The following is a 70668-nucleotide window of genomic DNA, read 5'->3' as shown; positions in this document are numbered from 1 at the left end:
GAGCAAATCGTACCACTTACACCGAGTCCAGCTTAAAAAAGAAACTTAAGAAGGTTTTGAATTTGTTCCTGTTATTGATTGTTCTGCAGATGCTCGGCATCTTTCTCACATACGACTGTTGTTTGAGGCTGTTTGCACTGTTCTTTTTTAAATGTGATCTCTTCATTTAGTTGAAGTGCTATACTTGCTGTCAGGTTTTTTTTGGGGGGGAGTATTTGGTGGTGTTTGCTTCTTGCCCAGCCTGTCTCACTCCGCAGAGTATATTTCACCTCCAGGATAGGATGTTGACCGGATAAAAAAATCAGGTTTTAGACTACTATTTTGCTAGCTGTTTGCTAGCCGAATATCAAGCTTGCGTTTCTGGTTAGTGCAAAGGCAGACATTTCCTTTCCTAATTATTTACACAGAAGCTGAAATTTCTATTTATGTTAATCTTAAACTTCGCCAGCGGAGAACAGAACATGGCGAGCACGCTGGATTTAGTGCTGCTATACCACTTTGTTTAGATCAAAAGGGAAACAGATAAGCAGCTTTTAATAATGATTGTGTTCCATGCATCCCTCTCTTTTTTATTTTACTGTTTACTTATTAACAAATGTCTTTTTTTGGCAAGACCACATAAAATAAGATTTTTTTTTTGTTAAAAGCAACATTCTGTAGAGTTTTCTTTTGTATTTGTTTTGTAAGACAAGCATATAGTCTGGATATTTTAACGGCTTTTTGATGAGCTTTGCATGGAGATGATTAAATTGGAGGATTTTGCTGAGTTTTGGTAACTCCTTGGTATAAGTCTATAAAAATCAATCGAGCTGGGGCTGAATTGAGCCCTTTGGCTGAATTACCATGCTTTTATTGCTTTCCTACCTTATAACAAAAAATGTACTTCACAGTCCTTTTTCAGGAAATACAGAAAGGCTATCCAGCATCCGTCTGGTGAGATTCAGCTAGATCTGACAGTGTCCGTTTGCAGATGCCTAGGGAAGGGTTTAGGAGCAGGACGTGGTATTCCTCAGGTAGACTTCTAACCTCCACTGATGTTGTAACTCTCGACTTCTTGACGTGTGGTGGTATCTTTTCATTTAAACTGAAGTGTGCAGTGTTGCTTGGGGAATGAAAATTACCAATTCTACACTGTGAAAGAAGTAGTTTATTTTTAAAGTGTGACAAATTGCAAAAAAAGGGGCATTTAAAAAAAATCCAGGATGTAGTTAAAGAGATTTGCAATGGTCATTTGACTTCAAAAGTATTTTGTGTGCGAAAATCATGAACACATCACCATTGGGAAAACAGCCTCACAGTATTTTGTTCATTGCTTTTATGCCAGTTGTATATAGCAAATGTTAGCTGTCAATATTAATTTTATTCCTTTATTTTTAGAGCTTATATAATACTGCTGCTCTTTTGTCACCTAAAGAAAGAACTAATTTTGGCATTACTCTGCGTGCAAAAGTCTCACTGCAGTCTTTGTGTATACATGTTGTAATGGTCAGTTTGTAATATCAGAATTGAAAATGTTTGAAGACCTGGAATTCCCATAAAGAATGATACAATACCAAATGATCTCTGAAAAGCAAAGGTTGCATCTATTTTCATTAAAAAGCAGAGGGAGAGGAATCAAAACACGAGCAACAGAAGTGCACCATAGGTCATTGCAGCTCACAGAGATGCCTTGCTGTGTGCGTCACCCATCGTAGCTGTTTGGAACTACTGGCAATAAGGTGATAATTGGTAGAAGATGATCAATACCATTTTGATAAATTTAAAAGATCTACAGGAGTTTTCCTATAAGCTTATAAATCCTTAAAGGGTGGGTGTCAGGAGGATGGGGCCAGGCTCTTTTCAGTGGTGCCCAGCGACAGGACAAGAGGTAACGGGCACAAACTTGAACATAGGAAGTTCCACCTAAACATGAGAAGGAGCTTCTTTACTTTGAGGGTGGCAGAGCCCTGGCACAGGCCCTGGTGGAGTCTCCCAACTCTGGAGACATTCCAAACCCGCCTGGACGCGTTCCTGTGCCACCTACTCTGGGTGACCCTGCTCTGGCAAGGGGTTGGACTAGATGATCTCCAGAGGGCGCTTCCAACCCCTACCATTCTGTGATCATTTATTTTCCAGATTCAGTCAGTTTAAGATCGTTTAAATCTGCCCTACAACTAAGCAAGGTGTTTTTTCCTTCCCCTATGCCATGCACTGGCACGTTTCTCCCGTGCTACATCCAAAGCTGTGCATTCTTACTCTTCCCTTGAAGCTAGCACTAGCAGTAATCTTTTTTTGTTGTTTTTTCTTTTCTTTTTTTTTTTTCCTTAGGGCTAGTATTTAACAGAGAGCGGTCCCTGATCTGGCTGGCTGCAAGGCTTAGCATCAGGGAAGCAGCAGGAACATGTGGCAGGGTCAGGTCCACACAAGGCAGGCAAGAGCTGCCCTTTTTGGTAGCAGGTAAATTTAGGATGACTTTAAACCGACTATGAAACTCTGTCATTAGTACCTTTGTTTCTAGTCCTTATTTAACAAACCCATTCCGTCCTCTAAATTCCGCTGTAAACATCTCCATAGCAAGTGGCGATGTCATTTTCCCAAGAAGCAGGGATACAGGTGAAGGATACATAACCAGGGACCGCGTGGCTATTTGAAAACAAAACCTCTTCACAGGAACATGTTATTTGGAGATCAAAAATTATTAAGAGTGAAAAGAGAACAAAAGGAGTAGTAGTGGCAAAACGAGCCCTACCGTATCTTGGCTGAGTTTTTTAAAAGCTGTAGGCTAAAATACAGGTTTCTCTGTGTTCGTTATTAGATGTATCGTTGGAAGGCTTAGTCTTTAAAGGTGCCAAGTGTCCTGTCACTCCCATGGATAAAGAGTATGTTAGAACTAAAGGAATGTTGTCCATTTTCGGAATGAAGTAGCAGCACTAGTAGTTGTTTAGGGCATGATCACAGACCAGACAGTTAAGATTTCTCGGCATCTTGTAAGTTACACTTGTCTCAGCTGCAAAGCAAAATTGAAGTGTTTTGTTTAGAAATGTGTGGGTTTAATGTAAAGTAGCACTTCTAGTTAATATTTTGTGTACAAAGACATAGGTAGAAGAGGATACAACAGAGGCAGCACATGATGACTCTCCTCGCTCTGCCTTGTCACAGGGCTGAGTGGATGAAGTTACTTTGTGCAAAAACGCACCAGTCAGGAAAGAAAATTAATATGTTCCACATGCAAGGTGGAAGCTATTTCCTTGGGTGAAAAATCCAGATCCTTGATACTGGTTCAGCTTACCGTTTGTGTGACAGCTTCAGCTCTGCTTAGTGCTGTACCTGTGCTACAGTACGATGACTGCTGAGTACCTCTGGAGCCCGTTTTGGAGGAACGCGTGTGTACCGTCAAAATGAGGTGGTTCATTGGTGTGACGTTACCTACAAACACAGGAAGCCTATTATAAAACACTCTAGTCTCCTTTCCTGTCTGGTTGATAGATATATAGGCATGTCATATGTGAGTGTGTATATATATTTCTTTTCCATTCTAGTACTCGTGAGAGCCTGGCATCCAACACTTCAAGTATTGTTGAAAGCAACAGACGTCAGAACCCGGCTCTGAGCCCTGCGCATGGTGGCGCAGGCCCAACCTTCAACTTCCGAGCCACCGCAGACCCGCCGACAAGTGAAGCTGAGAAACTGCAGAAACCTGCTAACTGCCTGCAAGCTTCTGTCACTAGTGTCTGATCGTCATCCCTCCTCAGATCTTCTGTCTCATCCTATACAGCAAAGTTTACGACACTGGGACTGATGTTTACATCTTTGGGGAAAAATGAAAAAAAAAAAAAGAAGCATCTCAACCACAGTTTTAGTGTTTACTTAAACTGTGCTGCTATGTAGACTAGGGGCAACAAAGAAATCTTTATTTCAAGGTATTGCTTTTCACATTTGCAGCTCTGTAGCAACAGAATAGCAGTAGGGATAATATGTACACTTTTTGCTTCACTTAATTGTAACTGAGCACATATATGAAAGTCTAGACACTGTAAGTGTAATCTGCATTTTCAATGTCCATGCAGTTGCCAACTTCATTTTAAAAAATGCCACAGATGTGTGATGCCCCCGGTCAGAGGCTACACTCTGCTGCAGAGTTGATCGTTTTTTACTTCAAAAACTGAGCCACTGCTGAAAGTAACCAGCCAGGATCACCATGAGGAAAAACAATGCCAAACATGACAAGTGATGACCTCAGCTCTATCTGTGAATTATTGATACTAATCAGTCATTTTCACTGTGCGTTTTTGTGACACAATTTTGCAAATACCCGTTTAAGCGAGTAAAAAGAGGTTTGGGTTTTGTTTCGGTTTGGTTTGTTTTTTAAGAGGAGGGTGGGAAGGGAGACGGCTTCTCCTTTTGTGTTTCAAAAGGATGAGAGATGTTTACGTACTGCGACTTGCTACTTGACCTTCCGTAGCCACAAATGAGGAGGTGGGCCTTTGCGTCGAGGGGGGGGAGTGGGGAGGGAAGGGAAAGTTATAACTGTCGTGGAGCCACAATGTGGAGTGACACAAAATATATCAAATGTCTTCAGTATAAATCAAGTATTTAAAAAAAGATAATCTAATTCTTGTGTCGCTCCTGGTATTGCAACTTGCCATTAATATAGGAATCAGGATAACTAATTTCTTGGCACAAAAATATTCTTTATGATATAAATGATAAGTATGGCCTGAAGAATTGATTTCTTTCTAGTGGAAGGACATAAATCTATTTTATGTAGCTTATTAAATAGAGTGCCTAAATTAGGCTATTAAAAATAGCATACATTGTAGTGATTATCAGAGAACAAAATTTAGAGAATTATAAACTTCTGGCCTTTTTATTCAGTGGATGTTATTTGCAATCTAGCATTTTATGGACACGTCTAGTTTCTAGAAATTAAATGTGTCCACAGGGTTGGCAGTAGAAATCTGAATTCTGTAGGTATGGTACATCCTAATTGCTCTCCCCTAAACTGTTACTCCAAAGTAATTGGTGCCGTGCTAATTACTGCAGAGTATCTTCTAAGGATAGTTAAACTCCAAGAGTAATTTTTAGGTATAGGGTCACATTCTGCTCTGTTACTCATGCAACCTGGTAGCGCAACAAACTGACTTGAAATTTAACTCTATTTTTATCAGAACAGACGAATTGGTGGAAGAATAGCAGAGATACGAAGATGTTCAACAGCCCAAACTGTTGCATAGAAAAGGGACGTTTACGTTGTCTAGCTCTTGTAGTACACAGGTAGGAAAACCAACTGTACATAGTAAAAACCAGTGTTTTCATCAGGTTCTGGTGACGTATTACTCTGTACGCAAAGTCATTTGAGCTTCACTCCTGTTCTCCGTTGTCATCAGAAGTCTTTACTGAAGATTCAGCCTTATGTTACACAGTTGGGTATAGTCCATTTACTTACAAAACGGCTTTCTAGCTCTGGATGCAATCAGTTTCCAGTTCTGTCAAGAGCACCCAGTCAATGCACGGGTCTGTTTTCCTTGGTTTCGGTGTATAATTTCCATTTCATAGGAGCAATAAGACCTTTCAGTGCACATAAAGGAAATCATTGTGCTTTTGGTTGGTTATCAAAGTCACTTGGCCTTTAGCCTTCTGCCTTATCATACCTTCCAAGATGTGCTCTAATTACCATATAATGCTTTGCATGACGCATCTTATTATTCAGTATGTAACTCCAGCCGTACTTATTCCACGCGAACTGTAGAGTCAGAGTTTTTGTGGGGAATTGTCATATACTATGCAGTGGCTGACTGTGATTTTGGTTTTGAGATGAGCTCTGACATCAGTAGTATGTATCAATTCAGTAAATAAAAATGTCGAAACGATAAAACAATTTACAGTGATGATCTGAAGTACTAGCGGCAGTTATTAAAATGTGAACAGCAAAAACAAATTTCACCTTTGGGGGAAATATTTGTTGGTCATAAACTAATCAGAATTTATGCAGGCAGCTGGTTGTACAGAAGACGTAGTTCCAACAAAATACGATCGTGTGTACCTATAAACTGTATAGTATGTTATTTCCTAAAGTTCCCAGAGACCAGCAGACAACAAAAATGTCATATTAATGTTGACATGGCACTGTACCAATATTAATGTGACTCTTGGAATATGGAATGTAAACAGAAGTTTCAAATAGAAACGTTCTAATCTTGAATTTTATTTTATTTTATTTTTCCTTTTAAAATCAACAATGGAATATAAGGAAATTCCATCTTGAGGTTCTGGTAACAAAACCACGAGAGTGGAGCTTGAGTGCTTTATGTCACCCTAATCCTTTGATGAAATCATAGCCTTGTATTACATGGTTGCTTATCTATCATTCTTCTAATGTATCAATTTAAAGGTTTACAGAGTTAGATTAGGTTGAATCTGTGTTGTGTTCAACTGTAAAGGGTCAACACAAATCTGTCGGCATTTTGCACACTTAATATGTATTATTATAATACAACATGTTACTTTTATGGTAATTTTTTTTACACATATAACTACCTCCATGAATTTGATGAAATGCAGCAACATGAAAAGTGTATTGTACAAAGCAAGGTTAAAAACTTTGAAGCATTAGGTCATGGCGTTCTCTTGTGTGTCAATGCTTGCGTATGAAGTCATCATGTTTCCATTGCCACGATTTCCTTCTACAATATTAAAAATCTGGCTTTCAGATGAGTCACTTAAGACTTTGACAAGGCTGCGTAATTGGGGTGAAAGTGGAACGGAGGTTGAAACCTTCCCTCCTCTCCCCAGTTACTGCTGAAATTTCTGCCTGGTAGAACTTGAAAACGTATTTGTGATTTAGCAAATGAGGAACATCTACAGTCTGTGAAATACGATTGACGGTTTGGGGTTTAAGAGAAGACACTCTGGGTATTTTCTTGGCAGCCTTCAAATACTTTGGGCCCTGTTCTGCCTCCCATCTTTGTCAACATATCGGGCAGTAGTTTCTCTGAACTGGCCAAGGTGTTAGAACAGCTCTTCCTTTAGCGACGCGCACTCTGTTCCATACATTGTGTGCCTCTGAAATGCTTGCTCCTGTGGAAATTACCAACGGCCTTTAATTGACTTTGCTGGGAGCAGGATTAGGGACCCTACTCGAGGTATGTGCCTATTGTTCAAAGAACGTGGGCAAGTTTCCAAGAAAAATGAAGCTGGCTTTTGAAAAGTAGCCAGCTGCAACAAGCCACCTTTCAAGAGGGAAGAAAGAAAAGATTTTTTTTTTCCGAAAACCAAAGGAAGAAAGTGGCAGTTGAACCTAAGCAGATCATGTTTGTATAAAAATCCCGGTTTATGAACACCTCTTTCAGCAAACCTAGTACCATTATCCTGATGCAAATTAATACACAATCATCGGTTGAGCTAATTTTGCCGTTTTAAGTATTTCAGTTAAAAGTTAAAAGAAATCATTAGCCATTTGACTCCTTGCACCGCTGTAAAATGTCCATTATATGCAAAATAATGTTCACTCAACTTTTAAAAGTAAAATGTATTGGAAAACAAATATTTTAATGAAAACCATGGCCTAAGTGCTTGCCGGCGGTAGTCGTTTTTAGAAAAGAGCCCTGTATTTAGAGGCTATCATAAATGCGGTTAATACTTTGCACTTAAATCACGCCTTTTCGCCCCAGGGCCTCGAAGCTCTTGGTACCAGCGAAGCCTGGGGAGCCGGTGGGGCGGGCAGAGCTCACGGACCCTCCTCTATGTCCAGGCACATTGGAAAAAACAAAAGCTAAGAGTCTGCCAACTGATTTATTAACCAGTTGCTTTCTTAAAGTTACCGGAATAAGTTTAATAATTAACCAAAGTGTTTCACGTTCATACTCTGAAGTTATTCTTTTGATGCATTCAGCTTGTTTAAGTAAGAGCGAAACTCCTTTGCGGTCCTGCAGAGACTCTTGGATTCGCAGTGCCAAAACCAATCGGTTTTCGGTCATACAAGTACTGCCGGCGGTGGTTTTTAGGAACAGTTATTTTGATTAAAAATTTGTTTTTCAAATACGTTTCGCAGAGCTTTGCCCAACGCGGTTGTTCAAATTGTTGTGCTGAGAAAGCAAATAGCACTCCTAATCCGGTGTCACACCCACAGTTTACAATTCTCTTTGCTCTTCTGAAGAAAGCTGTACAGTATTAGAGAGAAATGTTCTATTTTTTACGAAATTCTTTAACAAAAAGAAAGAAAAGGTATATATCTAAAATGTTCCTCCCCCCACACCTCCCCAGCATAAGTAAAGTGCATCGTTCCTGCATGAGAAGCATGCAGCGGACCCACCGAAAGCCAAGCTGGTGCTAGTAGATAAACGGGACTATCGGGCTTCTTCCATAGCGGCGCTCCAAACGCTGGGCTCGGTGACACGGGTGCAAATTTGGCGTGACCACCTCCCCCCCGCCCCCTGCCCCCATCCCTGGTCTCCCGCCGCTCCGGCGGAGACGGGACCGGGGTCGTTAACTCCATTGAAGCTCAGTTCCGAGCTGAGGGTTTCCGTGTTCCTCCCCGCCCCAACCCCAGGCACTAGAGAAGGAGCAGAAGGTGGGAGGCACGCAGCCGGGGTTGGACACCCCCGGTGACACCCCCGGCCACCCAGCTGGGTGACAGCTGCGGCCACCCGCCCCTGGGCGATGTGCCCTGCTGCCCTCCTGCCCTATAGCCGTTCGAGCCACCCAAAGGATACCCACCCCGAAGTATGAAAGGGTCCTTGGAGAAATTGGCACAGATGTTACTTTTATACGTGGAGGAGACTTTAAGTTTAAAGGGATCATAATTCTGCAGGTAATTTTCTGTGAGTGACTGAATGTGGCTGTTGCATTAGGTTTAAATGAGTTAATAAATGCAAGTGGGACTTACTGTATGTTAGAAGGGAGTTTTGCAGCCAAGACTGCCTTGTATAAATGTGTTTGCACTGAAAAAAAAAAAAAAAATTAATTAAAAAATTACTTGGTCTCTGGTTGCTGTAAAGGTCATCCAAGATGGATGTTCTGTTTATATTGTATAGTATTTCATATGAAATAATTAAGTTCATGAAATGTCTTCCCTAACGTTACTGATTTATAACAGCACATTTGTAACATGGTTTTTATTGTGTCAGTGTACCATATTGTAAATGATGATTACTTGTCATGCTTAGTATAATAATTTAAAGGAAAAAAAAAAAAAAGGACAGGGATTTTTGTAAGTCTATATTTGAAAGTCCCTCCATATGGTAATATTGTGTTCATGTTGTTTATGTAGTGTTGTGTGAAATATCCATTTTGGATTGTGTTACTTTTTAAGATATTAAATAACATTTGGTTATATGTTTTAAGTGGATTCTTTGCTCCCTTCGGTGGTTTTTAGAGAAAATACTTACATTTCCATTTAACGTGCCGTTTCCCTCCTTTACTTTGGAAGCCTTGCACAAGATCTCAGACAACTGGGGCTCATTACAGCTTCCTGAGCCCGTGTTTGCTTCAGAAAAGCTCGGTGAGCCGTTCTAGTAAGAGCACAAGGGAGAAAATTCACTGATTTTTGACCCATCCCAGTTTGGGTCGAACGTGGAGGCGATGGGTGCAGAGGGAGTGTGATCCCCACCGAACGCCGGAGCGCCCAGCTGAGGTGCCCCGAGCTCCAGGGATTGAGAAGTCCCTTGGGGCATCCTGATGCCAGGAGCTCCAGGTCTCAGGTCCCTCTTTTCCTCTCCATCCTCCTGAGCCATGGGAGAACCTGGGGCAGACACCCAAGAGGAAGGTCTCTAGCAAGGAGGTTTTTTCACTTTCTTCAAAAAATTATTCAGTCTCTTTTTCACACTGTGGTTGGGAAGGCCCAAGTGGACGATGTAACAGGCAGGTGCCATTTTTCTGCCCTCTACCACCACCTGGAAGAAGGTTTTGAGGAGGTTTAGGCTCCAGGAGCTTTGCCGGAGCTTTGCCTTGAGAGCTGTGGTTTGCCGAGGTTGTCCATGAGTATTTACAGGATTTACACGATGGAAAACAAACCAGCATCTATTGGAAGCAGGTGTTAGCACCTTGGCTTGTCACCTGCTAGTGGCCCATACTATTGGTAGTCTTTGCTGGTTCCCCTTCATCCATCTCCTCCCTTTGTAATCCATCTCCTTGAAATTGTGAATTTTGAATTATAGGGGGAAAAAGCACCGAAGTTTGGTTCGGTCTTTACGCTGGCGTGACCCGGTGCCTCACAGAGGCAGAGCCAGTTTTGGGTGGAGGTCAGAATCGGACCTTCAAGGCCTTGTCGTTCTTGCTGGAGAAGTTTGCAACGTAGTTAAAATGTCCAGGGCCACTGCTTGGCTGAAGAACTGTTCTCTTGCTGTTGGATCTTGCCTTTCTGCGTGATCTCTCTGAGTCAAAACAGCAGATTTCCATTTCTCTGTATCTACAGATACCTTACATTTATAAGATTTTTGGAAGGTATCCTTCTCTCCAGACCGTCCCTTTTTCCATCAGCCTCTCAGCTCTTTCTTCTGGGTCTGGTTTTTCCTCCCAACTTCTGTAATGTCCTTTGATTTTATCTTTATTCTCTTGCTCAGAATCCCTTCCTCTTCTGCTCCTTTTTGACATTTATTCTCCTTCAGGTTGGATTTTTTCCATGCATTACTTGATGATGTCCTCTGCCCCTTTGCTCACCCTCCCCTCTCAACACGCCATCCTAAACCTATAGTGTCTTTTCCCCACTTTCCCATTACTTTCCCTTTTTTGTGCTCCCTGCTCATCAGAAAGCTCTCAGAGAAGAAATGGTGATCAGCTACTTCAGGATAGATGTTCTGGCACCACTTCCCTTAATGCCAGGCTGTTGCAGTTTTGTGATTTTAAAAAAGTTTAGGAGTGTAAATAGGCCCCCACATTTTTTCTCTTCTCTTCTCTTCTCTTCTCTTCTCTTCTCTTCTCTTCTCTTCTCTTCTCTTCTCTTCTCTTCTCTTCTCTTCTCTTCTCTTCTCTTCTCTTCTCTTCTCTTCTCTTCTCTTCTCTCCTCTCCTCCTCTCCTCTCCTCTCCTCTCCTCTCCTCTCCTCTCCTCTCCTCTCCTCTCCTCTCCTCTCCTCTCCTCTCCTCTCCTCTCCTCTCCTCTCCTCTCCTCTCCTCTCCTCTCCTCTCCTCTCCTCTCCTCTCCTCTCCTCTCCTCTCCTCTCCTCTCCTCTCCTCTCCTCTCTCTTCTCTCTTCTCTCTTCTCTCTTCTCTTCTCTTCTCTTCTCTTCTCTTCTCTTCTCTTCTCTTCTCTTCTCTTCTCTTCTCTTCTCTTCTCTTCTCTTCTCTCTTCTCTTCTCTTCTCTTCTCTCTTCTCTTCTCTTCTCTCTTCTCTCTTCTCTTCTCTTCTCTTCTCTTCTCTTCTCTTCTCTTCTCTTCTCTTCTCTTCTCTTCTCTTCTCTTTTCTCTTCTCTTCTCTTCTCTTCTCTTCTCTTCTCTTCTCTTCTCTTCTCTTCTCTTCTCTTCTCTTCTCTTCTCTTCTCTTCTTTCTTATTCCTCTTCCTCCTCCTCCTTCTTCTCTTCTCTTCTTTGTTCTTTCTTCTTCTTCCTCTTGCCTCGCCTCCTCTTGACCATGTACTTTTCTGCCAGCATCTTTGTGCTTTGAGGGCTCAAAGAGGAGACCCCAAACCTCAAAGAACGCTACAACGACATGTCACATTTCTCTTCCTCAGGGCACCAAGCAAAGCCCTGGGAAAAGCAGTTATAAAAATATCCAGCTGTGTGCTCAGAACGGCTACAAGGAAAATATCCCCATCGAATTTTGCCTTTCCTAGACAGCATGGAGGGAGCCCGCTGCTCCGGCGCTCCTGTTCACCACGGCTGGTGCGTGACGGGAGAAGGGTCTTGCAGCACAGTCGAAGATGCCCCTCTACTCCATTCTGGTGAGACCCCACCTGGAGTACTGCGTCCAGCTCTGGAGTCCTCAGCACAAGAAGGACATGGACCTGTTGGAGCGGGTCCAGCGGAGGGCCACGAAGATGATCCGAGAGAAGGCTCTGGGGAGACCTTATAGCGGCCTTCCAGTCCCTAAAGGGGACCTACAGGAAGGATGGGAAGGGACTCTTGATCAGGGAAGGGAGTGATAGGATGAGGGGGAAGGGTTTTAAACTGGAAGAGGGGAGATTTAGATTGGATATTAGGAAGAAATGTGGTGAGGTGAGGAAGGTGAGGCCCTGGCCCAGGCTGCCCAGAGAAGCTGTGGCTGCCCCATCCCTGGAGGGGTTCAAGGCCAGGCTGGACGGGGCTTGGAGCAACCTGGTCTGGTGGCAGGTGTCCCTGCCCAGGGCAGGGGGGTGGCACTGGGTGGTCTTTAAGGTCCCTTCCAACCTGAACAATTCTGTGATGCTGTGATTCTGTGATTCTGTGCTGGGACTTCGATGACCACCAGTGGTTTTGTGCTGGGACTGCTGAGCTTACACGTGTAAGCAACTGCCTTCTACACCTTTGCGTCCCCAGGTTGAACAAAGTATTTTTAGGCCAGCTGTCACAGCGGTGGTGAATGGGGACTGGGACTGGAATTTCCGATCCCAAGTACAATTTTTTCCCTCTTTTTTTCTTAACTCTTATCCTAATAAGCACAGAAAACCTAACCCTACGCTGCCAGCTCTTTGAAAGTAAGCAAATAGGTAAGTAAGCAGATCGATAAGTGTCTGTGCGTACACTAGCATAGTCATGTACCCCGTTTCCTTCCTGTCTTTCTTTGGGAAACCTGGAGCCTTTTCTTCTGAGTTCTTCGTGTCTCTCGGCTCTCGTCCCTCTGCTCGTCGCTGGTTAAAATGGGGCTGGTTGTCTGGTCGGCGCCAGGGAGGGTCGGTCTGGCAGGGAGCTGTGGAAGCAGCGCCGGGACCCCTCTTTCGCCGGGTCTGCCCTCCCTGCCCTCCAGTGGGGGGCTTGTGAGCCAGCGCTGGAAGGCGTATAGATAACATCTTTTAAATGAATTACACTTCATTTGTACGCTGCTGCCTATCGGGGGTAGTCACCAAGTCTAATTTCAGTCACCAAGTCTAACTTCAGTCACCAAGTCTAAGTTTAGCCTACGGAGCTCCTTGGGTACGTCTGTGGTTACGAAAGCAAGCAAACCTTCCGGGGGGGACAGTTGAGAGCAGATGGAAGCTGGGGCCATTGGTCTCCCTAGACTAAGCTCGGCTTTGGGGACATCCCCCTCCTGCCTGCCTGCTGTGTCACTGCACCCACCACAAGGTGCACCGGCGGGACCTCCTTCCTGCCAGCCCCAGCTCTGCCCTGTCCTTCCAACATCCTTCTGGGTCCCATCAGCCGGGTTTTGGGGAAATAAGGATCTGGGCAGTTAATTCTGCAGGGCAGGTTGCGCATCGCAGGGATCTGAATGCAAACTGTATCCCACGTACAACCCCCCTCCCCCCTGCCCCGTACCTGGAACCTGCCATCGCTGCGTAGCTGTGGTCTCCACTACATCGCACCACTACACTTCTGCCACCGGGCAGTGACTGCCAGGAGCAGCCATCAAGGTGAGGACTTGGAATCGCCCCGTGCTGCTGCTCGCCCCCGGCACGGGGAGGCCGTGGGGGGAGTTCAGCCCTTGCCTCTGGCTCAGGCCCAACGGGAACTTGCCGAAGAGTCTCACTTAGCCTCCAGCTGCCGCAGCTTAACACGCTTCTGCTGGACACAAGCTGGTGATGGTTTTCAGATGCTTGCGACCGAGCCAGCTGTAACCCTGATCCAAGGCATGGCCCTGGCCGAGCTTCTCACTAAAACAGGAACGGCTTTTTTCCACCCCCCCCCCGGCCTTTTTTTTTTTTCAACCTAGAAAATGCGGTGTATTTTTTTTCTTTACTTCTGAAGGACTGCAGAGACACCTTGCCTGAAACTTCCCAGCAAACTTTGGGTTGAGGCAAGGGTCTCGCCGCCAGCCGAGGTCTGCGGCAGAAGCATTAGTCAAGGGGGGGCACCATGAGGAGGAGCGAGACAGGGGCCACCTGAGCCATCATGGGGCAAGCGCACAAGGCCACCTCAGTGCCCAGCCGAAGAACAGAGGTGCAAAGGCCACAGAGGGACCTTCATCAGAGCCCAGGCCACCTGCCTTGCCCCACGCAGGGAAAAGACATGGCCAACCCACATGGTAGGAGAGGAAACACAAAAAGCTCCTCAGCTCTGTTGTTGCTCTGCCGTCCCTTGGCTCCTGCACCTCCAGGAGCCCTCCCCAGCAGCATGGGCAGTACCAGTGTCCCGTCTTCTCCTCCCCACTTTGCAGAGTCATATCACAGAATGGTTTGGGTTGAAAGGGACCTTAAAGATCACCTAGTTCCACCCCCTGCCCTGGGCAGGGACACCTCCCACCAGACCAGGTTGCTCCAAGCCCCGTCCAGCCTGGCCTTGAACCCCTCCAGGGATGAGGCAGCCACAGCTTCTCTGGGCAACCTGGGCCAGGGGCTCACCACCCTCACAGGAAACAATTTCTTCCTAATATCTCATCTAAATCTCCCCTCTTCCAGTTTAAAACCCTTCCCCCTCATCCCATGGCTCCCCTCCCTGATCCAGAGTCCCTCCCCAGCTTTCCTGGAGCCCCTTTAGGGACTGGAAGGGGCTCTAAGGTCTCCCTGGAGCCTTCCCTTCTCCAGGCTGAACCCCCCCAGCTCTCTCAGCCTGTCCTCACAGCAGAGGGGCTCCAGCCCTCCCAGCATCTCCGGGGCCTCCTCTGGCCCCGCTCCAGCAGCTCCGTGTCCTTCTGCTGTTGGTGCCCCAGAGCTGGAGGCAGCACTGCAGGGGGGTCTCCCCAGAGCGGAGCAGAGGGGCAGAATCCCCCCCTCGCCCTGCTGCCCACGCTGCTGGGGATGCAGCCCAGGCTGCGGGGGGTCTCTGGGCTGTGAGCGCACATTGCCGGCTCACGTCCAGCTTTTCACCCCCCAGCACCCCAAGTCCTTCTCGGCAGGGCTGCTCTCCATCCCTCCATCCCCAGCCTGTGCTGATACTGGGGGTTGTCCTGACCCAGGGGCAGGACCCTGCACTTGGCCTTGTTGAACCTCATGAGGTTCCCATGGTCCCACTTCTCCAGCCTGCCCAGGTCCCTCTGGATGGCATCCCGTCCCTCAGGCGTGTCGGCTGCACCACTCCGCTTTGTCCAAGGAAAGTAATTTTATCTTCCAACTGTAGTGTTTTATTTGTAAGTAGCAGCCAGCGGACCCTGGGGATTTATTATTTATTCATGATGAGGAAACTCAAGAGTCCTCACACCTGAGGCAGCCGATATAGTTATTGTTCCTCCTTAAAGGCAGACCCTTCGCCTGTTACGGTTGGTACGGTGATATACCTATAACCCAGTATGGAGAGACGGTATTTCTCATGCTTCACTGTTAGGCAGCAGATAAGAGTTTCACCAAATCACAGCTTGTACAGAAGAAAACCAAAATGAGAAACCCACTTATTTTTGAAGAAAGAAGTAAAAAAGAAAAAAAAAGAATCCCGGAAAACTAGAGCTTTACAGAATGACAAACAGTTTTGAAAAGCTCTTTCGCTGCGTTTGAAACGCTCGCCTGGAGACAAGTGGACTTTCCATGAACCAGAAACTAATAAAAGACTATTGCCTTTAAATATTTAGACCATTGCAGATCTCAGAACTGTTTGTCTTTCTAAAAATGAGCCGCCTGGGACGCTGCTGGGGAGGAAGCTGCCTTTTTGACACTGGATTAGTATTAGGGCTAAGTAATCATCGGGTCCGGCCAGTTGAGACCACCAGCTTCAGCCTCAAGAGAGAGCAGAGCGACTGAGACCATCCCACGTGTCAGGCTAAAAAGGAAGACTGTCGGCATTTGTTTTTTGGTTAAAAATGGAGAAAATAATCTCTGGACTGTACTGACGGGTATAGTGTGTGAATTCTGCATCTCGTGACTGCTGCCTTGTGCCACGGGTAGTGCAGACAGCGGTACGACCGTGGGTCTCCATGGCCGTGGGTCAGGAGACGACCAGCTTCTGCCCAGATTTCGGCCTCTGCAATTTGAGGGGAAGAGAAGGAGGGTGGAGGCTTTTCCCCTGAAGGAAAACGAGGGAATCGGGACTTAAAACGTTGAGAGATTTCACTAAGAGAAGGAGGAAAAGCCAAAGAGGGCAGAGGAATGGGAGGGTGTACTTCAGTGGCAGGGGAGTCCCTGTTGGGACCGGGAGTTGGAGCAGAAAGATGTCAGCTGAAGACAGCAGAAAAATATCTTCACGTTACATGGAGATGGAAAGATCCTGGGCTCCCAAAAGCCAGCTGAGGCAGGGAACTACATGTGCCTGCCTCCGTGGCTTGTACAGACCTAAAATAAACAGCAGTCCATCCTGGAGTAGTCTGACATGGTGCTGGGCGGTAAGGATGTGGTGTCCCTGGGATGCAACCCAGCCGCTGGCAGCCGGGAGTGGGACCCTGGAAAAAGGATCACAGGCGGAGTTGGATCCTGGAAAAAAACCCTGTGGGAAGGGATGGAGAGGGATCCTCCTCTCTGCTGCCCAGGTGCGATGTCCCTCTGTACTCCTGCTGACCTCCTGGCCTGAAGAACAACTTGCCGTCCTTCCCCCTCCGCTCCGCTCAGGCACCCCCCTAAAACACAAGTCACAATCGCTTGTCTCAACCTGTCATCCTTCGCCCGCCCCCTGTGCAGGGGAGGTTTCTTCTCATGAAGGTTTTCCTCACGCTCAAGGCTCCCACGTTCGTCTTGGAATAAAACCTTCTCCCTTCTTTCCCTCCGTCCCTGTCGTACGTGCAATAACCTGCTGTTTGCTCCCTTGCGAAGGCCGCGGGCGCCTCCGAGTTCCGTTTGCGTCCAAAAAACCGTCTCCTCTCTCCAGCAGGAGAAGGTCCGTGATGATGCATCCCAGATGTCTGCACGTGGCAGCAGCCTCCACACACAACAGACGACGGGCGGGAGATGGAGAAACGACGAGCAATTCCTTCTCCCCGTGTCCCTTCTCGGAGGCAGGGGAGCTTTGGGGCTGGCTCTGTTTACCGCACTGGTAAATGATGAGGGGACTGGAACACCTCTCTTATGAAGAAAGGCTGAGGGATTTGGGTCTTTTCAGTGTGGAAGAAAGACGGCTGAGGGGGGATCTTATCAACGCTTATAAATACTGAAAGGGTGGGTGTCAGGAGGATGGGGCCAGGCTCTTTTCAGTGGTGCCCAGCGACAGTCCAAGAGGTAACGGGCACAAACTTGACCATAGGAAGTTCCACCTCAACATGGGGAGGAACTTCTTTCCTTTGAGGGTGGCAGAGCCCTGGCACAGGCTGCCCGGAGAGGTGGTGGAGTCTCCATCTCTGGAGACATTCCAAACCCGCCTGGACGCGTTCCTGTGCCACCTGCTCTGGGTGACCCTGCTCTGGCAGGGGGTTGGACTAGATGATCTCCAGAGGTCCCTTCCAACCCCCGCCATTCTGCGATTCTGTACATGAAACCTTTTCAACGTCACTTGGAAGCGTCTCTGTTTCTAGCTGTGGTTGTCACGAGGAACTGGGGGGGGGGATGCAGACCTGTTTAAAATCATTGTATGAGAATCATCTGACATCTTCTCTTTGCTTACCTACTGCCAGCTCCAAACCAGCCCGTTCCCGTCCCTTCCAAGAGATGAAAAGCGCTGAGACCGGGATCGTGGCTCTCTCGGGTTGTCTCCTTCTTCCCACCCTCGCAGGGTTTTTGGCCAAATGGGGTCTCTGTGTTTCAAAGCCGCCCACCTGCCTTATTTTTTGGCCCGCTGGCTGGGACGGCACAGCTTGGGCTGCCACTATCCACGCTAGGCAGAAACGTCGGGGACAGTGTCGGGGGTGGACGCAGCAAGAGAACTCCTCTTACATGGAAAAATTCCTGTCCTTCATCAACACCATGCTGGAATTAGGGCCAACAAAAATAAGAATTTTTTTTCAAGAAATAAGCATCTTCCATGTTCAGTTTCACAGAGACAGCAAAGGGGCCGAGAAGCTCCTCGCTGGAGGTTTTTTTTCTTTTTATTTAGAGGTGGAAGCTGGTGTCCTGGTTTGAGGGACACAGGACTAATTTCTCTTCTAGTGCTTGGGAAAACTGCATTTTTAGAAGACTCTGGTGTCTGAATTGGTGAAAATATTTGTTTATAGCCAGCTAGGCTATGTGGGAGTCGAGGTCCCAGTGTGTTCGAGCCTTGCCAGGTGCGGGGATGAAGAGGAGCGAGACCCGGGCACTTGACCCAAGCTGCCAACAGGGTTATTTCATACCATGAACGTCACGTTCAATATAAATCAGAAAGTCTGCTGAGGAATTGTCTCTCTCCCATGATGGCTGCCATCCTGAGAACTCCTCGCCCCGGTGCTGGAGCCCTGAGCCCTTCCCGTCCTCCCGAAGGGGTCATCAGGTGATAGAATAATTGTCTAAATGACAACAAATTGTTGTGGGTTCCTCAAACTGTAACAGCTGGTGAAGAGCTTGTCCCACTCTATCAGCAGCCTCAAACGAAAGACTGTTGGTGCTCAGCTTCCCGGGAGGATTATCGTATCCCAAAGCTTAACGTTAGTGGAAGGAATCCTTTCCTATGGACGAGTGGGGAGCAAAACCAAGCGAGTTGTCCGTAGCGATCTGCGCCCACGGCTTTTTCTGAGAAACAGTCCGTGTAATTCACAGCGGGAAAGAGATTTGTATCAACAAATTACTTGGGAAGAAGAGACTTTGACGGGGCAAACGGGACCAGTCCCCAGCCTGCGCTTTGGTAGAAGGTAACTTCTACAAAATGCTGTCCCGGTGATACCTGGATGTGTGGAGGGAGGCAGGCTAGGAGCAAATGTGGGAGGAACAGGACGGAGAAATTGTGGCATCCTTTTTCAAACGGGATGACGAGCTCCGGCTTATGCTGTTTCATAGTTTGTTTGCGTGGCACCATTTATAAATCTGCTAACACTTCCTTAATGGTAACCCTAATGGCACATTACAAATCCTTCATAATTTGGCTGGTATCTGAATTAATTTATGTGTTTTCAATGGGAAAAAGTACCGTTTTTTCGGCTGATTCAGGACAGTGAACGCTGGAGATGGTGAACTGCTGGGGAAGGATGAAGTATGTGAAACCTGGCTGGATGTTGCCTGTTGGATCAGAGCAGATCTGGCTCTCGTTGGAGCTGATTTGGGAAAATCCGTTGTCGATAGCCCCCTGCTTTTCCCATCACGGGGTTCACAGGCATTTTCAGAGGTGCCCACGCCATCAGCTTCAGACACCCCCGAATACAGCTCACCCCCCGGTGCCGGGGACGCTGTGGGACGTGTAGGGCAGGAGCTGCTGTAGGTCGTGTGGTCTTTTGGTGGGGCTTTATTTGGAGCTGTCGTGCTTTGACCCCAGCCAGCAACTAGGACTTCTCGCTCACCCCCCTTCCTCCCCTCGAAGGGTAGTGAGAAGAGGGAGAAAAGTGGGGGAATGGGGAAAAAAACCCTCATGGGTTGAGATAAAGACAGTTTAAGAGAACAATAATGGAAAAAACCACCACCACCACCACCACCACCACCACCACTACTACTACTACTACTAATAATAATAATAGTAATAATAATGGTAAAAGAGGACACAAGACGCAAGTCACTCTCAGTGCCTGGTGAATTGGTTGCCCAGCCTGACCCGAGCAGAGACTGCGGATCTCCCCGCCCCATCCAACCCCCGTTTCTATGCCGAGTGTGACGTCTGTGATACGGAATATTCCATTGGCCATTCCGTTTTTCTGTCTGTCCATGCTCCCTCTCAGCTTCTATGGGAAGCTGAAAAAAAAAAAATTACTTGATTAGTATAAACATCGCTTAGCAACAACTAAAACAATATGCATTATTGACATTCTTTTCATACCAAATCTGAAAACACAGCAACCGCTAGAAAATAAAACTAACCCTACCCCAGCTGAAGCCAGGAGAGGACCCCGTCGGTGGCAGGCGCCGGGCAGTTCCCCAGGGCAGGGGGGACACGTGGCTGTCACAGCTTTGCCCATCACACACGCCAAGACGCTTCACCTGGCACGGAGCAGCCCCCTTCGGAGAGCAGGTCCTGTTTCATTCGCTTCAGCTCCTTCACCGTCAATTCCTCCGTCCTCCTCCTTTGTCTGCATTCCTTAAGCTGCTCCGGCTGTCACATCTGCACACTTACCAGCTGGTTTCCCATTTTTAATTGCCCTCAGAGGGCTTTGTCGAGAGCCACACCTGCTTTTGTATGGGCCTTCATTTGTCACTGTCCGAACTGGAGCGGCAAGCGTTTAAAATTCAGCCTCTGTGACTCCGTTGTATTTCTTCAAATGCGTGATTAATTGCTGGGCCTTTCCAGGCTGCGTTCAGCTATTTCTGCGTGAAACAGCGTCTGTCTTTCGCTGGGAAGGTCCCCACATCACGGGTATCAAGTGTCTCCTTGTCAGTGGGACTTGGGTTTGTTCACCCCATTTGTTCTTGCGGAGAGAGGCTGTATGAAACGCAAAGAAAGCTCAGGGGTCTCTCAAGTTTATTTGGTTTAAAGGGGGGAAAAAAAGTTATTTTTCTTTGTCAAAACTATTCTTATAAGGAAACATTTGATGTTAGGGCAGGAGGGGGATGCTCCGGGTCATCCCACCCAGCCCCTGCAGCCGTGTAAGCGAGCAGGTTGTATAATCCAGCTCATAAACTGCTTGAACCCCACCTTAAAAAATATTAAGCTTTTTTTTTTTTTTTGCCCTGCTTCGCAGCTGCCATGGAAAGGCTGCTTTAAAACCTTATTTTTAAGCCGAAAGTGATTTCCTTATTAATATCCATGCTTGGAGAAGCCCTCCATGGCTGGGCAAGGGGTGCTTTCCCTCTCTCTTACAGCATCTTCTCAGCCGAGATTTGTGCAAGGTGCGGGACGTGGCCAGCCAGGGTTGTCCCTCTCCCACCCCCGGGATCCTTGGGGACAGTCAGGGAGCTGCAAGATGAAAACCAGGGTGCTACCTACTCTGGCAGACACAGGAACAAAGTCTTGCCCCCAAAAGCCCCACCAGTAGGGGGAAGACATGGAAGGAGTAGCAAGGGAGAGATTTACAGCTAGATCATAGAATCATAGAAGGGTTCGGGTTGGAAGGGATCTTAAAGATCATCTAGTTCCAACTCCCTGCCATGGGCAGGGACACCTCCCACTAGATGGATGGATAGGTGGGTGGAGGGAGGGAGGGATGGATGGATGGATGGATATACAGGCAGGCAAATAAGCACTTAAAAAAAAACAATTCTGAATTTTCCAGGGCCTCCTTCTGCCCGGGGGTCATGTATAAGGTGGGAGGCTCCTCTCAGAAATCAGGAGCAGCCCCCTCCTGAGTACGGCCATGGGCAACGGGGACAAGACTAACCTGAAGAGGGGAGCACAAAGCCATGATTGCTGATGCACTGGATGAGCAGCACATTGGACCACCGGAGAAAGGCTAAAGCTGCCTGTTATGGACACGTGGCCCGGTTATATCCATTTACACAGCTGAAGCCCTTGCACGGAGGCAGCCCGGTGGCTGATCCACCTCCCCACAAACCCTGCCCGTGCTCCACAGCCTTTGCGACCGCTGGTGCCACCTTGGCCTCCCTTTTTCTATCCAGCAAGGAAGGAATGCCGGTGTTTCCAGGCAATTTTTGAGCCTTAATTAATATTCACCAAGCGATATATGTGTATATATAAGTGCTGAGTAATGTTTTAATGTATCATTGATTTGTCGAGAAGAACAGAAGGCTGCTCAAGAGCCGTCAATGCCCGCTCTCGCAATCGCAGGAAATCGGCCATGCGGGAGATGCCCGCGCCGTGCCGGGGGGAGGATGCTGGTGTTTGGTGGCTCTGACCCCTCCGTGCGGGACACAGGGGCAGCTCCTGAGCACACACCGGAGCCCCTCGCTCCCAAAAGCTGCTACAATCCTGATAGTAAAATGCCGTGTTTGCTGCGGCCGAGGGAGGAACGAAACGAGCTCCCCGGAGCTCGGATAAACGCTGATCCATGCTGGTATGGGAGGTGGGCACCACGTTTCCCCCACCTCAGCCCTCCTCGCTGTTTCCTTGCTGTCTTTTATTGCTTTAATCAGAGCTGCTGAAGGCTCAGAGTCCTCCTGAGCATCACGGCCCAAACGGAGGGTGCCGCGTTAACCTAGAAGCGAGAACGAGTAATGTCACCACCGCTGCCGCTCCCTGCTCCCCTCTCTCCTGTACGTATTTTGTGGGCTCAGGCTTTAATAGCAACAAAAGCAGCTCTGGATGCAGCCCAAGCCCTCTGCGTTTGGAAGTGCACCCAGCTGGTTCCTCTCACGGTTTATTAAGGGCCATGTAGACACCCAGGCCTCTCCGAGGACGCTCATCCTTCTCATCCCCCTCCTGAAAGGAGGGCAGAAGCAGGCAGGAGGCAGGGCAGGGGGCTCACCCAGGAAACTACAGGGAGGTTATTGGGTTTGGCGGGGGGGGGGGGGGGCAGGTCCCGGTGGTGTGTGAGGGGGAATAAGCCATAAAGGGTGACAGAAAGAGAATTAAAGGGGAGAACGAGAAAGAAATCCAATGAGAAACACGGAAGGAAAGAAAAATCCCAATTCTTACTTTGCTCGCTACAATCCTCTCATCTAAAATTTACTGATTTCTTCCACCCCAGCCCGTTTTTTGGCATGAAGGGCGAATCTGGGGCCCTGAGCAGCCTGGTCTGGTGGGAGGTGTCCCTGCCCATGGCGAGGGGATGGAACTGGATGGTCTTTAAGGTCCCTTCCAACCCGAACCATTCTGTGATTCCCTGATTTTTCTCCCCTGCCCTGCTCGGGAACGGGGCGCGGGGGGAGCGGCTCAGACCCACCCTGCGGCTGCCTGCGCCGCGCCGCGCCGGCAGGGGGCGCTGCCGGGCCGGGGCCGCCCGCGGGGTCCCCGCGGTCACCGTCCCCCGTGAAAGGGGGGGGTTCCCCCGCTGGGAGCCCGCGCCTTCGGATGGCACCCGGCGGAGCGGTGCGGTGACAGGCCCGAGGGACCGGATGCCATCCAGAGGGACCTGGGCAGGCTGGAGAAGTGGGACCATGGGAACCTCATGAGGTCCAACAAGGCCAAGTGCAGGGTCCTGCCCCTGGGTCGGGACAACCCCCGGTATCAGCACAGGCTGGGGATGGAGGGATGGAGAGCAGCCCTGCCGAGAAGGACTTGGGGGTGCTGAGGGGTGAAAAGCTGGACGTGAGCCGGCAACGTGCGCTCACAGCCCAGGAACCCCCCGCAGCCTGGGCTGCATCCCCAGCAGCGTGGGCAGCAGGGCGAGGGGGGGATTCTGCCCCTCTGCTCCGCTCTGTGAAACCCCCCTGCAGTGCTGCCTCCAGCTCTGGGGCACCAACAGCAGAAGGACACGGAGCTGTTGGAGCGGGGCCAGAGGAGGCCCCGGAGATGCTGGGAGGGCTGGAGCCCCTCTGCTGTGGGGACAGGCTGAGAGAGCTGGGGGGGTTCAGCCTGGAGAAGAGAAGGCTCCAGGGAGACCTTAGAGCCCCTTCCAGTCCCTAAAGGGGCTCCAGGAAAGCTGGGGAGGGACTCTGGATCAGGGAGGGGAGCCATGGGATGGGGAGTAACAGTTTTAAACTGGAAGAGGGAAGATTTCGATGAGATATAAGGAAGAAATTCTTTACTCTGAGTGGTGCCTCAGGTTGCCCAGAGAGGTGGTGGAAGCCCCATCCCTGGAGGGGTTCAAGGCCAGGCTGGACGGGGCTTGGAGCAACCTGGGCTGGTGGGAGGTGTCCCTGCCCAGGGCAGGGGGGGTTGGACTTGATGGTCTTTAAGGTCCCTTCCAGCCCAAACCATTCTATGATTCTACGTATCTGTGATAAAACAGATTATGATTAATTCCACGGAGTAGGTTTGGAGACATATTTCTATGAGATCCGTTCGTTCCATGAACATTGTTGTTGGTTTCTGGAGCTTAAAGCGGGAGTGAGGACCCTTGTCCTTGAGGCCCTTGCTGTTGGTTCTGGAGGTCTCGATGCCATTTGCACCAGCCCCTGCTGAGCAGTGGGGTGTACCGTGAGGGCTCCGGAAAGCCCAAACCAACGTAACCCTGGTCCCAGCGACCATGCACCTGAGTTTGTGCCAGCAGCTGATGCGATGGTACCATGGTGGGCTTGGAGAAGCGGGGCTGGAGAGAGCATCCAGGGCTCACCTCTCTTCTTAGGAGGGCAAAACTCCTTCGTCACGTCCGTTTGCTACTGTGAATGAATTACACACCCCTGGATGGGTGTTCTGAAGGTTAAATCTTGAAATACATCTGGAAAAAAGGACCGCGTATACAAGCTGCAGTGTGTCGTGTGACGTATTTAATGTCCCTAATTTGCATGCTGACAACTTTGCCATTTCTAAACAATGTTATCATTCATCTTTCTGATGATTAATCAGCACAAGCTTCAAACACTGTTTATCACACTTTGATGCAGCAATCAAACAAGAAAGGCAAGGTGTTACAGTGGAGGTGTGGGGTTTTTTTTTTAAAAAAATCTTACAGTATTTACAAAAAGATGCATAATTTTTTTTCCTAACAGCATTCTTAGAATTATTCACTCATTCACAATCAGTCATTGTACAAAAACACCATTCAGAAATAGGTTTTAAAATACACCCACCCCCGTTGCATAGTATACAGAAAAATAGGCTAGAGTCAAGACACTTGATTTTTGAATGAGAATGCGAACTGTTCAGAGGTACAACATTTCCGAGGAAGAACGGTGCACTTCTCGAAAAATAATCAGCTGGAGTTCTCCTGAAGCTAATGAGCTTCTTGTAGGTCTACCGTCAAATTTCCCTTTTGCAGTTCAAGTATCTTTTGAGGTGTATCGCCGCAACCACAACGCTGGCATTGGGGTCGAACAAATCGTAGCGCAATTAAAAGATTTATTCTGCAGTATTTGTGTGGGGACACTGACCCTAATGAGCCACACGAAGGAATCCCAGGGGTCAACGTTGGTTTCGTGTGTCGTGGCCCGTCCCTGGAACAACTCAACGGACCCCAGTTGTTATTTCCGATTTCTGCTTGTGCAATTGAGAATCTGAATATACCCTTGTACCGTCGGGACCTTTTCTTCTGCAAGAGGACCTTGGGTTCGCTCCACCGTAAGGGTTACAATGGCAGGCTGCGGAGGGATGAGCAGGCGCTGTCTGTACCTATCCTGGTGATTTTCAAAACAAAACTTTGTAATTTAGTCATTTGGTTATCCGGTACACTGGTAATTTTTTTTCCCATTAAAAATGTGCTCCTGTGAATTCATTGAGCCTGGTCCATTAAAGAGCAACCGGGAACTCTGAACAATAGGTGCTTGTTTTACAGCTACCGCAAATGCTTCGAAAGCACTAAATTGCCTTTTCTACCGAACAGTCTAATAACAAAGACTGATTTTCTCCCCCTTTTTTCTTTTTTTTCCCAATTGATTTGATGGTTCACTTGAGCTTTAGAAACACATTACATAAATCTTTACAGGGAGTCTTTTGTCAAGTTTAATTTGGTGCTTGGTTTATTTTTTCTCCACGGTGTAATCACTCACCCTTAAACTCACTGTACCACACACACCTGGACCGTGCGTGACTCTGGATCCATAGGAATCAGAAGTCCCAGAGGTTTATTTTCCATGGGCAGGGACCTAAATCCTTCCAAAGGCAGTTTGTCACGGAAAGCTCCTTGTTCAGAGGTATATCGGAAAAAGCACTGAGCACTCCCAAAGGCATTGCCAAAGGCCACAGCCTCCCGAAGAGGAGAGGACACTTTTCAAGATGAGACCCTGCCCTGGTTTGAGGACCACCCAAACCATGACAGACCCTTCCAGCCCTGTTCTAGATGAGCTTATTTCACAGTAGACACTTAATGATGGAAAATGACCCACCATGGCATCCATCCATCCATCCATCCCAATTGATCTTCTGAGCTAAGAGACCGTGGTGCTGGCTTTGCCACCAGCCCCGTGTTGAACATCACCCCAGGGTGGATCCATGGCTACGCTGGAGTGAATGAGTAGGGCAAAATCAGGTTTTTCAAGGATTTAATATCTGCCATGTTGGTGTTTTCAGGATTACATCATCCATTTGACTTGACTTCTGGAGGCATTACCTCCGACAACAGCTCCATCCTCTCCTGCTATTTAACTTTACCGTTATAACTTTGTCTGGGCTTGGTAGCCCACGGTGGAAATCTTAGCTGGGATAAACGGAGAGAGTGGGAGATCCGTCAGTGCAGACCTCTCTCCCTGCTGCAGAATAAAGGGGGAAGTGCTGCTCACCGGGTGGAGGTGCAGAGAGCAAGGGCTGGTAGAACAGCAGTAAGTGTTGAAAAACCTTCAGAAGCGCAATTGGGTACAAAAAGCCCCCAAACCTGAGCAGATGATATTATCTTCACCAGGAAAAGCAGAGAGGATGCTAAATGCCAGGCTCCCTCGCCCTACTTTCTCCCCACCCCTGGGCCGTTTCCCTTTCCTCCTGTTTTTGAAGTGGAGGATTTCTATGGCTCTCCCCTTTCCCAGCCCTCTTCCCTGCTGTGGTCCGTGAGGAAAGCCCGGCCCTGGAGACACTGCAGGGCTCACTTTGGGGAAAAAGAAGAAGGAAAGGCCGAGAGGAGAGAAGTAGGATGCTCTCGCTGCTCTCCCGCCAATCCACCTCTCTCATTATGATCACCCATCATCAAGACCACTCGGCAAAGCGCTTGGGTCTTTGAAGGAACGGGTCCGTATGGACGGGTGTTGGTTGGCACCGTGAGGAGAAGGTGGGACTCTGCTGGAGCTGGAACTGGAGGTGAAGGAGTGAATCGGAAAGAACCCAGTGAAACGCACGGAGGTCTCTCTCCACCCCTGAACTTAGTGCCAGGAGCCAGGGTGAGCCTCTCCGTTGAAGATGCTGGGGTAAGATGCATTTGATGCTCAGAGACCTCCACGTGCAGCCGCCAGAGTATGTTGCAGACAACCGGCTGGGATTCTGCTCTCGTCGCCAGTGCTGTAAATCCAGAGGAGCCACATGGACTTTCCTGGCGGTGTTTAGAGCAGCCCAAAACCTGGCGTCACGTCCTAACCCCTTGTAAAAGCAAGATGGGTCGGATTCAGGCCTGGTGGAGCACCATGGAGGAGTGGGGGGGCAGTCCTCTATTAATGAAGCTATTATTCAAATTCAAAAAAAGGAAAAAAAAAAAAAAAAAGAGAAGGATGGAGTTGCTGGTGACACTGACGGACATTGTCCGGGGCTCAGGGCGAAGAGATGCGCTCGGCGAGGAGGGAGAGCAGAGCCAGGGCCAGGGCGCAGGCCGGGAGCGGAGCTGAGGGGGAGGCGTTGCGGAGCATACACTCCACCCTGGACCAGGAGCCGTTGTTGGGCAGCGGCTGTATCCCCGCCAGGCTGCACATGACGTTGTAAACATCCACGGACCTGATGGGAGGCGCTCGGAAGTTGGTTCGGAAATCTGCGGGAAAGACGGGCAAAGAGAAGAGTGGGCATTCTGCGGCTCCTGAAACGCGGGGTGCTGCGGGGAAAGGGCTCCTCCGCTTTTCCTGGGATTTACCCAGCAGGCTGGGATGTGGCACGCTATACAATTTACAACATAGCTCAGCAAAAACATTTTAAATGTTTTTATTCATTGTTTCTACGTCCAGCCCTATTCTATTCTAAAAACTGAAAAAAAAGAAAAAAATTAAATTATAAAGTACAAGAGCTACTTTACTGTGCGGACTTGGTAGATTTAATAGCCTGAAATAATTGCGCTGCACATCCTGCTTTGCTTTTGCTCCCGTCTGCATTTGCAGCCCGGTGCTCAGCGGTTTTTAAAGGTCCCGATGAAGTGGAACCCCGGGGTTTTGCATCTGCCCGTCGGACAGGTGGCTGAGGAACGCTGCAGCCTTCCCAAAGAGAGTGCTTCGCGTCAGAGAAATTCCGAACCCACGGACAAAAGGAGAATGCACGTGTTTCAAATAGAATTAAAAATTTTAGGCCACTCTTGGAAAACAGGGCAAAGGGATGGAGTTACTGTTGGGATGTGGGAGAGGGGCTGACTAAATCCCTCCACGTCTCCCTGCCCCGTTTCTCCAGCCATAAAACAGATAGACTGCGAGGAACTTTCCCGGCGTGGAGCCGCAGTGAGGAAATCCTGCCATCTATTTGTAATTTTGGGGCGTCGCAGAGTGCCGCACCAGGGTCCTGCCATGCCAGGGCTGCAGGGGACACTGGGGCCGCGGCCATGGTGGGGTGGGACAGCAGGGATGGTGGCACTGTACCTGGCCCGTAGGCGATGAAGAAGGCTCTCATGTCCATGAGCTCGTTGTCGTAGCCGTGCCAGCCGTTCTGCCAGGCCTCCTTCTTCCCTGTCCCGTTCTCCCAGAAGGGCAGCTTGTCCCTGCTCTGGGTGACAATAGCAGAGCGTGGTTAGTGCCCGTCCGCCGGGCAGGGCACAGCGTGCCACCCTGTGTCACCATGGCGTGCCACCCTGTGTCACCGTCCGACACCCAGCTGAGCAGGGAGGACAACTTTCTGCCTCTCACTCATCTAAATTTCTGCTGTAAGCACAAGATATCACAGCCCTGTGTGACACCTGGGGGCAAGGTGGTGTCTCTTCTCCCACCACATGCCACCCGGCTCTCCCACCCGGCGCCATGCACTCCTGTGGTTCTGCTGAATATGCCATTGGCACCACAGAAAAAGAAGCTGGTTTTGCTCCCTTTGACTAGTCAGCCTAAACAATAAAAATATCGCCCCTACTGTATACTTTCTAATTATTATTATTTCCTCTCCCTGGATGAGACTCCATCAGGGAACGCAGGCTCGGGCCTAATGTGGTTGCCCTCTCCCTGGGCAAGCCAACAACGTGCGCTTGCAGCCCAGAAAACCAATCGTATCCTGGGCTGCATCAAAGAACCGTGGCTAGCAGATCCAGAGAGGTGATTCTCCCCCTCTGCTCTGCTCTCCTGAGACCCCACCTGCAGTACTGCATCCAGCTCAGGAGCCCTCAGCACAAGAAGGACATGGACTTGTTGGAACGGGCCCAGAGGAGGCCATGAAGATGATCCAAGGGCTGGAGCCCCTCTGCTATGAAGAAAGGCTGAGAGACTTGGAGCTGTTCAGCCTGGAGAAGAGAAGGCTCCAGAGAGACCTTAGAGCCCCTTCCAGTACCTGAAGGGGGCCTACAAGAAAGCTGGGGAGGGGCTGTTTGCAAGGGCATGTAGCGATAGGACGAGGGGCAATGGTTTAAACTAGAGCAGGGCAGGTTTAGATCAGACATAAGGAAGAAGTTCTTTACGCTGAGGGTGGTGAGACACTGGCCCAGGTTGCCCAGAGAGGTGGTGGAGGCCCCATCCCTGGAGACATTCAAGGCCAGGCTGGATGAGGCAACCTGATCTATTTGAAGATGTCCCTGCTGACTGCACGGGGTTGGACCAGATGGCCTTTAGAGGTCCCTTCCAACCCAACACAGTCTATGATTCTATGCTTTCCGGGCATAGATCACTCTCAGTTTTCTCTCCCTGCTCCGTGGATGCATGCTTTAATAATTTGTCCTAGAATCCTAGAATAGCCTAGGTTGGAAGGGACCTTTCAGATCATCTAGTCCAACCATCAACCTAACTCTGACAAAACCCATCACTAAACCAGACCACTAAGCATAATTCTTGTTTTTCCTTGCCTGTATGTTTAAATTCAAATTTTAAATTTTAAAATTTAAATTTTAAAAGCCATACTTTTAAATTCCTTCCTTACTTTCTCTTGCTCCCTGTTAACAGCTTTTCCAGCAATAGTGCTATTTATTGCCCCTAGAGTCTGCTCAAAATGCTGGACCAGCCCTTCCCATGAGTTTCTCTTGTCCCATGCTCCCTGGGGAGCAGACGTGACACTCCAGAGATGCCCAGAACTATGGCAGGGATTTCACTTAGAGGAACAACATCAACTACTGACAGTTCATTAGTCCTCAGGCATTAATTTCTCCAGTGGTTACAGAGAAGGAGCTAGAGTTCCCTAAAGCACCAGGTCTGGGCTTCACACTCCATCACAGGAGCACAGAAGATGATCCAACAAAGTCTTCCACATCCCCGCCCGCGAGCGAGAGGTGCTGCAGCCCCTGCAGGTGGTGATACAGATTGACTGAGGATCGCTTTCCTTTTTCAAACATTGATTTTGTCTCGTTTTGTTTTCCTCCTCTGCCCAAGAAGGAAACTGCCCATGCGCAGGAGCACTGAGGACAATGGTTATGGCTATGAGGTGTAGCTCTTCCGACTGCTTCCAGGGGAACCCTGGAGTATCCCTTGTATTTCTTCGTATCTAATAGTCAGCAGATGTACCAGATAATTGAACAATTTTAGCTGACAAATTAAATCTCTTTCCTTGTGCCCATCTATTTCACTGAGAGCGCTCAGCGCAAGCCAAGGAGAAAATAGACTCCTTTCTTCTTCCTACAACGGCACCGCTTTATGCCGTGGATCTGCTTATTGTGGTTCCCGGGGACTAATTGTCACCGGGACGCTCACCATTAGAAAACCTGTACAGCACTTGTCAGCATCAGCTCCAGACAGGCCAAGTCACATCTAATTTACAATGTCTCGTTGGTGCTACCATGTCGTTGCCGAAGCTAAACCTCTCCATGGTCCACCAGATGTCGTGGTCTCAGCTGCTTCCCCAGAGGTACCATCCCTTTCCGTCACGCAGACACCAAGGAGACACCTACTCACAGCGAAATGCCCCGTCAAAGGCACAGCCGTTTCCATTATTTTTGCTGCTGGTTGGGTCAGAAAAACCTATTACTTTCTTTCGCAACCGAGATGTCAAGTTTTTCACGCTCGGCCTGAGCTTGGGCTAGCGTTGCTCCTCCAAGATGACCGAAGCTACTGCCCTGGTTGCAGGCAGGGGACATTCTGCTCAAAGGATGGGGACCACTCACTCGTGTGGAGGGAACAAGGCAATATTAGCAGAGAAGCTTTGATACGGTGCATGAAATCCCTCCTCATCCTGCTTTAACTGAAACGTGGACGGGATTTTGTTCCTATGCTCTTTGCTGGGAAAGAAAAAACCCAACAACTTTCCAGACACATCCCCTTCATCTCTCCAAAAAAAAAAAAACAAACCCCCCAAAACCTCCATTTTTGAAACAGCTTATAGTTATCCAGTAGCTGCCAGAGAGTTAAACCACCCCGTGAGCACGACAGGGAAGAGCCGAGCATCCTCTCTTCAGTGGTTTGGGCAGGAAGTATAATAGAAGGCTCAATTATTGCTTTAAAAATATGACAGGAAACTTTCATTTTCGCATCCCATTCGCAGATAATGAAAATGTACCGGAGAGAAGGAAAATGTGACAGCATTAATGAGAGGACATTTCTTGAAAATCAGAAACAATGGGAAGGAATGGGCAGAGAGACAGAAGTAATTACCATAGCAGCAGTGTTTGCGGCACTGTTATTAAGGTTTGTCAGAGTTTCAATGATTTTTTTTTTTTAAAAATGCTTTTTTCTTTTTTTTTTTTGCAGAATATGTAAAAATGTTCTGTGTTGAACTTCTGTACAAAAGAGCTTAGTTGTAATTTTTTTAAAATCAGTTTGGCAAAAATGTTTCAGATTCCTACTTTACGTGTCTGAATCTTAACTCTGGCTTTTTTATATATTTTTTTTTTTTCGTTTTTTTTTTAAGCCAGAAACGTGGTGCTCATCCATCCGTGCTCAAAAGCGATTGTGGTTTGGGTTTTTTTTTGTTTTAAGAGGTGCGTTTTTATTCAGCTGTAGAAATGATTATCTTGAAGTCAAGGTTGGCTAGTGAGAGACGTGGCCGCGTGACCCCCGCCTTGAGCCAAGCCTGGCGTCTCTGAAGGTCACGAAAGAAGATGCTCAGCTGAGTTACGACAATCTGCGAGGCAACGGGATCTAACGGCGGGGCTGGGACACTACGAAAAACAGAACTCCTTGATGCTGTCACCAAATCAGCGACTTGACGTAGGGCCTTGGGCGAATCGCTTAGTGCTGCTCCTCAATTTACCCTCGTAGAAGGCGATACACAAGTTGCCTCACCCTGTGAGCTGTGGTGGGGTTGTGCTTATTATCTGCAATGTGGAGATGCTCTGTAGAAACAGAAGTACTAAATAATAAAAATTTAAAAATAAAAATAAAAAATAATTTAAAAAATAAAAGTAGTTATTGTTGTTCTTTGATAGTAACAAAATAAGTCGGTACGAAAAAAATCTCTTCACGCGCGAGTCTGATTGATTCGCTGCCGAAGCAGCTCTCAGATGTCGCCGTGTGCACTGGGTATCTCCGAGGAGTAAACCCCCACTCTCACCCTTTGGGAAAAACAGGGCATTTTTAGGACAGAGTCAGGTGAGTGGGAAGGCAGGCAGAAGGAAAACTTGTCCCCGAGTGCTGCGGAATGGAGGGATAGTAAAGTCGTGGAATGGAGGGATTGTAAAGTCGTGGAATGGAGGGATTGTAAAGTCTTGAAATGGAAACACTTTTTGTGCCTGAGAGGAAGGTAGATGGGCAGGGGGACGAGGAGCAAAGCAACGGGAGTGGAATGGGAAACACAAAAACTTCTCCTGCTTTATGACAATGCAGAAAAAAGAACCTTCTTGACTATTTTTAACTTTGTCCACCTTCAGCATAGCCGCCGTGCCCTTAGGCTTTTCTAAGCACACAGCAATATTTGACGTTAGTTTTGTAGTCAGCCCAAGTAAGCGATGTAACACTTTAACTCAACCCCCAGCATGGAATTGTACATTTTTCTTACTGTTTTCTTATATTGCACCCTTTCACATTCACGTCTAAGTATTCTGCTTCTATATTTTACCTCTACTATGAACCATCCTTCCTCGGCTACGAGAGTTAGAGGAGACACAAATTTTCCTTTTTTGTAGAAAAACCTGTCTGGAATATCCTGTATGTTATAAACGTCCATGTGTTCCACGGCTTTCAATTTCTGATATATCTGCAAAGAAAACAAATGTTAGGACGCCGTACGGCTGCGAAGAGCATATACGCGCCTATGGGTACATGGAGACATCTGAATTTGTAAAATGGCATATCCCCTTTCATGGCTAATCATCAAACTGGGACTTTGCTGGTCCAAAGACGACGGCTGTGCAAAACCTGCTCATGCAGTTTAGGAGGTTCGGAAAACTTGGATCATAAACACATAGGAATGCATGAATTAATGTATTTTATATATATATATATTTATAATATGCACGCTCAGAAATGTGTGCATGTGAGCGTATCAACCTATGGAGACAGACCAGCAGAAACCAAATTATCGCAGGAGATAGTAACTCTAAGTGATGAAGGACGCTCAATGGTACCACGTGGACTGATGGGGAAAAGGGCTATGGCCTTTCTCCTCTGCCGCTGGGTCCTTCTTTGAACGATTAACGTCACCTCACCTGCGTTTCTTACCCTTAAGCAGTCAATCCCTACCGAAGGGATTGATAGTGCTCGCTCCTCTGCTTTGTAAGGATGCCGTGAGATTGATCAGCCAGCCCCCGCGGCTCTGAAGCCGCACAATGCTGTCTGTACAAGGGGTTTATTAATATTAATCATACCGTCCGGAATATAATGACACAAATGTGGTTAAAACCCAAATTATTCAGAAAAATATTTTTAAATGCCTAAAGACGATGATCATATGCCATAAAGGAGGCCGTCATTGGAGTCCCCAGCGCTTATATCGCTCTTCTGCTTAAATAAAAATAATCTTCAGGAATAAGTAGCAGAGAATGCAACAAGAGTGAAGTCCTAAAAAGAAATAAAGGAAGAAAGCAAAAGCACGGTGCGAGGCATTGCATTTTACTCCTCTCGGGGTTATTAGGCTGTTGGATGGGAGAGAAGCATGTGCTTAAGAGCTCTGTCAGATAAAAACCCCATGCCTACGTGAAGTCGCGACTTATCCTTGCCCTTGTTGGAAGGTCTGGGCTGCAAAACCAGGGACCTCTGGAGTTAAGGCTGAGGAGAGCGTGTATAAATGCCGTGATCCCCTGCAGGAACACTGAGTGCTAGGCTCGTGCATGCCTCTAAGACAGCTTTCAGTTCTGGCACTGATTTGAAATGTTCACAATATCCCAGCTATACAACTCCTGGAGAGCCTGTTCGGGTGCCAATTATTAAACTGGCCAAAATATTCCAAGTTAGCCAAATATTCTCTTCCCAAAAAATTGCACAAGCTACAATATACCGGAACTGGCTAAAATATAATATAGAAAATAAAATTATTCAGCTGGAGCATGGACTGCCAATTTTGTACACCCACTCACCTGTATTCTGAAGACAGCAATGACGACTTCTCAAGCACCGATTTCTGGTTCAACCATAAGGTACTAGTCTATTAGTTACAGATGCTGCATTCTCATTCTTTTCAAGTGGTTTCCAAGATTTTTTGCTGTATTGTTTTAATTTGTCACTCAAAATCCTGCAGTTCTCCCCTTGGGCTTTTATGGTTGATTCAATCCAACATGCTTATTCAACAAAATTCTTCAAAGGACGACATTGTAAGAAATTTATTTTTTGCACTTCTGGTCTAATGGAGTTAATTCCTCAAACGCTATGGGAGTGCCTGACCTCCTCCAGATCATTGGAAAATCCCAGCTAGGGTGTCAATAAATTGACTAATATATATATAAAATCCTAAAAGCGGATTTTGAGCTAAAAGTTTTTAGCTGTTTATCAGAAGCACATAGTGGTGGGGTTTGAAAGCGCGTATCTGTGCCAAATAACGGCGAAAGATCATGCTTTTTAATTTGCCGGGTGTGGCTTTCCTTCAGAAAGCAGCATCACAAAAGCATCACAGGATCCAAGTTTGAATCCCCGTAAGAGCCTCAGGCTGATTTTTACACACATCTCTGAGAGCAGAATTTGGATGTTATGAGCAAACCAAAGACACAACTGTCATAAAAAACCCAAGGAAATGCAAAACTAAATAAATATGAAAGAGCTGTACTTACTTCCGCGTGCTTCTCTGGAGCTGGCCAGAGGCTCACGACAGGACCTCGGTCCTTCATTTGTATGGTGTCACTCATGTTGATGTAGTTTTTCAGCTCGATCACTCTGTCGGACCAAGAGATGTCTGTCATCCCGTGATCGGAGAAGAGGAGGACGTTGAGGTCATGCTGAAGGCCCTTGCTCTGTGAAGGAAGAGAATGACAGCCGTTATGGCCAGGTAAGCGGTTTGCACCGTCTGTGCCCACTGGCAAATTTTAAAACCCATTAGACTTCCACTGATTTAGTAGAAGTTGGCCTGAAGGAGCTCGGCCACAAATGCCCTGTGGTATGCTCTGCCACCACCTGTAATGGTGGACGTCCACTTGCTGCCCTGGAAGGGTCTAAGAGGGTAGCGCCAAAGAGAGATTTGCCAAAATAAATCCACCCCCCTGCTAAACAACCAGATGCTACATCCCAGTCCCACAAACCAGTTGTCCCAGTTGGTCTTAGACAGGGTTTTATCCCACTGTTCTTCAACAGTAGGCCAAAACAGCTGGGGAAGATCAAATTTGCCATGGTATCACCTGTGGCAGGGGCGCTTCCCTCTTCTCCTCCCAAACACAATGACTTAGCATTAGAGCTTTTATAATTTGATGAAACTGGAAATACATATTCCTCTCCCCACTGAAACATTTATCATTGGCAGAAATATTCATACAATTGACGTTTACTGGAAAGCGTGGTGTCCTCCTTTCCTCACTGCAAAATCATTTAGATAATGTTTTTTAAAACAAAGTTTAAAGTACAGAGTTCTGATTGATGCCATAAAAAAAAAATGCTATAAAAGTTAATTTTCTGATTTCACAAACCTTAGGAAGCGAGCCATTTTGATTTGTTTGCCTACTATAAATCCCAGCTGGCAACACAAGTTATAAACGGAGCAACACGTACATTGGTTTATGGCTTCCCGGGGCTATCGGTATAATAATCCACGAGGAGGATTATAACACCATCGACGAAAATAAAAACCAGGGGAATGGTGCCTTGACTTCCACATGATCTCAGCAGCCTCCATTTCTCAGGAAATAAAAGTTTACAGCCAACGCATCCAATTAACAGGCATTAAATAGGCTCTCAGCAGTGCCACAAATAGCAGTTTTAAAAGCCTGCTCCAAATGCACCCAGGAGCTCGGTTTTCGGACGCCACTCACCTTGATGAGCTTGATCATGTTGCTCAAGGCTTTGTCCACCTCCTTCAAAGCATTCTTCCGCTGTTGGGACGAAGGGCCGTAGTGGTGGCCTTCCACGTCGATGCGCTCGTAGTACACCGCGGCCATCTCGGCGCTGCCGTTGCTGGAGGAGGGAGGGAGGGGAAGGAGTCAGAGGCTGACGCACATGGAGACCTCCCATCTGCTGGCGTTATTGTTCTCACCAACACATAGAGCCACAAAACCCTATTTTCAGTGCTTTCCTACCCGCTGTCACACGCCCAGAGTCTGCTGGACCACCATCGGAGGTGCCAGGTAAAGACGTCCATGTGCAAGCACAGGCTGGCCTGGCAGCCCTCTCCTACCTCTTCAAATTAGGAAGGCGGCTTTTCCTTTAACAACAAAGAAAGACCCAGAAGAAATACTAATTTCTGTGCTGAATACCCTTATTAAAAGGATTGTGGGCATTACCAGTCAAATGTGCTTTAATTAAAGTTTGGCACTTCTGGCTTTCTCCTGTGTGAGGTCTTCCAAACCACCGAGGTCTGCTCAGGACAGGCTCTTCCATGAACTTGCAAAATCCCAAGTGGTATGAATTGGGGTGAGATTCTAGATGGGTTTTTTATTCAGGAATATGACCAAAGGGAAACTAAGGTAATCTCAGAGTTGCACAAGTTTGGCTGATCACACGTTTCTGCACTGACTGCCCTCAGCCTAATTAGCTGGGATTGCGCATACATCAGTGCTTAATTACATTTTCATGACCACTTTACAGTCCACCGTGAAGCTCCCTGAGAGCAGTCGTGTGGATAAAATCGCAAATCTATGCTCATGAAGTTCAAACCCAGTCTTTTTCTGCTGTACTTAACGTATGACAGGGTGTGCCATCCATAATACATGCCCTCATCCAGATCAAGATCCCTACAAAAAGACTTTGTGTGATGCCCTGACAGGTCCAGCTCCTCTGATTAAAGACACCCGAGCAGTCTGGTGTAATGAGTGAGGCAGAAGAGAAAAAAATCAGAGGTGAGGGACCGAATGAATGAATTAGAGTCTGTCATTTGCATTTGCAAGCTTGCTGACGGCCTCAGAAGAGCAGTCCCGTAGGAAGCTGAAGGTCTCTGCCGTGGTGGGAATTTTTCCACCTCTGGCCCTACAGAACAGTGTTTCTTGCTCTTCGTGATTTTAAAAATCATTCAAATGAAACAGCCCTTCCCTCCCTTCAGTTTTGTGTTAAGCATTGCTTTCCATCTGTATTAGGCACAAATTAATTTCTGAAATTTAACCCTGTAATTTCTATATTGCATAGACACTCATTGAACCTGTTGAAATGGAATCTTAGAATCATAGAATGGTTTAGGTTGGAAGGGACCTTAAAGACCATCTCGTTCCAACCCCTGCCCTGGGCAGGGACACCTCCCACTAGACCAGGTTGCTCCAAGCCCCCAAAATAGCTTTCTTCTGCTGTAGTGCCTGCATTAATTAGCTACTTTGCTTTGTGTCTTCTCACCTGTAACTAAACGATCATTTCGATCAAGACAGAAGCTAGGAAAGAAATTTATTGCATAAAACAAGTGGTCTTATTTAGGCTGTGGTGATCTTTCTCAGTGAGGGCTGAGTGCTAGGAAGGATGAACGTTCAACTTCACACATGACTTCAATGGGACGGGTTCCAGTCAGGCGGCATGCTTAGAAGTTTTCAGGATCGGATACAGCACATCCAGAGCTTGTAAGACTGAGTTTGACTTTGTTTACCATTTTGCCTGTTCTCCTAAGAAAACTAGGTACCTCTGATCATGGTTTGCATGGGAGAAGTACTCTGTCTTTCTAACTGTGTTAGTCCTGTCTTCTCCCAGCACCGGTAACTTTCAAAAGAAATGGCTAAGGAAAGCTTGCTGAAGAAAGTTGGATGGCATCGATAGCCATACCAAAAAGGGTTTTATATTTTATCAACACACTTTGCAAGTACCATGCAAACTTCATGACCCCTGTCCAGGAAGGCAGGGAGGTTACAAGAGCCCTTAAATTATAGCTGTGGAAAAGATATATGGGAGGTTATAGTTTTACTTGCCAAAAATGTGCGCTTGACTTCATTTTGACTATTTTTGGTCTAAATCATAATCTCAAAGCACCTGTTTGAAGAGACTGGAGAATATTCCTTGAAGGATGGTTTCCTTTGGTTGCAAGAGGAGCTCAGCGGCTCCCTGATGAGTTAGGTTCTCCTGCCTTTGCAGAGGGCATTGATAAACTCCCTTCAACCCCGGTGAAGTTAAGATGGGTCGGGACGTTCCTGTGCCCAAACTCAACCCCTAAGCCACCACGCCACAATAAAGGGCTTACTCTCTCCACCCTGGAGTCCCAGTAAGGTTCGGTAATGTTGGGAGCATAAGTGCAGGTCATTAACCACTAATACCCGCCATCGGTGCAACAGAGCAAGGCACTGCTCCAGGCACTGTGCTCTCGCCACAGGCTGTTTTCCCACATACAGCTAGTGCCAGCCTCAGACTAATGGGCTTTTTCAATTAGTTGGGGTGTGGAAAGCAAACACGCTGGATTTTCCAGCCTTTGAACAGCTTACAGGAGCCAGAAGCTCTTGCAAAGGCTGTAGATGACAATGAAACGCAGCTTGAGACTCTTCTACCCAGAGATGCTAACTCCTGCTAAAAGAATACGCCTACAGTAAGGGCATTTCAGAGGCTTTGCTCCTTATGGGCTGGCCCAGCAGCTCTGAAAATTGTTTGCTGAATTTTAAAGGAGTAAACAAAGAGGATGAAGGAGAGAAAGGATAAAGGAGACCTACCTGATTTTTAACCTGTTCATTCTCTACCCTCCTTTCTTATCGTAAGTCCCCGCAGTATTTACACCCACAACTGATTATTAATTTTATCAGCCATTGTTCCTTTTTCCTCTTCCCTGCCTTACTGCAGACAGGGCACTCAGTTGAAAGAAAAGGAACCCAGGCAGAAATTCAAGAGGAATGGTGTGTAAATGGACACCAGAGACGGGACCTCCAGCAGCTTCAGGACGATCTGTGGGATTTGGGCTTTTCAGCAGGCTGTAGCTGGCTTTTATGGCAGACATCGTGGTGGCAGGGATTTGCTCTTTTCTTGAAATCACCAGCTTTCGCCTCTCGCGAGCTGCCCACACTCTTGTGTCCCTGCCCTTTTCAAGGCGGCAGCAAGCAGCCTTGTGACTCGGGGTGAATTAGCTATTGAAACGTTCTCCATGGGCTCCAGCTGCCCAAAAGAGCAGCTTCAAGGGCTGGAACTTTTAGCAGTTTGTGCCCCGCTTTCCATCATGTTGACAGTTACAAAGCTGCAAACTGTCCAGAGCAGCCTTATGCATCTTGTTTCATAGAAACCAGGCAGGAAGCTTCAGGCATACCCTGATCCATCCTCAAATGTTACCTGACCAAAAAGCTTTCTATGGTAATTCTGGGTTTCCACCAGAAGTCAGAGCTATATTCAGTTTTCCATTCCCTTTTTTATTCATGGAATTAAAAGTGTTGCGGAAGCTCCAGAAAGCCTCGTATGGCACATAGGACCTCCTCATGTCACGTGCAGATAACTTTGTTGAAATTTAAGTTAGATCATTTCAGCATCAAATGTCTCACACGTTCTAGAGCAGCTTTTCTTTAAGCCCCGTGCTGTAAATGACAGTGTGATTTGGGAGCATCTGTGCATCTGTGCAGCAGGACCCAGTGTGCAACTGGGAGCAACTTCTCCAGCAGCTCTCTCATCATTTTGGAGCCTTTACTTCAAAGAAAATCAACATCCGACATATGAATGTGAATCTTTTCAGATTCAAATCGCTATGGCAGTTTGCAAGTAGTAAAGCAGAAGTGTATCTGAGGATTGGATAAATTATGGAACCAACAAGGTTTTAAAAGAGGAAGCTTAGTTGTAGCTAAAGTAAGGCATTGGCTCCGCACGTGGTGGTACAATCTTCCCTGATTCTTCAGCCTATGTGGAATTGTGTCCCTTGTTAATGTTTGGATGAGAGATGGTGGAACTGGAAAGCTGGGTGTGGAGCACACATTTTTCCTAGGAGTTGTCTGAGAGAGGTATTCCCATCATTCCCATCAGTTGGGCTAGGTGATTCTTGTAGGTCCCTTCCAACTGCAATATTCCATTCTCTCTTCTCTTCTCTTCTCTTCTCTTCTCTTCTCTTCTCTTCTCTTCTCTTCTCTTCTCTTCTCTTCTCTTCTCTTCTCTTCTCTTCTCTGCTCTTCTCTGCTCTTCTCTTTCTCTCTTCTTCATATTTGCACAGAATGAATGCCCACTCCAAAATTTTGAGCTTGAGATGTTCTAAAATGCTGAAGGAGCCAAAGCATTGGTCTCGTAAACAAGTGACTGGAGATGAAATTTCAGAATTTCCAAATTCCCAGGAGCTCTCTCTAAATCCAAGCATTTCAAAGTCTGCCCTTGCAGGTCAGCAAACAGATACTCACAGACTGATCTGGCAGTTGTTTGAAAGAGCAAATTAAAAATAGTAAGTCGGGATGTCTACTCTGTGTTGTAACCTACATATGAAAAGAGGAGCACATCTTTCCATGTAAGGGCCAATTTCTGTAATGGTCATGTTTCTACGACAGTACTGTAAACCAGTCTCAGCCTCCATCTTCCTACCTGGGAGCCAAACCCCGAAAATCTCCCAACAGCAAAGCTGACAGTAAACCCAAATACTCATCCTTGAGAGAGGAAGCCCCACCGGTCTGGTGACGTACCGCAGAGACTCGAGAGCGTCGCTGATGGCATCCGCAAAGTTTTTGTCCGTTGGAACGCTGAAGTACTCGCGGCAATAACTTGGTCTGACTCCAAGGATTTCGACCTCGCAACCTACGAGCGAAAACTGTGGTAAGCTCTGCTGTTTCGCCTTCATCACAGACCCCACACCGTGGGGGCCAAGTTCAGGTTTGTAAATTCCCCGCGCCTTTACTTACCTTACGCCTTCCCCGCAGGAAACCAGGGAAGGGAAAAAGGGAGAGAGGTTGGTTTGATGACCATACATTGGATCCTTTTATTTCCTTCTCTAAAAGGAAGGTCTCCGTGTGACCTTCCCACGCGAAAAGTCTTGATTCCCTTGTTAGTTTCCACCTAAATTTCTAGCTTGTTTTCATTTTAACTACTGCAGCCACATAGCCTTGTTTCCAGGCTGCCAACAGAATAGATTTAGATATTGTTTCATGAAAGTTCAGCAAATACTTTCCAGGTAGACACGCTGTATCTTACATCGTAATATCCTCTATAAACCGCATTTTATTATGTGATACTGGCACTCCACAATTAAATCTGTTTCCCAGGAGGTCTTATTAAAACAGTATAAACCAATTAACTCTCTTGGTTACTTGCAGCCTTCCTTGCAAAATACAGTCTGTTTTGTGGCCCAGAAATTTATGGCAACAAATCCTACAGGAGAACATGGCCCTGAACACACAAAAACATGTTTTTGTGGGTTTTTTTGCCCTTTTGCTCTCCTGTTACTATGCTGCTGAATAACATTAATATTTTAAAGAACTGTGCTTTCAGAAACATGGGATTCATGCAAATTATCTTTCAAGAGCCCCAGAGTCCTCCCATCACAGTTAGGCATTTTCTGGCATATTCCTGGGGCTCAAAGAATAATTAAAAAAAAGGATATCTTTTGCAAAATGGCCTCTGTATACAGCAACACAGTCAGGTGAAAAAGGCAACTCTAAGCCTTAGCCTGAATCTGCCCTCATTTCGGTCACTTTGCTTCTCCTTTGGGATGAAAGGACTAGGCATTAAGGACTGTCAGAAGTTGACTCGTTGCTTGGGGTGAAGAAGGTTGAACGGGGGGTGGAAGCACAGAGAGGGCACTAGAGCAAGCAGAGCTCCTTTCGGGGATGATTTGGACCGGTTCGCGCACTGGGGCACTCACTAAAAAGAATTTGTTGGTGTCTTGCACCTCAACCCACGTAAGCTCACATCACTGAGGTGCAACACTGGGGGCAGAGGGAAAAGCACACCACTTCCAGGATAAGCTGGGCTAAGAGGCTTCTGGCCGGGACTTCTCAGGAGTACCATGAAAGGTTATTTAAGCTTAGGAAACTTTAAAAAATCTTCACTGAGTTGCACAAGGCCAGTTAAGTTACATGTGCTGAGGACTGCAAAGCTGAACCCAAAAAAAGCAAACAAACATACCCCAAAATAAATCAAAAATCTCAGCACAAGAAGGACATGGACCTGTTGGAGCAGGTCCAGAGGAGGCCACAGAGATGATCCGAGGGCTGGAGCCCCTCTGCCGTGAGGGCAGGCTGAGAGAGTTGGGGGATTCAGCCTGGAGAAGAGAAGGCTCCAGGGAGACCTTAGAGCCCCTTCCAGTCCCTAAAGGGGCTCCAGGAAAGCTGGGGAGGGACTCTGGATCAGGGAGGGGAGCCATGGGACGAGGGGGAAGGGTTTTAAACTGAAAGAGGAGAGATTTAGATGAGATATTAGGAAGAAATTCTTTGCTGTGAGGGTGGTGAGCCCCTGGCCCAGGTTGCCCAGAGAAGCTGTGGCTGCCCCATCCCTGGAGGGGTTCAAGGCCAGGCTGGACGGGGCTTGGAGCAACCTGGTCTGGTGGGAGGTGTCCCTGCCCAGGGCAGGGGGGTGGAACTAGGTGATATTTAAGGTCCCTTCCAATCCAAACCATTCTGTGATTCTATGATATGGCAGTTAGCCTTTCCAAAAGCTAAAGAGCATGAGCACACATGACAGATTCCACCTTTTCCCTCAATGTTCCATAGTAGCAGCTCTCAGATCTCCACATTCTTTGTGTGTTTCAAGGGACCCCATCTATTACAACTAATTAGTAGTAAGAATTAATTATTTGCAAGAATTAATTATTTGCAACAATAAACAGAACACGTAGTCAACTAATGAATACATACTTAAACATTTTTGAAACCTTATCTAAAGTTGCTTTTAGAAAAATTATGGGAGTGTGTGATGGTGCTCACTGTTCTACCCCTGTTGCCCCAAACTTATATGACTTGATTCTCCCCTTTCTGCATGGAGATACTTTAGTGTTTATGTCTCCACCAGGAAAGTAATCTGCAACCTGGATGACGGGCCTGTAGGTAACTTGATAAGAACTGACTCCATACCACCACCCAGTAAAACTTTGATACGTCTGTACACAGCACCTTCAAGAAATTACATTGTGTCCCGGCTGCTACCTAACCAAATCATCAAAAAATAGGTACTCCATGATTGACCTGAAGCCATCTCCAGGAAGCAGCAGCCCTTGCCCCCCGCCCTGAGGGTGCATAGTTGCAGTCTCCTGGGTGCCACCAACAGCAGAACATGGGTTCTCAGCTCCCCCAGGTGCTGGAGGTGATGCAGTAGTCCTCTCTGGGCTTTGCTAGTATTTCAAGACTGAGCTGGAACTTCAGATCCAATTTCTCCTCTGACACTTGAATCTGGGAAAAGATTGTCTCCAAATCCAGGCAAGAAGTTAAGGACGCGTTTGGGAACGCACTGGAAATGCCTAGTTTTTTTAGTTCGGGTGGTTGATTGCTCATAGCCAATGACTAATATGATGATTTTTCCTCTTTTTTCTTCTTCAGATACTGACATCAGATTATAATTTTCTCAGATAACGTTCTTCAGAATTACTCATGAGATAATTTTAGCTGGAAGCATTAACCTCTTGGGGATCTGGGATATTTTAGTTGCTCAGATATCTTTGCTATTTCTAAATTGCCAAGTGATGAGCATGACATAAAAGACTGCGGAGGCAGCAACAATTAGAAATCATTTTGGCCACTAAATGTTGGTCTTCAAGTGTGCAGTTCATTGGCAGTAACACTGAAAATTCAGGCTGCTTAGACACCAAGAACTTCCTTTTTCTTTTCTTTTTTTTTTTTGGCCTCTGTGATGGGCAGAACTTAAAATTGGATTTTTGATGTTAAGGCTCGTTACAATTCCAAAATACTGGCCATGAAGATCCTTTAATATTTAAATTTCATTTTGGTAGAGGCCAGGACAGATGGTAAATTTTCTCATTTAAATATTATGGGAAAGGAAATTCAAAAAGATTCGGAGCCAGACAAAGGGAATGTTAAGTTTTTCTTGTTTAAACTGCAAATAGATGGAGTGTATTTGCTAAGAGGTGATGTTAGATGCCTTTCTGCACAGTTTTGTATGACGCTATACTTTTGTTTAAAGACCGGAACTACAGGCGCAGGAATAAGCACTCCTTTCGCAGTGATATGTAGGTTCCTCTTTATCTATCTGACACAGAGACCTGAACCCCTGCCAGCTTTAAATTGCATTTCTAAACATTGATTTAACAGTCGGACACCTCATGTCATAACAGAAAGTTCTGAAAACTTTCCAGACGAGCTCCCTGGTCTGGTAAATGTTGTGCTTAAATGTTGAAAGGTTGGGTTTAGAGTCTTTTTTGTTTGTTTTTTTTTTTTACCTCTTTCTCTCATTTCAGTGCTGAGAAAAGATGTCGCTGCGCTTCAGCTGAAGCGGTTGCATAGGCTGCTGAAAGATGAAGGAGCTTGAAGGTCTGTGGTGACACTACCCACTGGGCTGAGCAGGAGGAGCGATATAAAGCTTAAGCTTTGGTGGTGAAGAGAGGTGGTGGAGTCTCCATCTCTGGAGACATTCCAAACCCGCCTGGACACGTTCCTGTGCCACCTGCTCTGGGTGACCCTGCTCTGGCAGGGGGTTGGACTAGATGATCTCCAGAGGTCCCTGCCAACCCCCACCATTCTGTGTGATTCTGTGGGACCACTGGGATGTTCTCGCACTCCTCTGGGGCTTCTCCATCCACTGGAGCAGCCGTGCTTCCGACAGGCAACCTGGGCTGCGCGTTTCACCCCACGTAGGGCGTTAGCTGTTTGTGTTTTACTTAGCAAACAGCCAGAGGATACACGACTTTTTCCCCAGGAATGCCTTGAAGAGCAGAAACCGCCTAATAAATGCCGTGAAGAAAGCAGAAAAATGTCCGTACAAGCCAAGCGCTTGCGTTTTGGCACCAGTGGCACCTGGGACCCCCGGCGCGGTGGTATTTTGGCTCCTCCGCTTCTAGAGGCAGGAGAGCCCAGAAGAATTCTGCCCACGAATTGTCTTGGCCGTGTTTACGTTGAGCTCACAAATAAAGCTGTGATGGATGGGTGCTCGCCGTCAACAGCCCTCCTCCGGCTCTGTGTCTCCCTTCGCAGGGGGCCTGGATTGTCTTCATTTAATCACTGACTATGCAATGAGAGAGGAATATAGGGAAGAATACAACGCAGCAGATTTTGGGTTCAGACTTCGCAAAGCTTGGAACTGGCTCTGGGGAGGAAATGGCCGCGGTGTAAACTAACCCTGGGAATCGGCTCGCTGGCATTCTCAAGGCGTTTCTGCTACGTTTGGTTGGTCTCGTTTCTCTTCACCGCTAGCTAAAGAGAAAATAGCATCTTCCAGAACAAAGTGTGATGAATTTGGCTGTAGACTGCTGTTCCTGTTAACAGTTTCCCAAACGTTTCCTGTTTGGATCTTTATCAGATTTGCAAGATTCATTACTAAGCCGTGGTATATCGGCAGGCTGGAAAGTTAATCAACAATAGCAGATCCTACTCAGTGCAAACATCTGTGGGACCTCCACCCACCGCTGTTACTAAACCCTTATTTTTTATTTCATTTTGTTTGGCATCACTCCCCAGTCAAATGCCTTTTAAAGAGTTAAAGCTTTAAAATAATAAATCTAGAAGAAAATATTACGTCCCAACTATGGAACTAGAAAACAGTTCCAAAAAAAATCGTAGGGAGAAAATGTAATAAATGAATACTATTGCATTTGAGTTCACTTCTGTTTACTCCAGTTACACCTGAGCTCCCACTGTGGCCCAGTTGCCCCGTGTTTTAGTTCAATAGTTTGACCCTGCTTCCTGCTTTGTGCCCGACTCTGTATGGTCAGTGTGGCCTTTGAGAATCATAGAATCACAGAATGTGTTGGGTTGGAAGGGGCCTCTAAAGGCCATCTAGTCCAACCCCCCTCCAATAAGCAGCAACATCTTCAACTAGATCAGGTTGCTCAGAGCCTCATCAAGCCTGGCCTTGAATGTCTCCAGGGATGGGGCCTCCACCACCTCCCTGGGCAACCTGGGCCAGTGTCTCACTGCCCTCAGTGTAAAGAACTTCTTCCTTATGTCTAATCTAAACCTGCCCTGCTCTAGTTTAAACCATTGCCCCTCATCCTATTGCTACATGCCCTTGCAAACAGCCCCTCCCCAGCTTTCTTGTAGGCCCCCTTCAGGGACTGGAAGGGGCTCTAAGGTCTCCCTGGAGCCTTCTCTTCTCCAGGCTGAACAACTCCAAGTCTCTCAGCCTGTCTTCATAGCAGAGGTGCTCCAGCCCTCAGATCATCATCGTGGCCCTCCTCTGGACCCGCTCCAACAAGTCCATGTCCTTCTTGTGCTGAGGACTCCAGAGGCGGACACAATACTCCAGGTGGGGAGAACATGAACACCCTTAAAAATAAGCATGTGCTGAAGTATATGCTGAACTGAGTCATGGATGACTTTGCCAAAGGTTGTCAGTCACAGATAAATAATTAATGACAGACAGATGTACACGTCACAGCCCACAGCTAAAATACCAGATCCACACAAAAACTCCCCCTGGCATAAGTAGGGCATCAGCGTCGTAAGAGTCAATGCATAGACTCGGCAGAGTAAGCACTGGGAAAAGGGAGGCTCTGCTGTTCTTTGTGCAGTTTTACACTGGAAATAGTATCGAGGTAAGTGTGAGGCGTATAAATATGCATACGGGGATACATACCTATACACCTCATGCGTCTTCTCCCTGGGAGACGCTGCTCAAAGGGCAACATGAAGGAGCTAGGTAAAGTCCAAAGGCATTTAATGGAAAGTGATACTGTTCTTTCGGATTTCAGTAGCCCTCTGTAGACTGTTACGTCTATTCAGTACATAATTATACCTAGTCAGTGCAGTTACATTCGTAGTTAAAAATGAATAGTCTATAGAAACAGGTCTTTTTGTAAATCTTTAGAAGAATTTCTACATTCTTGTATAATTTCCGTATCCCACTATTTGCACCGCTGTTAGGTCACTTGGGTTATCTCCAATAAGAAGCAGCTTTTTTTTTGAGGGCTGATCCAAACTATTATATCTAGCCTGTAATTCCAGTCCCTTGGACTGCCTTTGAGTCCGTAAGGCAATATTGTCACTCTCAGATCTTTTCACTCTTCATTACTGTAGAAACACTCTGGATGGCTTTTCAACGTTTTTCATCTTGGTTCTCTCTTTTCTTTCCTTTCCTGAGAACTGTGACCTTTTTTTTTTTTTTTCTCCTGGGATGCCATTAGCCACATTGTATGGAAAGAGCGTGACCAGGCACACGAGCATTGGGATGCAGAGGATGAGCTGGCTGAAAGCCCATGGCGTGAGTCAGCTCTTGCTGCCCAACCCACTGGCACCGGCTGTACTCAGTACAGCTCTTCCAACACGTGGTCCTCGAGCCTGCAGTTACATGTGTGAGGGTATTTGCATGCTGCTTAGGTAGCAGAGTTTAAAAGGTCAAAAGGTTGAGGAGCTGGGTACCTTACAAGGAATTTGGTCTGGCTGCGTAGCTGGAACATTTATTTCCATGTGGGTCCCTAAATGGACAGCTGAAGGGTACACTCCGTGTTGTGAAAAAAGACTCGTTATTATACAACCCTGACAATTTCAGTGGTCCAATACCCCACAAATGAGGAATGGAAAGGCCAAGTCCCTCCAAATGAACGCCTCAGACTCAGAGAAACTGGGGCCTCATCTGAGTTAATGATGGAAGACAACAGTGCTCACTCCAGCTCACCAAAGGATGCTTTGCTTTCAGCTGGATTTTGCTGTCATAGAGTCATAGAATGGTTTAGGTTGGAAGGGACCTTAAAGATCATCTAGTTCCAACCCCCCTGCCCTGGGCAGGGACACCTCCCACTAGACCAGGTTGCTCCAAGCCCCATCCAGCCTGGCCTTGAACCCCTCCAGGGATGGAGCAGCCACAGCTTTCCCCACAGAGTAGATCATCTTCAGCTCTCGGTCACTAATTTCCAGGTTAAAACCAAACATGCTTTGGGGCAGGATGGTTACTGTTTAACTTTGATCTACAGCGTTGCTCTGTGAACCATTTGGCACAGCAGAAGCTCCAGGTAGGCAAGAGGAATGAGCAGTTGGTGGAGAAGGGGATGGTCTGAAAGCCAGCAACCCCCTTGAAGGTAACGTTTGGTGGAATGCTACCTCCAGTGACACTTCAGTCTTTTCCTTTCTGAGCATGTGCAAATTGTCACGGCCTAAGAAAAGATAATTCATTTCTACCAGTGGTTAGTAAAGCAGTCATAATTCTTGTCTGTATTTCAGTGTATTAAAAAGCCATCCTACAGAGTATGGAGTGCTTAGATGTAAAGATGCACCGTTAAGATGGTAGCGATTTTTGACATACTAACCTGGCCAGTAGTACATGAAAACATTCTTTTTTGCTTTCGTCATTGTGACCCACAAAGGCTCTGATCCATTCCACCAGAGAGGCAGCAGGCTTTCTTTATTCACACCAATATCGAAAGATACATTTCTCTTTTGGTCCCACATGTAGTTCCCAATCATCTGATGGACCTCGCAGTGGCGACCTGTAGGGGTGAAGAAAAAAACAGCACCATCAGACAGGTATTCTCCAGCAAAAGGACGCCACCAACACCACCATTGCTACCACCAGGTCGTTCAGCAAATCAGCTGAAAAGCCTTGATTTGAACTCAGGACATCTTAACTTTGCAAGTGCTTATATGATCTTCTTGACTCTGTTACCTCCAATTAAGGTCCTCCAGGTAGCTCTCTATATCCCCCAGATCAGCCACTTAAAAGTTAGTTGTTAGTTGTTGAAGCTTGTCAGCCACCTGTGGGGTCTCTTCAATGAAGAAGACGATGCACCTCCAGAAAACAATTCATGCCATCCTAAGATAGGCACCTAAGGTTGGGAGGGGTTACCCTCTGGAGGTGCGTATTGTTCTCTATTAATTGTAGAGCTTAGCTTTAGACAGCCAACTTTTAGACAGCTGAGGCCAGAAGAATCATAGAATCACAGAATGGTTTGGGTTGGAAGGGACCTTAAAGATCATCTTGTTCCACCCCCCTGCCCTGGGCAGGGACACCTCCCACCAGCCCAGGTTGCTCCAAGCCCCATCCAGCCTGGCCTTGAACCCCTCCAGGGATGGGGCAGCCACAGCTTCTCTGGGCAACCTGGGCCAGGGGCTCACCACCCTCACAGCAAAGAATTTCTTCCTAATATCTCATCTAAATCTCCCCTCTTTCAGTTTGAAGCCATTACCCCTCGTCCTATGGCTCCCCTCCCTGATCCAGAGTCCCTCCCCAGCTTTCCTGGAGCCCCTTTAGGGACTGGAAGGGGTTCTAAGGTCTCCCTGGAGCCTTCTCTTCTCCAGGCTGAACCCCCCCAGCTCTCTCAGCCTGTCCTCACAGCAGAGGGGCTCCAGCCCTCCCAGCATTGCCATGGCCTCCTCTGGACCTGCTCCAACAGGTCCATGTCCTTATGTTGAGGGCTGCAGAGCTGGACAAATCCTGCACCGCTTGGCCTGCTCAACATGCCATTCCTGGTCTGCACACACAAACCACAGCAGAGGCAGCCCACACAGGTGCCACATGCATGGCTGATGCCCAGCTCCTTCTACACATGCAACATGAGCCCATTTTCAGGTACCCACCAGCTCACAGACCCAGGGGTCTGTGGGAAGCAGTCTGTGAATGGGAAGTGACAAGAGCATGATCTGGAAACATAGGATAAAGTTTGGGAAACTCGCATTTCCCCTCTTCTTTATCCGTGGAGCACATCGGTTTTCCACAAACAAGCAAAAACTAGGCTAAAACCTTTATATATTACTTTTGTTTTCTGTTATTGTTAGCTTTTTTTTTTTCCTTTAAATGAACACAATTTGTGCTTGGTTGTGGGGACAGCAGTCATTTCATCAGACATTTTCACCCCTCTTACTGCACCTTGGGGTCCTTGGGCAATTTTATATTACAAGAAACTAGTATATAATAGCTGAGAGATGTCTTCCACTTCTTGTCATTGTCAGAAGAGAAGACACCATATTTTAGGAGTTAATCTGGAGGTGAATTAACAAAAATGGAAAAAGAAATGCTGATGATTCAGTTGTACCGGGAGTTCACGATTTTCGTATCTTAAAAAGCACCAGCTGATGCATGTGTGAGACACTGTCATCGTTAGCTGGTGAGTCACGATATTGCAAGGATCCACATAACAGGCTTTGATTCTTGTGAGGCTGAGCGTGGTGATCAGAACCGAAATAACCTTGGTATGCTTGTTTTCAAAAGGCATAATTGTGAGCAGAGGACTGTGTATACTTTGGTTACACGTGACCTTGAAATGGATTTTGAACTCCCCTACTACAAAGTATTTCAATTATGCAAAACATTTCCTCCCCCCCAGTGGAGAAAGGCAGTCCCAACTTGTGGCTGTCACTATTTACCATATTAAACCAAATAGGTTTAATATAGGAGAACTGGTGGACTGGATGGGCAGTAATCTGTCCTCCTTAGGCTGCCACGTGCTTTCTTTGCTGTAAGTCCCAGAAGAGCTAGAAGGAAGCCCCCACAGTGCATCAAAAATGCAGCCTTCCTACTTAAAGGACAACCCCATCTCTTCAACTTCTTGAAGGCCACGTACTCCTGAGTGTATCTCGACCTGCTAAACTGCGGGCAGGCAGCTGGTGCCAGTTCCCAGGCAACGGGGAAACCTGCAGGTCGGTGCTGAAGCTGTTAGGTCACGTATTTGTGTGATGTATAGTGTAGTCTTCATAGAGGAGCAATGAGCTCCGGCTGCTGCTGATGCGAGCTCCCTATAGGATTTAAGGTCTGCTGTCAGTTTGCCCACCTCTTTAAGGAATAGAATGGAGATCGTTCTTTGTAGCGTTGTTGGGCAGTTTAATTAAGTGTGTGTGCGCTGATACAGAGGACAGTATTCTTCTGATCACCACATCAGACAAGTTCATTCTTCCATGGACTCCAACTCTCTCAAACAGGCTTAGAAGACTATAAGGCATCAGTTTTCATTACGGACATCCCTGGTTCACAGGGCCAGAAGGGAACATCAGCTGAGCAGCCAGACCAAAAGACATGACCATTTAATGCTGCCTGGAGCCATTCATGTCTGCTTGCCTGAAGCCCGTGTCCCAGAAAGACCCTGGGCCTCCTTGGAAGATGTCAATACCCAGCTCAGTTCTCATCTCAACCATCTCAATACCCCAACACAATCTCAACCCAACAGTCTCCTCCTTGGGTTGTTCATCCCAATATTTATCTTGGTAAACACTGTTCAGAAAAGGCATGCCTGGTCTCTAATTTTATTTTAGACCTTTGTTAATCGTCAGCTGTGGCTGTTCTGTGCCTTGGTCACTGGATTAAAAAGCCCTGCAATAGCTGGCATTTCTCCCCCTCAAAGACGTTCTGTCATACACAGAATTAAGCTAAATTCTCAAATTTCTTTTGAGTCACCTGTACAACCCAAGTTCTTTACATCCCCCGTTGTAAGCTATTTTCTCCATCCTGAGAAAAAGACCTTTGGTTATCTCCTTTTTAATGATTATCAAAACAGCAACATGGTGTTAGACCGTTGCCATAACAAGGCGAATTTATTATGGCTTCCATTACTGCAGCTTTCCTCTGTAATCGAGCATTATCTTAAGAGCTGCAGAAGTAAAAACAGGCCAAAAAGCAATTTCAACATACAGATTTCGCTAGTTAAACTCACTGCAATTGTAGTAGAAAGCACCCCTTCCTCAAGCACCAGAGGAAAACAAAGAGGGTATAGTTCCCAGGAATATGATAACGGCTGTATCCTTCTGGAAGAGAGCCAGCAAAAGCATTTGCAAGTCTGTGTGATGGAGCTTACTTGGACACTACACTTCTTACAGCATTGGCTTTGTCTAAAGCACATTCCCATGTCTCCAGGCACTTTTGTCAGCCTTCAAATGAATCTATGCAAAACAAAGATGAAATTAAAAAAAAAAAAACAAACCAACCAACAAAACACACAGCCACTTGGCCACCCACGACCAGAGCACAGTAACGCTGAGCGTCGTGCACCCTACATTGACCATATGTGAGATTTGGAAACTGGAGGATGTGCTCCTGCAGCGTTTGCCTGCTTCCAAATGACCTCTTCTTCATTCGGTGGTCTTTCACCAACTGCATGTAGGATCACCAGTCGGCACGATACGTCATATAGGCACCACCTGCATCTAAATCTACAGGAGAAAATGCTCTTCTGAGACACTCGGTGATCTTTTTTTTTAAAAGGAAGGCAGCGTGTGGCAGATGCACAAGGCTATACCTGGTGCATTGGGCAACAAAATGGAGGTAAGCTGTCTCTGCACTGAGCAACTCAGATTTATCAGAGAACCCATGGCGTGGATGTTAGCCAATGCGGCACACCTGAAACCCATAATCCACAAACCATAATCTGTACCCATGCGGTATCCACCTGATGATGAACATGTGTGCATGCATTTAGCTAAATCTACCATACTATGTAATAGTATACGCATGCCGTGCCGCTACGGCGAGACCTTTGTCCTACCATGATGTCCCCGCTCCCTGGGAAGTGACAAGACCAGATGCAAGCACAGGCTGCCGTGGGGCTGTATAGATTGGGGAGGAGTGAAGTTCCTCCACGCAAACAGCAGTGCACACATAAGGTAGGTAAGTTTTAACAGCCAAAGTGAGACATGCAGTTCCCTTTCTCCCCTTCCTTCCCTCCCCACAATGTCTTTCCTCCACTATGCCCTTGCTTGAAGAGTCACCTAAATCCTGACCCAGACCTGCTCATCTATCAGCTCCTCACCCCACTTCCAGCCCCCCAGGAGACCTGTTGGGTGTCTTCCCCTGGGAAATGCTCTGCTCACGCTTCCTGCTGTGAGGAGGAAGAGAGAAGGACTTTAAAGTCACCAGTTCCCACTCTGGAGCAGATACCGTGGTGTTGCCATCCCCAGCCTTCTGTGAGCAGAGCATCCTGAAGGGCCCAGCTCTGCCCTGCTCTGCTCTCCCCCTGCTGGGTCTCATCTGCCCTGCTTTGAAAAAGAAAGACCTCAGGGAAAAAACAAAACCCTTGTGCCAAACCTTAAGTGACCTGGAGAAGACCAGGGCTCATGAGAAGTTGGGGGGGGGAGGGGGGTGGAGCTGTGGTCTGGGCAGATTGGCCCTGCCATCTGCAGGCCCCCGAGCGAAAAAAGTAGCTGCAAGATGTGCATGGACAATTTATGTTCCCAGAAGAACTTGCGGGCAAAGTCTTTCCAATTTTTTGTGACCTCCAATACCAGACAGATTCAAAGCAGAAACACCTTAGCCTTCATCAGGGTAGACGTTGCAATCCAAGTAGGATCAGACCAAAAGGCACGGAAAATCTCTGCTATACACAGCATTATTGTGAATCATAGAATTACAGAATAGTTTGTGTTGGAAGGGACCTTTAAAGGCCACCTAGTCCAACCCCCCTGCAATGAGCAGGGATGCGTTCAATCAGACCAGGTTGCTCAGAGCCCCGTCCAACCTGACCTTGAATGTTTCCAGGGATGGGGCATCTGCCACCTCTCTGGGCATCCTGGGCCAGCGCCTCACCACCCTCAGCATAAAACATTTCTTCCTTATATCTAGTCTAAATATACCCTCTTTTAGTTTAAAACCATTACCCCTCATCCTGTTGCAACAGGACTTGCTAAAAAGTCTGTCCCCATCTTTCCTGGAGCCCCTTTAGGGACTGGAAGGGGCTGGAAGGTCTCCCCAGAGCCTTCTCTTCTCCAGGCTGAACCCCCCCAACTCTTTCAGCCTGTCCTCACAGGAGAGGGGCTCCAGCCCTCCCAGCATCTCCCTGGCCTCCTCTGGACCCACTCCAAAGGGTCCATGTCTTTCCTGGGAAGGCAGGTCTTGTGTCCCTGGAGAGCAGGTGCTCCAAGCTGTTGGTCAGTCTCCTGAACTTCGTGGCAGCAGTGGGCTAAGGGACCACGCTGGGACACCTGACCACCTTCAGCTGGCTATGGCTCAAGGGCACCACAGCTCCGAGCACTACAGAGGACCTGAACAAAACCATGGGCAAAGCTGCTGCCAGCACCATTAGAGAGGGTACGAGCCTCTGGAAGTTTTCTGTTCATCAGCTGCGACTCCAGCTCTGGGCAAAGAAGTAAATACCTTGGTACGTGAATGTCCGCTTACTGCTGCTAATAGCTGGTAGTGGATACAGTAGTTGGGAGCTGTGAGGTTGTAGCTAGTAAGAAGGGAAAAAAACCTCTCTGCTTCCATTTGTAGCGTATGAACTTGCGTTAGAGAAAACTTTCTGTTCTCCACTTTGAAAGTGTTTCCATTTTTTTAACTGGTTAGAAAGCAAACACAGATTTTTACAACATTTTGTGTATGTGTGAAAGAGAACAATCTTGGCACTTGGCATTGCAGCCTTCCTGCAGGCGGTGAGTAAACAAAGCGAGATGAAGAACGTGAAAATGAAAAACCCTCCCGGTTCCCACTCTCTCCTCCAGCCTGTCCTTGCTAGGAGCGTACCCCTTCCCTGCCACTCGGTAGTATTAACACAGACTTCTTCGTGCTCTTTTGCTTCCCAACACACAATATTAGAAATGCAAAGGTACTGAATCCAAGAAAAAGAAGAGACTATTGATTTAAAAACTGTACGTCACAAATCTAATCTTGTAAATCTTTGCCACTGCTGGCATCTGTGGCGGTTAAAAGAGGAGCAAAAAGAAAAAATCCTGTTCCCTCGCCACTCATCATGCTCTTTGTGTCCTTCTGGTTTTTCTCTCAGCTTGGACGGTGAAGCTGAGATAGTTTCAGTTCACATGTGCCGATAATAAATTTCCCTGCTCTGCTCCTATCCCTCCATTTTTTTTATGTCTCAGACAACGTGCAGGTGTTGTTTATGTGCTTAAAAACTTGCTTAACTGCTTAAACAGAAATTGTCAGCGTCCTTTCCCGGACCAGGCTGGAGTTAGCAGAAAAGAGGCATCTGCTAGAGCCATCGCCAGATGGGGTTTCCTCCGGGTCCCAAGTGGATGGAGAGTGGAGATGCTGTGCCGTAAACCAGGAGACCTCTCACAGCAGGCAATAAATGTACTAGTACCTGTGCACATCAGCCAGCCCCCAGAGGACCCAGGGGTGGGAGCCTGAAGGACATTTGCTCCCAGAAAGCGTGGAATAAACTGGGTGTGGTGAATGTCAAGGTTAGCCGTGCTCAGGGGAAAACAGAAGCAGACTGGCTACTTATGAGACCACAACATCACCCACCAAAGCCCCTCACCAGTCAACTATGCCAACACTGAGGGTGAGGAGCAGAGGAAGGACGGTAGAAACACAGAAGATGCGTGAAACCTTCAGTCTGGCAGAGTAGACCTTGACTCTCACCCATCCTTGGGACCTGCCATGTTGCTTCTCTCCCTCCTGCCATGCAGAGGAGAAGGTGATGGCACATGCAGGGCTTTTCCACAGTGGCTGGGAAAACACCATGCCCCACCTCAGTATTTTAGAGAAGCCCTGAACATGCCATCGCTGGGACATGACAAGTGTGGGACAGCCCTGTGAAGACCACAGGCCTCACTTTGGGGTTCAGGAGGCCTGAAACACAATCTGCTCAACCTCCTCCTCCATCCCACAAGCCCTCACGGGATCTCATAGCTTCTCTGCCAAGTATTTAAGATCAGGTTCTCTCCAAAGAGGGACACAGAGGCTCCTCTCCAAGCAGCTCTCCACCCACCCACCGTTCTCTGGAGCAGGGACTCCCTCCGCTTCCCATGGAGGCCAAGAGAAACACGGCTCTTGGACGCGGGGCTGCACAGCTGACCAGTGGCTGCTGCGTCCTCACGGAGGACCTGCCAGAAAAGACCTCATTTGTTGTTAGGATCTTGGAAAATAAATCCTCCCCAAGCTTCCAGCTCAGATGTGATACTGGCTGCCCGTGTTTATGCTGGCTGAGGCTGGAAATGTGAGGGGCCCCCACATGCCTGGAGCTGGGCGGGGTTCAGAGGAGCTGGGGGTCCCCCAGCAGCCCCCCAAGGCCGGTGGGTTGGCAGGCGAGGGGGACCCAAACTCCTCAGCATGAGAGATACGGCACGAAGGGTTCCGAAGCAATGACTCGTGCTTGGAGCGGTCATGGGGAGACCTCAGACTTTCCATTTAGCTTGGCGTGAGAGCTCCCTGCAGAGCCAGGCGCAGGCAGGGAAAGGGAAATATTAAAAGCTCCCCACAGGATAAAAAAAAAACCGAGGTGGCTTGTGGTCTTAATTCCTTTCTTTGCAAAACAAACAGCACATGGTGTGATTAAGTGAGCCTTTTGGGATACGCGTATTTGGACTCCTTCTTCCCTCCCTTGCCAAGTCCACTTTGAGCCTCGCAAAGCTCTCTCAAACACACGTGTCAGCAGCAGCGTCTCCTTTTACCTAATTCACCATTTTACGCTGTGCCTTTCAGGTCAACAACTGCAATATCACAACCGGAGCGTGGGGAGCTAGGACACCAGGTAGGATTCAGTCTAGCAGCTCAGAAAACAACCCAACCACCCAAGAACCAGTCTTTACGCTGCTGCGGAAGTCAAAACTGAGAAACACGGCAGTAATGAAGTTGTTAGAGAAAATTGCTTTTCAAAGAGTGGGATTTTAAGCTGGGACATCCTTGGGCTACGTTGCACACCAGATTTTTGTAACAAAACTTCTCTGGTTGCACGTCAGCGAGTTCCTTTTGCTCCAGCAATGACTTGGCTGTTATTTGGTGTTTCTTCAAGCAAACAGCAGGTCATGACGCCATGCTCTGGCTTGCAGGGAGACTGGAGCTTCTCCCCAAGCTCTGAATCACTGGGTGACTTTGCATGAAGAAGCCAAACCATTAGCATTTGTCTTGTTTTTATGCTCTGGTTTTCTTTCTCATGGTTGCTGTAGTCATGGAGGAAGGGAAAAGACCTCCAGGCAGGCCCCAGGCTTTGGGCTGAGGCTTTCTGTGTCACTTGGGGAAGCTCCAGCAAATTTCTTCTCACAGGATAACATCAGCAGCAGATTTAAGTAGGAGGGGGACCCACGGAGAGCTCTGCCGTTGCCCTGCAGCACTGCGTGACCACGGGCGAGTCACCTCTTTCCATCTGCTCCCCTTCCAACGCTTTGTTTACCGATTCCTCCCGCCGTGTCTGTGCTTCACCTAGCACCTAGTCTCAGCAAAAGGGGGCATGCGTCACATTAGCACACATTAGTTAATTATTTTTAGGTACATGGTTCTTGGTCATCAGTTATGGTTGCATCTATTTGGTTACAGCTTTGAAAATCTCAGTGAACTTGCTGTTCCTCGTGAATATTAAATTTAATTGGGATGCCCTCTTGAAATCATCAGTAAAGTTAAATATAATGACTAGAAGATCCTGCGTATAAATGGGCAGATGTGCTATTGCTTGCTGGTTGCCTGTTGCAGAGGAACACTACCTTCTGGCAGGGCTGAGGGGTGCAGTTCAGCATCTGCAATGAGACGTGGTGGGGCAGATGCTGCTGACCTCCATAACCTCCTCCTGCAGGTCTGGGCAGGAGAAGGAGGTGAGTTCTCATTTGAGGGGACTGACCTGTCCCAATGGTGATGGTGTCTGAGGAGCAGAGTCCACAGTCCTCCTCCAAAGCCACCGAAATGAGGGAGAACTTCCCTCTGCAACAACTAAACCTCTTCGGAGTCATGAAGGTTGCATGGATGTGGGGTGAAGGGCAGTATGCAGAAAGGAGAGGCCTCGATCACACAAACAGAGAGACGCAAGAGAGAAATACATCCAAACCACAGCATTTTCATCACGTTCTGTCCTAGATCTGGCAGCTGTGTATGCTCCTGAACACATGTGGGGCCACAATTCCTTGTAAATGGGCAGAGAAAGAAGGGACGGCAGTGTTTATCCAAAAATGTGTTGGCATATAATGAACAAGCCAGGGGTGGGAATGGGCAGGTGGGGCCAGAAATTTCTTAAACTGATTTAGCTGAAAAAAAAGTCAATATACTGTGAAACCCCATTCACAAATGCTAAAATACAGCAATTTGGAGGTTAAAACGTGAGTTTCTTAATGGCTCGTGAAGCAGCAGTGTAGGACAAGATATGAAGAACCACTTGTCCTTGTAGTTCCTGGTTTCTCTGAAGAAACTGTGGCAACATTTAAGTCCCGCACATCCCAGTTGCAAATGGAAACAATACCAGGTTAAGGCCCCCCCGACCCCAGCGGAGATGCATGACTGGTGAGATGCGATGTAAGCCTTCTCCTGCCCGTACAGCAGTGATGGGGACACAGTTAAGCGGGTCACTATGGCACGATGCTCGTGTCACCCTGCCACGCAGAATTTTTTCTAAAAGCTGTCCCAGCTCTGTGAATCGAAAGTGCACAGACTCGGCACAGCCAATGCTATGTTTGCCGCGTGTCCCACGCTCCCACCATCACCTCTCACTCACTAGCCCCTCCATCAACTCGTCACACAACGTGGTGTCTTTTTTCGGTGGGGACCATGCCATGGCGTTGGGGCTAAGAACAGTGCAGCCATGGGATCTACCCAGGACGCAGCCACGGGGTCCACTAGCACCCTAGAGGCTCAAGTGCAGTCTCAGATCTTCCCTTGGGCATGTTCATCCCCTAAACTTGGTCCTCGGTTGGTTCCTGCCCTATCTAACACCGCCGTGACTCATGTGTCAGGAAGGTGAATTGTTATTTGCAGTTAAGTTGTATTCGCATTGAGATCCTCATCGTGAAGGCCGGGAGATTTGCAAGAAGAGTTGAGTTTGGTCTCATAGGTTGTCTCATTGCTCCAAGCTGGGGTGTAGAAACCCTGGTACCTTAAAAACGTGAAAAGTCTAGTAGCGGTGTTTCATCATCTAAAACAAAACTCCTTCTCTGTGAGTACAAAATAGGGCGTTTTCAAAACTCCTCGAAAGGCTGACTACAGATGTCACTCCACGCATACGCACTTAATGGGAGTGATGGTTAAATGTGGTAAGGAGAGAAAGCAGTCGCTTTCCCTCTTCTCTTTAATAAAGAAGCTTTTTGCACATGAAGCGTTAAGCCGCTCTGCCTACATACACATAAAGAACAAGGTCCACAGTGGAGTCACACCTCCATTTTCAGTCGTGGCAGTGACATTTGCTCTGCGTTCCTGCATGTGCATCAAGTCATGAAAAAAAAACAAACAACAAACCGGTGATGGCTTCGTACTCTTTTCTGTTCAGAGATGAGCAAGAGAAAGGCATTTCTCTCCCAGGAGAGGGAGGAAGGGGTTAAGCGCTTTCAAAACAAGCTGGGCACAACTGATGTCAGATTTTTGTCTTACAATGGCATCTATTTGCTTTCCCAGCAAGTGGCGTACAGACCACTGGGCATTGTATTGTTCAGGACAGCAGAAGATACCACATATCTTCGGAGAGGACAGATTTTCTCACTCCCCCTTAGCTGCGATGTCTTGTTTGTTAAATAACTCTGGGGGAAAAAAATCCAATCGGAAACTCCAGAAAAACTTTCCTGTTTGGGTTTTGGTTTGTTTTTTGTTTTTTTGTTTTTTTTTTTTTTTAACTTAAATGTTGTTTCCAGGGTGTCTTTCTCAGCTGTACTCTGTGCACCTTCCTAGGGTCACTGTAATCATGTGTCGCTCCGCGTCGTTTAAAAGGAAATCAGCATCGTGAAAATTATGACCATCCTCCCCATTTTCTGCAAGCCTCTCCTGGGCTGCCAGAAAAAGGCAAAGTGTAGGGGAGCAAAAGCAAAAAATCCCTCATGCCTTTCTATTTGGCTATTCCCGATTATCTTACAAGTACAAGGAAGTAGGGGGAGGTTAAGACAGCGACCTGTGAAAGCAGAAAGTCTGTTTAACTCTGAATGTGCCGAAACAGACCTGCCGGCTGAAAGTAAGTTCTTCTCTCAGCCCCCCCTCCGTTTACACGCCTTGTCATTAACTGCAAAGCCAGCCAGTGGGCTCCGCATTCATTTTCAGTGCGTTCCCCGCTCGTTTTCATGCTCTGTATGCAGCAGCCCCCAGCAGCGCTCCCACCGGGGAGCCCTGGACGGCCGTGCTGCGGGAGAGACGCAGAACTTCAAAAATCGGCTCCAAGCGGCGTTTCCGAGTTCAGAGCAGGTTTCAGACAAGCCCTACCGAGCTGTAACGCCGTGAGTGCTTTTAAACTCCCAGCTAAAAGCAAGACCTCTGTTGCTTTTACGCCGTCTCTGCAGGAAAATGCCACGGAGGGTGCTGCCCTCCCCTTCGGCACCCTGCGAGGAGCATCGCAGGGAAGGCAGGTACTCACCCGTCATCAGCGTGTAGTAATTTGGGTAGGAGAGGCTGGGGAAGTCTGGCGTCATGTAATCCACCTTCACCCCCATGTTGACAATGTCCCGAAAGCCCGGCAGACCCTCCAGCTCGCTGTCGTCGATGTAGTCGAAGCGGAAGCCGTCGAGGAGGAACACCAGGAGCTTGCGGTGGGCCGAGGGGGCGGCGGGGAGCGGCAGGAGGGAGGCCAGGATGGTGGCCAGGATGGCGGCCAGGAGGCTGCGGCTCCCCATGGCCAGGGCACGGGCAGCAGTGAAGGATCTGCGGCAGCTTCTGGCAGGGCTGTCCTCCCTCCCGCTTCCACCGCCCGCGTTAAAGCTACAGCACTGCCCCGCGTGTGCCGTGGGCGTGGGAGGGAGGCCACAGGTTAATTGCAAGCAGATGATTAACTTACATCCCGCCTGCTCGCCGGGAGCAGAGCCCTCTCGCCAGCCAGCCCAGCGAGAGAGGTCCCACGGTGGGCGGCTGCTTTCTTCACATGAGAGTGTCACGCCTCCAGCCACACGAACGCGCTCGCTCTTCTTATCTTTCTGGCAGAGATGAGCCACTTGGGATGGGATAGAGACCCGGAGTGAGATTAAGGCAAAGCATCTCCCCGGTTCGGGATGTGGGGTATGGGAGTTGAGGTCCGGCATCTCCATGACACAGCGCCATGGAGCACAGTCCCTGCAAAGGACCCTGTCCTCTCCGCTTGCTCCGTGCTGCCATGGGGCTAATCCAGCTCCTGGTGTACTAGCAGAAAAATCTATTTTTCAGCATCAGACCCAACAAATGATACATTTATTTTCTGGCTGTTGAGATTATTAAGATATTAAGAGATTAAGAGCAGAGTGGCACTAAATTTCCTATTAAAAATGAAAAAATTGTTCACATTTTAGTCACAAATCACCAGGAGGTTCTTCTCCTGCCAGCCACAGGAGCCTAGCTATACCTCTGAATGCAATGGCAGCACCTGTCGTCCACCATAATTACATATTAACTCGCTTTTCTTCAATTGTGTTTGTTTTTCCCAAATGGAAGAAGTTCGTGGTGCTGTATTAACTCTGAAGCGCTGCAGGTGAGGAGGAGCTACCTGCCGGGCAGAGCTGGGATGGGGAAAGGGTCACTTTTGAATTTCTCAGTGGGAGGAGGAGAATGTAGCCCCGGGGGGGAGCGTGGGGGATGTTTTTTCCAGCCCGTGTCTCGCTCATCGTGGGAACGGCCCCTCGCAGACGTTTACACCTGGGGAAGGTTACAATAGCTGGACGTCGGAACCTCTGTTTGCTCCTTCAAAGCGCCCAATTGCACGTCACCTCTTGCCCAACACTGGGCTGACGCAAGCTCAGCAAGACGGCCTTCAGCCTCCCTTGCCCCAAACGCTTATTTTACCCCTGTGCAAAACCCGCTCACATCCTGACCTGCCTTCTGCACGGCTTTGTACTGGCTGCAGGTCACCCACTGCCCCCGGGACACGGCTGGAGAGGTGCTGTCCCTGCATGTCTCTTGAGCTTCCAGCTCAGGACAGAAGATGCCCTGCCAGGGGAAGGGGTGCTGGGGTTTTCTGTGGGAGAGAGTTGTTCCAGGCAGGTGGAAAAGGGTGGAGGGGGAGCTGGCAGTTGAGCTGGGCTGCTCAAGCTCTTCAGCTGGTGATGCTTAAGTTGACCTTCCCAGTCGAAGTCCTCCATGCTTCCTCCCCACCAGTGGGTTAGATGCACTCATCGTGGACACATTCTTCTCTGTGCCTTGCCCAGCCACCCATTTTTTCCTTTTTTTTTTTTTCATGTGCCCCTTTTTCCACCCCCACCTCAGAGCCCAGCACTCGGGACCTACCCTCACATCAGAGTTACACCTGAGCCAAGGACTCGGGGCATTTCTAAGCCCCAGCCCAGGGACCTTTAGAGCAAGAGAGTGGCTGAACCAGCCCTTCAGGGGTTTATCCCTTTTCACGTAGCATTTGCTTTTGGAGCCTTGCGTTGCTAGCTATTATCATCTTGACAACTTTAATCCTGTCTGTGTTTTGACTTTTCTTATCTCGCCTGGCTTTCGTTCATCTGTTTTCTCACAGTGCAACAGCAGCAGCAGTTTTTCTCAGCAAAACCAACCCACGGTCACACAGCTGTGCTGCACCTCGGGTCAGAGACAGCTGAGCCCCGGGGCCATCCGCGCAGCCCCGTGCCCAGGAGAGGGACAGATGGACCGCAGTGCCCAGTCTGCCGGGACAATAACAAGTCCTGGACCCCCGTCCCAGCCCCTGGAGCGGTCATCACCTGGGAGAGCCGGGCAGTAATGGCGTGGTCTAGCTTGAACTTTGAAGGAAAACACCCAAATTCCGCAACGTGAGAGGAAAGCTGGAAGGCTGCGTGACCCGGGTAGCCGGGCTGCGTTTCGGCGGCGTCTCAGCCTGTGCGAGGCTGTCACTGCCCTGCCCGACGGGGATGAGCCTGCAGCTGCGTGCTGGGCTGGCTGGAGACGTGACAGCGGTGCGTGACAGCTGCCCGCCTGCAGGGTGGCACGTGCAGCCTGTCATACCTATGGAGAAGACACCGCTCTTCTCGGCCATCTCCAGGCTCGGCAGGGTCTCAGCTGAGGATCTGCCTCCTGAAGGGAATAGGCACGTCCTCCTCCTGCTCCAAGACGGCAGGTGGCCCAGAAGAACCTGTGCTCAGAGGCAGCACTTCTACCAGTGCTTACTGAGGATCCTCTCTGTAGAGCAAAACTGTATGTAACGGGCTTGGAGACACCTGTAGTCCTGCCCTTGGCCAAGACACCGTGGTAATTTGCTATGTCCATATTTATAAAATCATAGAAAATTTTGGGTCAGAAGGGACCTTTAAAGGCCGTTGAGTCCAATCCCACTGCAATGAGCAGGGACATCTTCAACTAGATCAGGTTGCTTAGAGCCCCGTCCAACCTGGCCTGGAATGTTTCCAGGGATGGGGCATCTACCACCTCTCTGGGCAACACGGGCCAGTGTTTCACCACCCTCAGCATAAAAACTTTCTTCCTTATATCCAGTCTAAGTCTATCCTCTTTTAGTTTAAAACCATTACCCCTTGTCCTATCACAACAGATCCTGCTAAAAATTCTGTCCCTGTCTTTTCTGTAAGCCCCCTTTAGGTACTGGAAGGCCACAAAAAGGTCTCCCCAGAGCCTTCTCCAGTTGAAAGAATATTTAGGTTGAATGAACTCATAAACATGTCCAGAAGTGGTGAGTGCGATATGATTACACACCTCTTGGCAAACCCAGGAGGACATTCACGTTGACGTCTTGGCTTGTCCTCTAATGGGTGGCCTCTGGGCTTGCCAGCAGGGCTTGGCAGAAGCAGCAGTTGCCATTCATGAAGGGATGGGATAATCAAGGAGAGTCAATCAAGTGTCGAAGCTGAACTCCCACCTTGAAAGAATGACCAGGTTTTTGAGGTGGTTAGGCCAAGAAGCCAGGCTTCCATCATGAGATGGTACAAAGATATGTCTTCTTATTATTTCCTGGCATTAAGAAATAATGTCTTCCTTTCAAGAAAGTTGCAATCTACCGGTTGACAGCTCCTAAGGGAAAGCTCTACCTGAACAAACACAGCGGCACGAGAGACAATTGGTGCAAGGTACCAGAGCCCGAGGTCTGCTTTAAGAGTTGGAGATTCACAGGTTTCCACTCAACAAAGAACAAGCGTGTAAGGCCCGAGAGGGGTTAAAGGAGTAGCGAGCCATGTAACCATGACGCCGTACAATACCAAATTGTGTTTTGACAGACAATCCCCCCGGAGAGTGGGACTGGAGCCAAACAGTCTAGCTTGGCAGAGACAGACCCTAGCAATACATTTCATCCCTGCCAAGCAATGTTGATTTGCTTTGGTTCACATTCATTTGTAAGCACCCTGTCTGCACAAAGCCCCAGATGGCCTTGGAGACTCCAGCAGACCAATATTTTGATACAAATGCTCTTACAAAAGCTATCAGAGCCTGAGCTGGTGTCCAGGGACAACAGTCCTCACGAGTTAGCAGGTTGAGGAAGAAGAATGCATAAAGGAATGAAAATCCCTCAGCACAATTTGTGCATGAGGAGTTACCCCTCCGATGAAACTTTGTTTGAGACAAGATCCTCAGTCACTTAGACTGCTCAGGAAATCCTCTTGGCAAAAAACAGATTTCCATTTTTTGGAAAACTGCCTCCAGTGTCCTTGAATATCTCTCTCCAGTTTTTTTTTTGGTTTTTTTTTGTCTTTTTTTTTTTTTTCCCTGCAGAATTCACGAGCACAACAATAGAAAGGAAAGAAAATTCTCCAGGCTCACACCGATGCTTCAGTCTGGCTTGTCAGATGTACCAGCCTCCCCGGCAGCGCCGCTCTACCTGTGCCCTTAGGTCCAGGAGCACACACAAGAACAAAAGCTGCTAAAAGTAAAACATGCTTTCCCTTTTCCCCAAGGAATTAGAGAGTCCAAAAGGGAAATTTCTCCTTTCTTTCTCTTCTGGAAGAAAGACAAGGCGGTATAACATGACTCGTTGTCAGTTTGTAATTCCTCTTCAGTTCCTGTTCTCCTTCACACACGGTAGTAGTTGGACACTTTGGCCAACACAGCCTGATGCACTTGTTTGGTTGTTTCTTTTCTCTCATTAGAGAACAAGACATGTCCACCTCCAGACATAAACGCCTTGAGGGGAATGATACGTCACCTGTGTTTCTTCAAAGAAGAGGAACAGGACCTGGGCCAGCGTGAAGTTTTAGGAACTCTGGTGGTCTAAGGTCCTTCTTCCTCCTCTCCTCATCAAACCCAAGCTGAAAACAGTACAGGTGGTACCAACCCCTCTGCTGACTTCCACAGAAAACCTCTGGTAACGCGTGTGTGCCTTCTGAGCTGACAGAAGGTCTTACCTTGGTAGAAGTCATCAGCTGCAGAAGTTTAATATCAAGGTCTTTGCTCCTGCACTGTGTGTTCTCACCAGCGCTTCTGCATGGAGGGGTGCATTAGGAAAGGCTCCATCTTCCTAGATGATATTTAATGTAAAGTCAGTTATTTCTGTGATCTTTCGGTGTGCAGCAGTTCAATCGTTAGGAATTCAAGACACGGGAAATGGGTTGCTCTTGCTGTCGGTCACGTACAGATGTACGTGACAAAGTCACACTCTTGTTAGGAACAGAACATTTAAAAGCCAGAAGCTCCAGCTTTCCTGGAGAAAAGCAATGACCTTTCACAGCTTCTTGAGGCACAGTTTCCCTCTAACCCACCTGGCTGGTGCGAGACTTGCCTTACTGGAAGTGTCCACGTGCTGGGTAATGAGTGCATCAAAGTGGGACAGTGGTGGCCCTGATGGACAGCCAGGGGCTGGTTAAATGTTCTTTGAACTGTCTCAGTCCAGACAATTGTGATGTTTGGAGAGCACCTCTCCAGATCTCTTACTCCATCCTCCACTGCAACAGTCACAAGTCATATTAATAACTTTTCTATTTGAGAAAAATCTAGTGGAGATGAAGAAACTTCACAAACCAGTGGAGTCCCTTCAGTGGCTCCCAGTTTCCTTGCAAGGAGTCGCATGGGCTCGGTGCATCATCGTTGGCACTGCCCTTCCCTGTGAATGCTCCCCAACAATGTTCCCCTTGGGAACAGGCTGCGCTTCCATTAAATGAGTCTAAATCAGGTTTGTAACCAATAAAGGAGGTGGCTCTTCACACCAAAGCACCATTCAGGTGTGCAACGCCTTGTCCTTGAAGACTGCGACTGTTAAAAGTGTAGGTGGGACAAATTCAAAGGAAAAAAGTGCACCTGAGGCTGGGAAACACAGAGAGTATGAATCCAGCCATCCTAGCACTTTATGTTCCTATGGAGGGTGAAGAACAGGAGTGTTTATTCAGCGGGAGAACCTTTTAAGAGTTTTGCTTAGTACCTCTCTTAACCCGGCTGTTACATGACCAGCACCCAGGCCTCCAAGAGCATCTTCTCTTAATGGGTTTTCTTGGGCAGTAATTGCAGCTCTTTCTCTCCCCTTCAGAAACGCACAAATTATTGGAACTGCTGAAGCGGACATTCGTAGTGAAGGAGAGGAGAAAAGGGTTGGGGAGATGGCAGCAGGGAGTGACATGTCTCCAACAGGACCGAACATGGTCAGCGATGCCTTAGATCTGCCAGCTGCTGCTGCCCGGCAGGAGAGGCTGCACATCTGCAGGGCTGAGGTGGGATGGCGGCTGCAAACACCACGTGGAATAAACCCCCGAAAGATGACCCCCAATGAAAAGCATGTTTCATATAGCTACTGTGGGTTAGAATAACCATTTTAACCTGAGCTCTGCAGAGCAATTAAGAAAAATCAGGTGATCAACAGTGAGCTTAAATTCACTACGAGGTGATGCCACTACTCCTCTGCCACTGGAGGATATGAAGGAGCTCAGGTTGGGAAAGACTGGGAAGCCTGCGCCAGGTGATGGCATCTCATGACTCCATGTGGCAGAAGACCACCTTCTCCCTCACCCTGTGGTGTGTCAGCCTGAGCACAGGACCGTTCGGCTCAAGGAGAGGGTATCACTTTCTCCGACTGAAACCAGTCTTCACTCCTGCCAAAAGACTTGAGTTTTGCTTGGGTATCAACCCATCTCCACCTCCCGTACCTCACCAATGTTTCTAACTCATGTCCCTGCAACGTTATTACTTAATTAGCCCAAGACCGTGCTTGCCTGGACGCTGGTGTCCTGTAACGCAGGACTTTTTACCTCATTGAGGAAACCTTGGGCAATGCATTTCTGTGTCGAAATCACCTAGCCAAGTTTGCTAGATGGCAAAACCAGATAGTCCTAAGTAACTGGATACCGCGGTCTCTGCTTCGTCTCTGCTGCCTGGTCCTTTCCCTCTATGGTGGAGGATGGTGGTGAAGGATTTTACTGCTACGCTAGAAATAGGGGTCAACACACAGCGGTTGGGGTGGGGATGGAAACTTGGCAAGCTAAGCAAGTTGATCAAGATTAGTTAATTTATTTAGCATAAGGAATAAAAGCATAATCAGCAAAATAAAGTAGGTGTTACTAATCCCGCTGTGAGGTGGCCCTAACATGTTCCTCAGGGACATTGAGCTCAGCACATCCATCCACGCGCCAGTGGCCCCGCCAAGAGAACAGCAGGGTATTCTGCACATCCGCCAGCGCCTTGCACCGCAGTTTCTGCCAGGTTGTTCCCTTGCTGGAGCAGCAGCAGCCTTAAAAGATGAAAGTACGAGCTTAAAGTCTAACAACCTCGCACAACCTTACAGTCACCTAGCGCTAGCCAAATGCAGAGGTATTTCAGCAAAGTATTCGGATTTCAGATTTTTCCCGTTAGTATAAAGGGTAATTTGAGAGGCTGAATATCTGGCGAACCAGTGCCCACGTGCCTGCTTTCCAAGAATAAAATAATACCCTATGTTTGATCTTTCTGGTGCACTTCTACGCTGAGCACAAAAGAGACTTACAACGTTGGCTTGGACTTAGCGTAGGTACAAGGTAAACTATCCAGGGCTAGCACAAAATGTCATTTTAAAATTCCCAAATATTTTGCATTTGGCGCCCTTTATAGCCCGGAGGTTATACAGAGTTCAGCTTTAACTTCTGACATTAGTGCTTAAGGACTGTGGGAGTTGAGGGTGCAGCGTGACCTAACGAAGAAAAAGGCCTTTATTCTGACAGCAGCGATTTAAGCTAACCTGAGAATATTTATAATTCGGCCCCCGCGGCTGGCCTCTTCCAGGCTGCCCGCAGCGAGCAAGCCCTGTGTCGCAGAGAGTTTCCAAGCTGCTGCCCGCAGTTGCCATTGCTTTTGTCATGTGCCACCGCACCTCGTCCGTGGTGGCTTTCATCATTTTTGATGTCGTCGACCCCTGGATTTGAGTTCCCGTGTCTCATGGCCCCCTCCTCCGTAAGGCCATGCTGGAGGTTGAAGCCCTCACCTGGAGGACGCAGATTGAGGTCTGGGCTTTGCCCATCGCGCAGCAAGGATGAGTGCCTGGTTCTCATCCCGCTGGCGGCTGAGTCACCTCTGGAGAATTTGCTCCCACAGAGGAGAGAGGCTGTTTTACAGCCCAACCCCTGCAATAGAGCGATATTTACACGTTATCTGTTTCCCAGCTTTGGGTGTTTCTCCCTCAGCAAGCCACAGCTTCTCAAGCAAAGCCGGATCTGCGTCAGACTTTCTTACAGGTACAGTCCCATCCCTGTCTAAATACCATCGGTGACGTCCTTCCCTACCGGAGGGCAAGGTCATATCTTTACATCAAGGTCAGCATCACTTTCACTAGCCGAGTGCTGAGGTGAGGAAACCCTAACACATCGCTTATGGCTGGAGCCAGTCTCAGTGGCTGCAGGGATCTTTTATGTGAGGACAGGAGCTAGGACAGCCCTCAGCCCTTGGGGAGACCTCATCTGATTCTTCCACCTGGGTACTTCACAGGTCAGGGATAAATTGCCTTGGTTCCGGTCCCCTTTATCTCTGACGGAATGCAGAGACATCAGTGGGATGCTGACGTGGCTTAGTGACTTTAGTCTGCTCCAAATTTGCTGTGCCACGTCCGCATCCTCTTTACGAGTTACCTTGACTTAGTGGCTTTACTCTTCTGCCACAGTCTTGAGATTTAGAATCACATCTTCCAATTCCAGCAGTGGAGACAATCCACCGTTTTACATCCTGCTCCTCTCTGTTCAAGCAGCTTGTCGTACACTTGAATTAAATCCTACCTTTATTTTCCCTGAAATCTGTCCCAAGTGTGGAGGCTCTGCTTTAATGCTCTGGCTTTAGCCAACATAAAAATGCTCTTTTTGCATGGACATCCTCAAGCCAATAAGTTTGCAACCGGCTCCACCTTTCCTAGAAACACCTAAAGTTCCCTGCTCCCCTTTGTGGTGCTGGCAGAAGCTGGAGACCTGGAGAACCTACGTTCTCCTTTTCCCTTGCTCTGTGAATGCCTCTGGACTGCCGGGGACATCTCCTTTAGCCGAAATGACTCAGAGGAATTAAGGATGTAGGTAGTTTTGGGTAGCTCTCTGGTTCTCTTTGAGAAGAAGCTAAGCAAAGCTCTGATCACCTGAAATGAAGAGAAATAAATGGTAGGAAGGCTTGCTCCTTCTTGGGCAACCATCATCCCAGCAGGTCCCAGAACCCACGGTGCTTTGCTTTCTTTCTGGCTTCATGACCTTTCCCTCAAGAGGTGCTTTTCTTCTGGGACTCCTCTAACCTCAGCTGGCTGATCAATCGCCCTTTCAGGGGGCAAGGAAGGTTGTCATGAACCCATATCACTTCAGGGGCTTGTTTTCCCATACTGTCCCCTGTAGCTGAACTGGGGGACCCGATGCTGACATGGGGCAGGGAGGAGTTGTGGTGGGCTGGAAGGCACCATGCTGACCACCGACAGAGAGAGGCTGGTGGAAACGTGTCCCTTCCGCTGCTCAGGCTAACCAGTAAAACCATTCCTTTCTCATCATTCCTCTTTTACCACCAAAACGAAGAGCACATGAAAACAGCACATGCACCTTGACAAAATGACGTGCCACCACAAAAAGGCATGGCAAAGTGGGGGTTGTCCTGCGCTGAATACAAAACCTCTGCTGCCTGACTGACCGAAGACAAGGTCTCATCCCAGGGCTTCACTCCATGGAGAAGTTCATGCTTCCCTGAATTCGTGGTCACCTTGTTTCCAGGGAAGCCCAGGCTGCACTCGGGAGTGCTGGAGGCTGCCGCTGCCTCCTCTGATGGTACCACGTCAGAAGTAGCTGTGGCTCCCTAACATTGTTTTGAGCCCAAACCTGTTTGAAAAAATGGCTTCTTGTTCACCCCAGAACAGGGCTGTGGTACCGGGCTCCAGACTGCACCCCGTTTGGCATAACCCCGGCCACCCGCCGTGAAGCAGAGTGGAAAAGCTGAGGCCACATGGGCAGAGCAGAGGACACCGGTGGCCCCGAAGTGGAAATCATGGACTGTTCCTCCAGCACCGGACCCCCGGGGCAGCCCAATGCCAGCAAAGCTGTCCGCTTAATCTGTTTTAATAGCACGCGGGTCATATTTTTCTATGTTTTCCCTCCTGACATTACGCTGATGTGTTAATTCACTGCGTGGCAGCAAAAAAACCCAAAAAACCTCTCTGAAATTTCCTACAGTGCTGTCAGCTGCTGGAACGGGACACCCTGTAATAACCTCCAGGGCCCGTGGCCCGCTGCCTCCAATTCCCAGTAAGGGCTTATTTTCCTTGGCCCGGCCAACATGTGCAGAACCCCCCCGCTGCTCGGATAGTTTCGTTTTGTTTTTTTTTTGTTTTTTAAAGAGAAAATAGGTGGCAAAGTACTTAGCTCTTTCAAGGAAGTTTGGAAACGATGGAGAGCAACCTCACGCCATGTGAGC

The 70668-nt window shown here is 47.9% G+C and overlaps 2 protein-coding genes across 15 annotated transcripts in view; one reads left to right on the top strand and one right to left on the bottom strand.

Annotated features, from left to right (window-relative positions):
• Window positions 1-4323, top strand: part of STOX2 (storkhead box 2) — a 146050-nt gene extending 141727 nt beyond the window's left edge. For all 14 annotated transcript variants that reach the window (XM_074588337.1, XM_074588343.1, XM_074588350.1 and 11 more), the window contains one exon: window positions 3519-4323. In XM_074588337.1, coding sequence (XP_074444438.1) covers window positions 3519-3714 — 196 coding nt within the window. In that variant the 3' untranslated portion in view covers window positions 3715-4323. The remainder of the gene's footprint in view (window positions 1-3518) is intronic.
• Window positions 4324-24200: 19877 nt separating this feature from the next.
• Window positions 24201-60832, bottom strand: ENPP6 (ectonucleotide pyrophosphatase/phosphodiesterase 6). The gene is made up of 8 exons (XM_074588336.1): window positions 60320-60832; window positions 48443-48622; window positions 40725-40836; window positions 36003-36144; window positions 34815-34994; window positions 32672-32809; window positions 28135-28258; window positions 24201-27326 (listed from the first exon to the last, which is right to left on the bottom strand). The coding sequence occupies exons 1-8, from the start codon at window positions 60573-60575 to the stop codon at window positions 27112-27114; spliced, it is 1347 nt and encodes a 448-aa protein (XP_074444437.1). The 5' UTR covers window positions 60576-60832; the 3' UTR covers window positions 24201-27111.
• Window positions 60833-70668: the final 9836 nt, after the last annotated feature.

Source organism: Larus michahellis, chromosome 5, assembly GCF_964199755.1.
Source record: "Larus michahellis chromosome 5, bLarMic1.1, whole genome shotgun sequence".
NCBI lineage: Eukaryota > Metazoa > Chordata > Aves > Charadriiformes > Laridae > Larus > Larus michahellis.
The sequence above is the reverse complement of the archived record's forward strand: the minus strand, read 5'-3'. Positions and strand labels throughout refer to the sequence as shown.

Bases quoted from the DNA above. Each gene is read 5' to 3' on its own strand.
- ENPP6 (XM_074588336.1), bottom strand. From the start codon at position 60,575: ATGGGGAGCCGCAGCCTCCTGGCCGCCATCCTGGCCACCATCCTGGCC. The intron at 36,145-40,724 runs GTACGTCACCAG...TCCCTCCTCCAG, and splicing joins GACGCTCTCGAGTCTCTGCG to CAACGGCAGCGCCGAGATGG. The intron at 32,810-34,814 runs GTAAGTACAGCT...TTTTCTTTGCAG, and splicing joins CTCCAGAGAAGCACGCGGAA to ATATATCAGAAATTGAAAGC.